Here is a 69,979-nt window from a genome sequence, read left to right as displayed (position 1 = left end):
CCAAGTAAATTTGTATATGCCAAACTCTAAACCTTCAAATAATCATCCTGTTTTGTATGCTCGAATAGCTCATGTATCAACTAGGGTTGTCTGTATCTTCCATGATAGCGGGTTATTCTCAAGAGGAGTGGACTCCGCTCCTCACTCACGAGAAAATGGCTGGTCACCGGGATGCCCAGGCCCATGCTTTATGCAAATCAAATCAAAATAACTACAAACAAAACTCCCCCGGGACTCTTGTTAGTTGGAGGCACTCGTTGTTTCGAGCAAGCCATGGATTGATGCTTGTTGGTGGAGGGGGGTATAAACTTTACCATTCTGTTTGGGAACCACCTATAATGTGTGTGGCATGGAAGATATCGAGATGTCTCGGTTGCTATGTTGACAATGAAAGTATACCGCTCAAAATGTTATTCATATATATTTCCAAACCGAGCTCTAGCACCTCTACAAATCCCTGCTTCCCTCTACGAAAGGCCTATCTATTTACTTTTATGTTGAGTCATCATCCTCTTATTAAAAAGCACCAGTTGGAGACCACCGCTGTCATTTTCATCCATTACTGTTAGTTTACATTGAGTACGACTTGGCTGGATCTCTTTTACCATGAATTACAATGTCTAGTCAGTCCTTGATCTTTAAAGGTGCTCTGCATCTATGTTTTGCAGTCTTAGAAAGGGCTAGCGAGATACCATCTTGTTATATCATATCATGATTATTTCAAGAAAGTGTTGTCATCCGAGATTTATTATTATTGCCCGCTAGTTGATTATGTCATTGGTATGAGTAAACATGAGACCTAAGTGTTATTGTGAATATGGTTAGTCCATAATCTTTGCTGAAAACTTGAATGCTGGCTTTACATATTTACAACAACAAGAGCAAACAGAGTTTGTAAAAGTTTTTCTTTATCACTTTCAGTTTATCAACTGAATTGCTTTAGGACAAGCAAAGGTTTAAGCTTGGGGGAGTTGATCGTCTCCGTCGTATCTACTTTTCCAAACACTTTTGCCCTTGTTTTGGACTCTAACTTGCATGATTTGAATGGAACTAACCCGGACTGACGCTGTTGTCAGCAGAATTGCCATGGTGTTATTTTTGTGCAGAAATAAAAGTTCTCGGAATGACCTAAAAATCAACGGAGAATTATTTTGAAATATATAAAAAATACTGGAAGAAGAATCCACGTCAAGGGGGCCTCCACCTGTCCACGTGGGTGGGGGGCGCGCCCTACCCCCTGGGCGCGCCCCCTGCCTCGTGGGCCCCCTGACTCTCCACCGACCTCAACCCTGTCTCCATATATTCACTTTCGGGGAGAAAAAAATCAGGGAGAAGGCTTCATCGCGTTTTACGATACCGAGCCGCCAACAAGCCCTAAACTCTCTCGGGAGGGCTGATCTGGAGTCCGTTCGGTCTCCAGAGAGGGGAATCCATCGCCATCGTCATCATTAACCTTCCTCCATCACCAATTTCATGATGCTCACCGCCGTGCATGAGTAATTCCATCATAGGCTTGTTGGACGGTGATGGGTTGGATAGGATTTATCATGTAATCGAGTTAGTTTTGTTAGGGTTTGATCCCTAGTATCCACTATGTTATGAGATTGATGTTGCTATGACTTTGCTATGCTTAATGCTTGACACTAGGGCCCCAGTGCCATGATTTTAGATCTGAACCTATTATGCTTTCATCAATATATGAGAGTTCTTGATCCTATCTTGCAAGTCTATAGTCACCTACTATGTGTTATGATCCGCCAACCCCGAAGTGACAATAGTCGGGACCACTCCTGGTGATGATCGTAGTTTGAGGAGTTCATGTATTCACTATGTGTTAATGCTTTGGTTCGGTACTCTATTAAAAGGAGGCCTTAATATCCCTTAGTTTCCGATAGGACCCCGCTGCCACGGGAGGGTAGGACAAAAGATGTCATGCAAGTTCTTTTCCATAAGCACGTATGACTATATTCGGAATACATGCCTACATTACATTGATGAACTGGAGCTAGTTCTGTGTCACCCTAGGTTATGACTGTTACATGATCGATCACATCCGGCATAATTCTCTATCACCGATCCATTGCCTACGAGCTTTTCATATATTGTTCTTCGCTTATCTACTTTTCCGTTGCTACTGTTACAATCAATACAAAACCCAAAAATATTACTTTTGTTACCATTACCTTTTACCACCGTTACCACTACTATCATATTACCTTGCTACTAAATACCTTGCTGTAGATATTAAGTTTCCAGGTGTGGTCGAATTGACAACTCAGCTGCTAATACTTGAGAATATTCTTTGGCTCCCCTTGTGTCGAATCAATAAATTTGGGTTGAATACTCTACCCTCTAAAACGGTTGCGATCCCCTATACTTGTGGGTTATCACTAAAATCCTTCACAAATCTACGATAGAAACTGGCTAAACCAAGAAAACTACGCACTTGTTGCAAGTTGGTTGGTTGGGGCCAAGTTTTAATAGCATTGATCTTAGATTCATCAACATGAACACCCTTAGAAGACACAACGAAACCCAAGAAAACAAGCTTATCAACACCAAAAAGGCATTTGTCCATATTAGCATAAAGGCGCTCTTTTCTAAGAGTTTGCAACACGGTTCTAAGATGGGTGGCATGATCTTTGAGGGATCTGCTAAAGACAAGAATATCGTCAAATTAGACCACAACAAATACACCAATATAGGGTTGAAGAACAAAATGCATGACTCGCATGAAAGTACCGGGTGCTTCGGATAAACCCATTGGCATAACAAGCCATTCATATAAGCCAAATTTGGTCTTAAATGCGGTTTAACATTCATCACCTTCTTGGATGTGTATTTGATAGTAGCCACTTTTAAGGTCAATCTTAGAGAAAATGGTGGGTCCGCTAAGCTCATCTAGCATATCATCTATGCGTGGAATGGGGTAAAGATAACGCACGGTAATAACATTGATAGGACGACAATCGGAACACATGCGATATGTACCATCTTTCTTGGGAACAAGGATTACCGGGATGGCACAAGGGCTCAAACTTTCTTGAACATGGCCATTGTCAATGAGTTGTTGTACTTGTCGTTGGATCTCCTTGGTTTCCTCGGGGTTGACGCGGTAGGGAGCCTTGTTAGGAAGAAGTGCTCCAGGGATGAGGTCGATTCGGTGCTCGATGTCTCGTAGAGGAGGTAGACCAAGAGGTAGCTCGTCGGGGAATGCATCTTGGAATTCTTGCAAAAGAAAAGATAACACTAAAGGTAGATTGTGAGAATTGTTAGTTTTTGGTGCCTCGTCCTTGCACAAAAGGACATAGTGCATTACACTTGATGGGTTCTCACAAATTTCCCTCATCTCACTTTTGGTGGCAAATAGCACTAAGTTCTTCTTGTCGCTCATCGTGGAGGCACTCTCTTTTTGGTGGTTCACTCTCTCACTATTCTCTCCATGATGGGTGTCTTGCTTGTCGGCGATCACTTGGCTTGGAGACATAGGATGTAGCACATACTCATTTCCCTTCATCTTGAAGCCATAGTGGTTTGTACACCCGTTGTGGATGACACCTCGGTCAAATTTCAATGGTCGTCCAAGAAGGAGATGGCAAACGGACATCGGGACGACATCACACTCCAAAGTGTCTTCATAAGCCCCAATTCTGAAGGAAACTTGTACCATATGCTCGACTTGGATGGTGCCAGAGTCGCTTAGCCATTGAACTTTATCGGCATGTGGGTGCTTCATCTTGACCAATTGGAGTTTGGAGAAAAGTTCTTCACTTGCCAAGTTATGACAACTCCCTCCATCAATGATGACCTTGAAGGACCTTCCATTGATGTCGTCCTTGGTATGTAAGATATGGCATCTTTGGTCTTCTTCTTGTTGATGTTGAAGTGTCAAGACCTTGGAGACAACAAGAGCGGGGCTCAGATCTTCATCACAAAAGACTTGATCATCTTCATCCTCGTTCACTTGGCGGTGCATGGCCACTTGCTCAAGGGCTTCCATTTCTCCTTCACTCATGGAGTCGTATGTACCATCGTCGTTGAAGATCATGGTGTGCTTGTTGGTACACTCAAAGGACTTGTGGCCTCGGCTGCCGCATGTGAAGCATTTGAAGGAACTTGTCTTGGTGGTCTCATCGGTTGGGGTAGAGGATGGTGAAGCTCTCAGCTTGAAGTTGCTTGTTGTAGGAGGACGACTTGAGGTTGTCGAAGTTTTCTTGTAATTTGACTTGTCATCGTTGCTTGTATAAGGCTTCATTGAGGTAGGAGATGTAGGAGTCGTTGAAGCTTGGTTGTTGGAGAAACCGTAGGACTTGGATGAGAACTTAGCATACTTGAAGTCATCTTGCACTTGACGTTCCGCCTTGGTAGCTTGGTGCACTAGCTCGATGAGGTTCGAGTATGGTTGGAAGTCGGCGATCTTCTTGATAGGATGATTGCGTCCATTCAAGAAACGTGCCATAGTTTGCTCATTATCTTTCGTTACAGTGGCTCGTATCATGGCAATCTCCATTTCCTTGTAGTACTCTTCAACGCTCTTGGTTCCTTGTTTGAGAAGTTGGGGTTTCTTGAAGAGGTCGCGGTTGTAGTAGGTTAGCACGAAACGTGCTCTCATGACATCATTCATTTGTAAGTAGCGATGGGTGGTTCACCTCTTGCCTCACGGCGCTCAATGACTTGTTCCCACCAAATAAGGACGTAGTCTTGGAACTCAAGGGATGCCATTGCGATCTTCTTCTCTTCCTCATAGTTGTGCAAGCGGAAGATTTTGTCAACCTTCAATGCCCATGAAAGGTACTCTTCAGGATCATTGCTCCCAGTGAACTTGGGCATGGTGAACTTTAGCTTGCCATAGCCTTGCTCTTCATTGTGTTGGGGTTGGGGATGATGACGCCCATGTCGGGGAGGATTTCCATTGTCTTCTTGCTCTTGGTGAACTTGAGGTTCTTGTCGAGCTTGTGGAGGAGCTTGTCGAGCTTGTGGATGAGCTTGAGGAACTTGACGATGCACTCGTGATTGATAAATCCTCTCTTGAACTTCATCACGAAGCGCTTCTTCTTGTTTGCGCCTATGGCTGTTGCGTGCGGCAACGGCGCGATTTGTGTCGTGTAGTGCACGTTGCGCCTCAAGTGCTCGAGCTTCTCGCCGTTGTTGTTCTCTATGTTGTGCCTCGGCGTCTTGTGCATCTTGGTGTTGTCGCGCTCGCTCTTCCTCTTCTTGTTGAAGTTGGTGTTGCCGTTCTTGTGCTTGCGCAAAAGTAGCTTGGTTTTGACGATGTCGATGCTCTTGCGCTCGAAGTTGCTCTTGAGCATCGGTTCCATGTAGAGGATTGTAGTTTGCTTGACGGTCTTGGCGCGCGGCACGTCGAAGAGTATTTTATGTTGGAGTACTTGAGCCGGAGATGGTGTCGTCGGAGTGTCGACTTGAGCGGCTCCGTCTTGAGTAGGACGAAGTGGTAGAAGAGCGGTTGACTAACAAGGCACGAATCTCGTCCATTCTTGCGTCATTCTCTAGTTTTGTGTTCGTTGAGCTTGTTGTTGAAGTAGTCCCTTGTACGTTGCTCGAAGAGTCGCATGCCAGTGGCGAGGTTGTCAATGTGTTTGCTCATTGCTTGTTGCTCTTGATGCAAAGCTCGTTGTGCACCAAAGAGGTGGCTCTTTGTGACGTAGGAGGACATGTCGTCGTCTTGCTCGATGAAGAGTGGGTTGGTAGAAGTACTTGGCCTATACATCATTCCAAGCAAATATGTGAGTGGGAGAAAGAGAAGAACTTATACCAAATGTACCTTGAATGATGTTGAAGATGGATCAATGATCACTCAAATGTGGAACAAGGAAATAGCACAATTGGTACCAATTCTTGTCGGTTTCTCAGACCTACACAAGTAAAAGCTTATAGTGGAGCTCGGTTAGGATGGTGGCACAAAATTTGATGCAATGTTAGTGAGCCTCAATAATGTTGGAAAAGATTCACAACTTTGCAAATGCAACAAGTAGACCAATAGCAAGATATGGTACACGGAAACGCGCACACGGGGAGATAAATGGGGTCGTGCAACCAAGGAATGAGCCAAAATGTGGAATCCACGAAAATGCTCTTGTTGCACAACACTAGAGAGACGCTAGCACGATTGCACAATAGGCGGATCAGAAGACTTGTGCACAACCTACTAAGCAAAAATGCAACGACTTCTATCCCAAGTATGCTCTATGTATGGTATTCTAATGATATGATCCAAGATGATCGAGTATGGTAATCTTAATGTAATATGATGCTATGGTTCTTGCTTAAAAGCTCTTTGCTTATCTTTCTATTTTTCTTAAAAGCTTGTTTGGTTGTGATGGGCTGGCTTATTAGGGATGATAGACTACTCATATAAATAAGGAATTCCTTCTTTTCCAGGAGCCCATTCGGACATAACTCCAAAGTTAAGCGTGCTCAACTTGGAGTAGTGTCAGGATGGGTGACCGACCGGGAAGTTGCTCCTGGGTGCGCACGAGTGAGGACAAAGTGCGCAGAAAAGACTAGTATTGATCTGTGGGGCCAGTCTAGATCCCGCCAGGAGTAACGACCACCGGCGGGTGTGTCCGGGGCGTTACATTGGCTCCTTTTTCTTTTGAGCGACACAAAAGATGATACCAAGATATGTACCAAGATGATATGGTAAGTATGCAATGGGAGGTATGACCACTAATGTGCACATGTGATGTTGCCGGCAATACTCAAAGGCTAGTCTCGATGGGTAAGATACACAAAATTGGGCTATGATGGTTATCAATGTAATGGCAAGGAGTAGACCAAGATGTCGTCGAGATTACCGTCGAGGGCTACATGTGTAAGCAAGGACGGATGATGGTGAAGTGGTTGTTGTCGATGACGAATCTGTGGCGAATATGAGCGGCGGTGATGTTGATGTCGAACCGTCCCTAAGTAGCCGAAACACATTAGGAAACGGAATCTGCAACTAAAATTCTCAAAGCAAAATGTGTCGGAGTGCGAAACGAGTAAGCAATGGTGGTTGCAGAAAGTGATGATGGTATCAGGGTGCGTATTTGGAAGTGGAATGGGTATTGGAGTGCGTATGCGGAACTGGGGCGGTGGCTGAAAACTTTCGGGCGACAATTTTTAGTTTCGTCAGGAAACATCAGACGTCCGATGGATGTCGGACGACCGGTCGTCGGACGTCCGCTAGCTGGCGGGCGTCCAGTGCCTGGGCGATTTCGGGCACGGGATGAACGGCTAGGGTTCGTGGTGGAGGTGAAAAAATTGGTCAAATCCGAGCGATTTTGTGAAAATGGTGGAGATGATGGGGGAAAGCTAGATCCACTCGTGGCAAAGAAAATCCATGGATCAAATCCAACAAAACTTCATCACACCAACAAATTACAGAAAAATTGGGGCTATTTTTGATGGGGATTTTCGAAATTGGGGAAGAACACAACGAAATCAAGCTAGAAAACAAGGGGTAGGGGCTCCAAATACGTGATCAACGTGGCTCATGATATCAAGATGATGTAGGGTGGAAACCCTAGGGGCCGATCTTTCATGATTGGAGCGGATCCTACAAAGAATACGAAGAACACGAGGGAGAAAACACGAGGGGAAAAGAGAGGAATCACTCAAATCAACAAGAAACGATCACACATGTGCTAGATCCTTGAAACACAAAAGAGGTACAAGATCCGAATCTAACAAAGGACGATACATATGTAACGAGTTTTTCTCCATGAGGAGGTCTTAAGGTCTTCCCGTTAGGGGTCTTGAATCCAAGTGGATCTTCTCCGAGGAGGTGACGGTCTCTCTTGGTGGAGTAGATCCAGATGGATGAGTGAGGCTCTATCTCACATATGAGCTATCACAACGTTGCCCTACCTAGGAGGATGAGGAGGAGGAGGTATATTTATAGTCTTAGTGCAAATGGTGGCGAAGTGAAGGGGTACATGGGCTGCGGGCCCGAAACTGTGCGCAGACAAGTATCGGATGTCCAGTGGTTCGCGGGCGTCCGGACGTCCGGTAGTCGCCGGACTTCCGCTATTTTGGCTCGATTGAAGTCGCACCGGATTTCCGGAGATGACCGGTCGTCCGGTCGCCTCGGACTTCCGCTGATTTCGCTCGGTTGGGGACCTGCCGGATTTTCGGTGGAGATCGGATGTCCGGCCGCTGGGAGGTGTGGCCGGTCATCCAGTCGCCGGTCGTCCGCTCGCTGTAGCTTGCGTTGGCTAGGACTTGGGTAGGCCGGGGCTTCGGGTGCCGAATGTCCGGTCCCGACCGGTCGTCCGGTGGTTGGAGCTTCTTTGGCAGCTCTTCTTCTTGTCCCTCATACTCGGTGTCCTCGCGCGTCTTGTTCGTTGTATGTAGCTGCTTCGTGGCCTTCCTCCAAGTACCTGATCACACATAGTGTCTCCGCATGAGGTAGTAGCCATGTCGCCTGTGTAGAAAGTGGTAGTTCGGAGAGGAGCGAGTTCACCTTATCTTCGATAGCCTTTGCTCGAGCTCTTGTCATTGGTCCAAGTGGTGCCGTGGGAGACGTAGGTAGGTCCATCTGGATGACCTCAGGATGCTCCGCATCATCTGGTGTATAAGGGCATCTCCAATAGTGACCCACAAATTTTCTCGTGCATCCGTCTACAGACAGGGGGATCAGTCCGTACACGGATGCGGGAGAACGCCATCCAACCGTAGCTATATATGTTCGTCAGCAAATTCAAATTCAAATGTATGCTGACCCACACAATGTGCTGGATCACACCCGCGTCGTATCGCATCCCCGATCACATAAAAAGGGCAAATATGCTTAGTTTTTACATGCCCGAATCCAAAAGAACATCAGTACGGTAGTCCATGCATTTTTACGTGCCGGACCGGCCATCCCAGCAAGCTCATGGAACCATATGTGAATGTTCCTCCAAAAGGTTGTGCCCTTTTGCTCCGTGCCATGGACAGGATCGAGGCTAGTGGCCAACCATGTATCGCACAACAACTCGTCCTCCCGCATGTTGAAGCTTTCTCCTCTACCCTTCTTCTTCGGATCGCCGGTTGTATCCATCATCGTCGCCGTCCTCCTCCTCCTCCCCCCCCCCCTCTGGATGCTGCTCTCCGGCGACCCAATGTTGTTATTGTTGTGTGCCATCGCCGTCCTGGTTGTAGGACTGCTGCGTGGCCGTCTGGGTGTAGAATTACTGCTGCTGGTAGTTACCGGACTGGGTGGGATTCGAGTCTTCCACTTGCTCATCCTCATAGCCGCTCCTCCTCCCTTGTCTCTGTCGTGGATGATATCGAGCACCTCCCTGTCCGTGTCGTACGCCATCTCTGAGCCGATCTTCCGGGGGAGCGTGATGATCGGATCCTCCGGCAGCTCTGCCAGCTCCATCTCCGACATGTTCTTCGATGGTTCCATGTGTTGGCGGCAGAGGGAATGAGAGGGTGGGAGAAAATAGTGGAAATTGGGCGGAGAGCGGCGAGGAGTGGAAGAAGAGAGTGGGGAATTTTGGCGCTGAAATAGTGCGGGATGCTACAAAAGCACGGGCTTCGCCTTCCTTTTCAGTGGGCTAGGAGGGCGAAGAGCGGCATTTTGCGTGTCCAGACTCCTACAAATATCCCTCATGTTTGTCTCCAGTTTGCAGGAGAAATTGCGTTTGGACCGCACAGCGGACCGATACACGAACGTGTTGGATGGCTTCCGCGGTCCGGATAGCACGGTCCGGACGGTTGCGGAGGTTTGCGGGTCGGCGGCGTTGGAGATGCCCTAACGTTTCTGTATAATTTTGGCTCAAATGTTAGCAGTTTTCAATATGTTCAAACCGGTGATACTTTTAGTTGAACTCCTGTTTTGATGAATCCGTCCGACTATACACATGGTTTCATTGGCAATTCGTATCCTATGCGATTCGTATTCAACCGTGTACATTACTAGTTTACTACACACACCAAATCGGGGCGAGAGCACACACCAAATCCCTCCGTACGCGGCACCGTACGCGCACCACAGAAACTACCAAGGCCGCTCCGGCCGCCACCCGTTGTCCGCTTATGGAGAGTCCTCACGGCGCCTCCCCGGGAGAAGGCGGCGCCCTCTCGCCGTCGCCGGAGGCGGTGGGGATGCTGCACGAGATGGCGCTCCGGGACAGCCAGCAGGGGGAGGAGCCCGATCTGCCCGACGAGCAGCTGCGCTCCAACGACCAGCTCCAGAAAGACGAGGTACTCCCACTGCTACCTCGCTAGGGATTAACCCTCAAGCCTGTTTTCCGGAACCAGGTCGCGAATCCCTCTCGTGATCCCGGCCGTTCGCAGTTCGCAAACTGGAAATTACGAACACCCGTTGCAACTAATGCGCCCATGGACACCCGTTTTCTAGTCTGTAGATTGTGATTCGGAGTAGCTGGAACAGGCTAACAAATAGTAAGATCGCGAGATATCGTAAGGCCAGCTATACAAAGCTTTTGAAGTGAAAGCCTGCGTACGGCGCACAGCTCTGTATCGATGGTCTAGAAAAGATGGCTGCAGAATTAGAGTGGCTCTTCCAAGTTCCCTTTACCTTTAGAATGCAAAAATAATGATGGAATTGATGAAACAAAACCGCAAATATATATAAGTTAGTACCACATACTCCCTCTGTAAAGAAAAGTGATCTAAACGCTCTTGCATTTCTTTACAGAGGGAGTACTTTGTTCTGCGAGACTTTAACTGAAGAAAGTTCTATGCCAAAACACGCGTCAAGAAACAGATGTCGAATGCAGTATTGGTTTTCTCAAAACTAGATGAATGGACACTACAGTAAATTTCAGAACTCCGCCGTCGTAATTTTTCTCTGGTCTATGATTGCATAGATGCTGGCAGTGGAGGCAATTTATGGAGACAATTTAAACATTCTTGGTGAAAATTCTGTACCACGGTATTTCCAGGTATATCTGTTTTATATATTTATTATCTTCTTGAGGAAATTATTGTTGTTTTAATTGGTTTCAGACTCCAGGACCCAGCAATTACCAAAAAATCAACAAAGATTGTGTTACAGTTTTCCTTTTGTTTTCAATTCTTTGCAGATCTATGTATATTGCGAAATTCCAGATGGTATCAGTGTGTCCGCGGAACTTCGAGGTGTTGATGATTACCCAACCAAATTCAGTGTCGAGCACTTGGCTCCAATATCGCTGACATGCCTTATGCCTCCATCTTACCCAAGCCATCATTCTCCATACTTTACCCTCGCAGTACAATGGTTGGATAGTGTGAAGATTTCCTCCCTATGTGACATGCTCGAATCGCTCTGGGCGCAGCAACCTGGACAGGAAGTTGTTTTTGAGTGGGTCCAATGGCTGCAGAGCTCTACGCTCTCTCATCTTGGTTTTGATGATGGAATAGTAATAAGGGATTCTGATAGTACGATGGATCATGTGGATGTTCGCGTTGTTGGAGGGATTCTGTCTGTAGAGGATGTTGTTCAACAGTTGATCAGCTACAATGAAGAGCAATGCCAAGAATCGTTTCTTCAGGGCTTTCATGTTTGCATGATCTGTTTCAGTGAGTACAAAGGTAAGTCGGATGCTCCATCCATGCTCATGTACTCCCACAAGTGCTAATTGCTGTACCGGGTTATGTATTATAGATTAACTTATGCAAGACTCACAGTTCGTTATTTCACAACTCCAGCTCTTTCATACTCCTAACTTAAATTTGTTGTTCTTGAACAGTAAGGGAGAGTGCTAGCGATAATAGGTATCTATTCGACACCGTACTGGGGCTCCATGGAGTCAGGGCACCATGGTTTCAAATGCACAAATCCAATCCAAAAGTTGGATATATTTTTCAGAAATTTTAGCCCTGGGGTATATACCCGATTATAAGAATTAGCATACTTTGCAATGCACATACATTTCAAATAAAACACTCGAATTTGGATATTGCAGGGTATATCTATTCACATGCCATACTGTTTTCATATAAAATCCCGCACATGCCCGCACTCTAATGAACATTATAAAAAAATACTATGTTAATATTAGTTCAAACTTTTTTCAGTTAGTTTGTATACAAGTTAAACCTGACAAAGGAAATACAAAATTCTTTTGGGCCCCATACCTAGACGAAACTAACGAATTTGTTGCATGGTGCCCCTGCTACCTGTATATACTGTGAGTAAATCAAAGTGATTTAGAATGTTCTGCTGGAACAAAGGTACAGCTCAAACACCTAAAGATAGCTTATCTTCCCTGCAAAAGTTAAATATTGAGCTTCTTTACAAAATTTCTATAATTGACAAGATGAGCATGAACAATCCAAGTTCCACCATGTCCTGAGTCTGGAATATCTAAAAGTTAAATCTGTATCTTTTGATTACTACCAGGCATCGACTTCATAAAACTTCCATGCCGTCATTACTTTTGCCGGAATTGCATGGAGACATACTCACGGATGCATGTGAAAGAAGGATCAGTCATGAAAATTGTGTGCCCTGACAACAAATGCGGAGGTTTTGTTCCTCCTAATCTACTAAAGAGGTTGCTCGGAGAGTCAGATTTTGAAAGGTGGGAAAGACTGATACTTGAAAGGACTCTAGACGCAATGGCTGATGTAGCCTACTGTCCAAGATGTCAGACAGCTTGCCTGGAAGATGAGGACAACGCCCAGTGCCCCAAGTGCCTCTTCAGCTTCTGCACCCGCTGCAGAGATCGTCGTCACATAGGGGAGAAATGCCTTACTCCAGAAGAAAAACTTCTCTCCTTGCAGGTTCAGAATCCCTCTAAGCACTAAATATCTCCTTTTTGTAGTAAGTATTATCTACCAGCTCATTCTCTATTCTTGACCACATTTGGTTTTGATGCCGTATTTGTCCCAACCGAACCTGGTCCAAAGGACAAAATTTTGTAGCCCAACTGGTGTTATGTGCAACATTTGAACATATCTAGTCCATGCAACTAGCAACACAATATACTGGCATGAAGTGCAATTTACTCAAAGAAAATACATTACCTGATCACTCTATTTGCTGCCTCATCAAGGCGTTCTTCTTAATGCAAAGATGCCCAGGCCTTCCGCACATTTAGAACAAATATAACTCTATGTATATATTATATCTGTATTCTGGATACAGTAACTATTCATAAACTAATTTTCTTTTCAGCAGAATACATCCTTTTACTTATATGATATTATTTCTAGAAAAATGGACGCTCGAAGTTCCAGCATTTCTGTTAGGGCTATTCATCATTTGTCATAGTGGTGTTCCATTCAATGAGAACAATATTGAGATCACTGTGTTGAGTGTGTTTTTTTTGGTTTTTTTTTTGTACAGGAACGTGAAAAGGTACGCCACTTAAACAAAGGCGGTACTGGACCTAGTAAATTGGTGGATGAATTATCTAGTATCAAGGAAATACTTCGTTCTTGTGTTCCATGTCCGCATTGTGGTACTGGCATCACACGTGTGTCAGGCTGCAACCATATGCTTTGTAAGAACTGTGGTAAGTTGTTCTGCTATGGCTGTGGCAAGCCACTAACTCCTGCTCATACAAGGTACATTCTTCTGATAAAAATGTGATCTATCAAATATGCTGTCTGGTAGCTATTCTCTGGATACCAAATCTGAACCTATGCTCCCCTTTGAAAGTGAACAATGCAGAATCAATTATGAGAAGCGGACAGCAAAGGTGGATTTGGTTGACGCTGTCAAAGAGCTACAGAAAAAACTGAAAGTGGGTGGATACAAACCGCATCCATGCCCGAATTGCCACCTGATAACTTACAAGGTGAAGTTTTGGTCTCTTCCGAATATCATATGGATCGGTGATCCTTTTTACTGTGATCTGAATATAGCTGTAGTTTATTTTTCACTTGGTTCTGGTAAATGAAGACTCTGTCTCTGATGTGAGCAGCTGGGAAACAACAACCATGTCTTCTGCGAGGGATGCCAGGTTCATCATTGTGCTCTGTGCCGGAAGGTGGTGCGGAAGAGCTCGGAGCACTATGGCCCTCGAGGGTGCAAGCAGCACACTGCCGACCCCGAGGTTGCTCGGGCTAGACCAAAGAAGAACGATGACTCTCAATCAGAATCCTTGTGAGGGTTTATCATAGGGCGAGCATTGGTTTTGGCTACAGGGAGGCCATTCCTCATTTAGAAGAACAGGTTTATTCCCTACTAGTATATATACAGTTTCAATTTTAAAATAGCAATAGTTGCGCCGACAGTTTCAATTTTACCGAGCATGTCATCGATGATTAGTGAATCTCTGAACCCTGATAATCATTCTATTTTTATGTTAAGCAACATCGCGATAATTCTTTCTCCCTGATTTTTTCCGAAAAAATATGATTTTATAGCGTCGGTTTCAAGGTTTGCGGGGCCACCAGGTGGGGAGAACCCACCTGGGCGCGCCCTGGTGGGTTGTGCCCACCCAGGTGCCCCCCTCCTGTGGTTCTCAGCTTCAGAAATTATCTTTTATATTGTATAAAAAATCCTCGCAAAGTTTCATTACATTCCGAGAACTTTTATTTTTGCACAAAAACACCACGGTAGTTCTGCTGAAAACAGCGTCAGTCCGGGGTTAGTTTCATTCAAATCATGCAAATTAGAGTCCAAAACAAGAGGAAAAGCGTTAGAAAAAGTAGATACGTTGGAGACATGTCACGCCACGCCACAAACGAGCCCGCCGCTCGACACCGTGTCCCTACCAGGCAACCCCGCCGTCAAACTCGAGCACGCCGCCGTGCCGCCGGCCCCACGAAAGCCCGGCGCCCCCACTCGACCGGCCATCTCGCGCCAGCTGCGAAGCACGAGGGGGAGGAAGAAGAGGCCCCACCGGCCGGGCTTCACCCGACGGTGTCGTTGGGCGGCGGCGAGGAAGGAGAGCAGAGGAGAGGGGGGTTGGGTCGCGGCAGCTAGGGTTTCCCCGGGCCGCTCGCGAGAGCGACACGGGAGGGGAGGGGGGAGAGGGGAGCGTTGTTTTTGTTTGGAAAAAATAAGTATACGTTGCTTCCTTTTGTGCGCTCATATATCTTAAGTACTTGATCTCTGGACAGTAAACTTCGTCTTGGCATTGAGTTATTGCTGCCCGTCCATTGGAACAAGATCCTCTACCTAAGTGCCAGCATACCCAGCACTTCTGCTCAATGAAAGCGTATTTTACACATCAGTAACTTGTTGATATGATCTAGTACCTCTTTTTACCTGTGGTATATGATCTAGGGCCAGTTCTTTTCAGCGATTCTCCCAGAATCACCCCCCTCCCCAGCTTCTCCCAAAATCGCCACTTTATTTTTTTACAATCCTATCTAGTTAAGGTCTAATTAGTTAGGATTGTAAAAATTATATGGAGTAGTGATTCTGGGAGAAGCTGGGAAGGGGGGCGATTCTGGTAGAATCGCCCAAAAGAACTGGCCGCTAGTACTACTAAGACCCGCCATGCTAGGCCAGCAATAGCGCAAGCGACAAGGAGGTAACCCTAGCCGCCATCGCTGGGCCTCTTCCCTCTCCTTTCCTCCTTCTCCCTCTCCTCCGTCAAAGGGCTAGGCCAGGCGAAGCCTAGTCGGGCCAGTGACAATGGGATCTCTCGCCCCTTAGTTGGGTGTTCTGGCGTGGGCCAGCGCTGTCTGGCTAAGGTGTAGCAGTGCGGCGGTGGACCTTCATGGTGGCGGCAGCACAACGGGCAACGTGGTGGTGGCGGTGGTGATGTTGGGCTATGCTAGATGCATTGGCTGCAATATAAAAAGAATCAATTTTGCTAAAGCACATGATATGCCATAAGTAAAGGACTTCCCCTCTCGTTAGGGTTTCTCTCTCCCCTCGAGCGACAGCGACGCTGGCACCGTAGGGATCTCTCCCCGGCTGTTCACCCCCTTCCGGCGATCGCTGTGGCCCTCGGCCGCCGCGGCGTTCGGGGAGGGCGGGGACTTCTTTGGGACCTACCGCTCGCGGATCCCTAACCTCGAGCAAGCGCATGATGGGTTCGACTTCATCTGGATCGAGTACGGCTGCGTCCGATCTGGCTGCGATGATGGAGGAACTTGGCTTGAAAGAAGATGATCTGGTTGATGTCGTGGTGGAAGACACCGAGCTGCCGAAGGAAGAGACACGCTGGATGGCTCTGGCTAGGGTTCACACAGAGAAAACATACAGCCAATATTGGTTTTATAGGAATATGAGAGTGGCCTGGGACCTAGCTTAGGAGGTGAAGATCAGACCACTCGAAGATAATCTGTACTCAATGCAATTCTCCTGCCTGGGTGACTGGGAGAGGGTTATGGGAGATGGCCCTTGGAACTTCAAGGGTAAAGCAGTAGTTCTCTCGGAGTACGATGGCTTCACAAAGCTGTCGTCTATAGAGCTCAATAAATTGGACATCTGGATTCAGATTCACGACCTGCCGGACGGCTTCTTCTCTAAGGTCAAAGCTTTGTCGGCGACTGTGGGAGAATTCATATATGCGGAGCCTAGATCCCCGGATTTTGAAGGAAACTTTGCTAGAGTTTGAGTCAGGATCGATGTCACTAAACCCTTGAAGAACGCTGTCTCATTGGTAATAAGGAAGAAGGATTCGATGGAGCGAGTGATTTTTAGAGTTAAATATGAAAGATTGCCGGATTGGTGTGCAGTTTGCGGACAGCTCGGCCACCAACACAAAGAGTGCGGGGATGGGGTCCATGCCCCAAAGACATCAAGGCAACGTGGTTTAAAGGTCCCGGCAGTGGACCGGGCGAGAGCAGCAATGCAGGGAGAGGCCGTGGGGGAAGAGGAAGAGGACGTTCGTACAATAGTGCTGATTTGTATGACGAACAGTATCATGAGGAACGGGATCAGCGAGATGGAGATGTAGCAATGACGGAGGTTGATCGCAATAGGAAGAGAGGGGCCAATGATTCAAAAACCACGCTCCCAACCTCTTCAGTACAACAGACGAAGCAACTGTTTCTGCCATCACCTGCGGTGCCTCTCAGCCCTCCTCCCAAGCAGGATCTGAAGAGATCGAAGTCAGCCTCGCCTAATGAGACAGCTCCAGAGAAGTTTACAGATTTCACCAAAAACCTTGATGCGCGTTTGGCGGGCTCCCACGGGGAGTCTCGCCATGCGCAATGAGTCTACTCTGTTGGAACTGCCGCGGGGCTGGCAAACCCGCGACAGTTCGTGAGCTTCGTGACCTCATGAGGCAACATGCCCCCTCTATCGTGTGTATTCTAGAAACCCAAATAGAGGGTACTCGTGTTGAGAATTTAGTTGGAAATTTAGGTTTCAATAAAAGCTTTGCTGTAGGAAGCTCTGGTAGAAGTGGTGGATTAGGAATTTTCTGGAATGAGGAAATAAAGCTCGAGATTATCCGTTATTCAGAGTATCATATTGATGTGATTGTGGACGAGTTGACACAAACAAAAGCTCGTATAACCTTTGTCTATGGCGAAGCTCAAGTTCCACAAAGATACAAAACATGGGATATGCTTCGGGGTATTGCATGAACCGGGAACGACCCTTGGATGGTGATAGGTGACTTTAATGAGGTCTTGCATGCACACGAACACGATGGTGTAGGCAACCGAAGCCAGGCTCAAATAGATGGGTCTTGGGATGCTCTTGATACATGTGGACTCTCGGATATCGGGTATTCAGGATCGGAGTGGACTTTCGAGAGGAAAGTAGCCGGGGGTACGTTCACAAGAGTGAGACTGGATAGATGTGTTGCAAATCCAGCATGGACGCTAGCCTATCCAGACGCAATGCTTGAACACAAGACAGCGGCGAGTTCAGATCACGTACCACTACTACTCAGCCTACACGGGGTGCATGCATGCAGGAGGCCCAAGAGGACATTTAAATATGAAGTTTGCTGGGAAAGAGACCAGTCGCTATCGTCAATAGTGCAGGCGGGGTGGGAAAAGACACCAGGTGTTTCGTTGGAATCAGTGTGCAACAAATTGCAAGGTCTGGCTGACGATTTGTCATCATGGGAGTGCACTCACTTCGGCAGCATCCGGCGGGACATTGCTAGATTAAAAAACGAGCTTCAGGTGCTGCGGGCGATCCCAGGAAGAACTGCACCATCTCGCGAGGAAACCAAGGCAGCAGATCAGTTAGTTGAGCTGTTCCATCGAGAGGAGATCCTCTGGCGTCAGAGGGCGCACATGGAGTGGCTCGCGCGCGGCGACAAGAACACATATTTTTTCCATTTAAGATCCAGCCGTCGCCGCCGGAAAAACCAAATAAAATCGTTGCAGCTGCCCGATGGAAGGATGATTGATAATGAAGGTGAAATGGAGGAGCTGGCGACAGACTTCTGCAGTAACCTTTACACATCTGGGGGAGTCCATGACATGGGACGTGTACTTCAAACTGTCCCTTCCAAGGTAACACTGGCAATGAATGAGTTCCTAAACGCTCCATACACGCAAAAAGAGGTCAAGTCAGCATTGTTCCAAATGTTCCCGACAAAAGCTCCCAGGATGGGTACCCAGCCCACTTTTACCAACGTCATTGAGACGTGTGCGGAGCTGATGTTACTGCAGCAGTGTTGCGAATCATCAATGGCACCGAGTCAGCGGAATGCATAAATGAGACACTGTTGGTACTCATTCCGAAGGTAAAAAACCCCACATTGCGGTCGCGGTTCAGACCTATATCCCTATGTAATGTATTATACAAAATTGCGTCCAAGGTTATTTCCAACAGGTTGAAGGTTGTTTTACCTGATATCATCTCAGAGGAGCAGTCAGCTTTTGTTCCAGGCAGACTTATCACGGACAACATAATAGATGAAGAGAAATAAAGCAAAGAGAAATAGATATTGTGCACTCAAACTGGACATGATGAAAGCTTATGATAAGGTTGAATGGGATTATCTTCAGGCAATCATGTTGAAGCTGGGATTCACAGACAGATGGGTTGAGATTGTTATGAGCCTGGTAAGGACAGTTAAGTTTTCGATTCTGTTTAACGGTAAGAAGTTGAATGAGTTTCAACCTTCATGTGGAATACGACAGGGAGACCCAATTTCTCCATATTTATTCTTGATAGCAGCAGAGGGCCTTTCGTGCCTTTTAAAATCTTTGACGAGTCATCCAACTTGAATGGGATACAGGTGGCTGCCACAGCTCCATTGGTTAACCATTTACTATTCGCAGATGACAGCCTGCTGTTTTTCAAGGCTAATACATATGGAGCAAACGAGGTAAACCAGTTGTTGAACATTTATTGCCAAGCTTCGGGTCAACGCATAAATCATGATAAGTCGTCAATACACTTCAGTAAAGGTACTCCCGACAGTGTAAGAGAAGCAATAAAGGTGGTGTTACAAGTTCAAAATGAGGCACTGAGCGCCAAATACCTCGGGATGCCCACGGAGGTGGGGACTTCCAAAAATGGGGCTTTCAAATATTTGAAAGATTACTTATGGAGCAGGGTTCAGGGATGGATTGAAAAATCATTATCCTCGGCAGGGAAAGAGGTATTGGTTAAATCCGTGGCTCAAGCAGTCCCAGTCTTCTCTATGTCCTGTTTCAAGCTCCCAAGGGGCTTATGCGAGCACTTGAATATGTTGATTAGGAAATTTTGGTGGGGGAGTAAAGAAGGACACCGCAAACCTAGTTGGGTTTCTTGGGAATCAATGACCCAGCCAAAAAGTATGGGAGGACTGGGTTTTATAGACTTTGAGCTCTTCAACTTAGCACTTTTGGCTAAGCAAGCATGGAGAATCCTTCAATTCCCAGAATCGTTGAGTGCAAGAATTCTAAAAAGTATATACTTCCCGAATGGCTCCATCCTAGAGGCAGAGCTTAGCAGCCATCCTAGCCAAATTTGGCGGGCTGTAATAGAAGGGCGAGATATACTCAAACAGGGCCTAATCAGAAGAATTGGCAATGGGGAGACTACCAATATATGGGAGGATAACTGGCTACCACGAGGGGGGATGATGAGACCTTACGGGAGCCGCCAACGAAATCCGCCTACGACAGTGTCATAATTAATGGATCATACTTCTGCAGTTTGGAACGTAGAGAGACTACAGGAGGCGTGTCTCCCGATTGACATCCCAACCATATTGAGCATACCACTTTGTACGTCGAACGTGCCTGATACATGGTCCTGGAATTTTGAGAAAATGGCTGTTTTTTCCGTCAGATCAGCCTACAGGATGATGGTGGACAAGAAATTCAGAAGGGAAGCATGGCTAGATGGGGGAGCTGGATCCTCAAGCAATGATCGTGATGGAGAATCATGGAAGCTTCTATGGAAAACTCCAGTCCCAGGGAAAATTCGCATGTTCCTTTGGAGGCTGGCGAAACACTCCATCCCAACGGAGGATATTCGAGCTCACAGAAATATGGCGACCTCAAGTGCATGCGGTCTATGCGGTGTCGAGGATTCCTGGAGACACTCACTGCTCGAGTGTTCTATGGCCAGATGTATATGGGCGTTAGTGGATGGCGAGCTGGCTGAACACTTATGTGAAACCACGGAACCAAGTGCAAAACAATGGATGTTTTCAATGATTGACACATTATCACATGATTCCTTTGTCCGCCTAGCAGTCACCTTATGGGCAATATGGTGGGTTCGACGCAAGGCAATCCATGAGGAAGTCTACCAAAACCCCGCATCGACACATCAATTTATAAATCGCTTCCTGGCAGACCTTGAGCTACTCCCAAAGAAACCAGAGAAGAAGCCTACAGCGATTAGAAGAGGTCCACCCAAGCCAAAAGCGCCACCAGGCGGCTTTGCAAAGATACACGTTGATGCGGCAGTTTCAAAAACTCGCAACCGAGGTGCGGCTGCGGCAGTATGTAGGGACTCCAATGGAGATTTTATTGGAAGCTCAGCCCTTGTTGTGCATGGAATAACAGATGTTCCAACATTGGAGGCGATAGCGTGTCGGGAAGGCCTTTCTCTTGCCCAAGATTTGTTGATCCAGAACTTTGTGATTGCTTCGGACTTCAAGCAAGTGGTAGCTGATATCCAGAAAGGAAGCCGAGGTGTTTATGGGTCCATTATTTTTGAAATAAAACAATCGATGTTAGCATTTAATTGCTTGCTTAGTTTTGAAGGTAGAGCTACGAATAGCGATGCCGATAGGTTAGCCAAGTTTGCTCATTCTCTAGATCAGGGTCGCCACATGTGGCTTGATGCCCCCATGATCTTTTTTGTATCCCACTTCATGTGGAATTTGAGTAATAAAGCTTGGTTTAACCCCTCAAAAAAACATGATATGCCATAAGTATTGTACATTTAAGTCCTATCTCAATTATCTCGCATGAATATTCGTGTGGGTATTTCTTTTTCTTTTTCTTTTCCTTTTTATGCTTAATTAAGTTACTTAGATGTGCAATAATTTTAATGGTAGAAACAAAATAACTTTGGACACCACTGAAATAGGTGAAATTTTGCATATTTCGGAAATCATTTCAGATTTGAGATTTGAAATTTCACTCAATTTTAATTAATTCTAACATATTTTAAATTTATTTTGAAATTGGCTCGAATCTGCTTCGAAATTTCAGGGTTAAAAGTATTTCGGAGCTTATTGGAAAAAGTGAAATTTCATTGAATTTTTTAACCATGGCAGTGCGTGGCGAGGGTGGCAGCATCAGCCTCGTCTCTATCTGCTCGGCGGGTAGAGAAGGTTACCGCAGCTTGGTCTGGGGATGTGCTTGGCGGCAAATGTGCGACGTGGGAGTAGGGGCGTCGCGGTGGTGGTGCGGGCCAGGTTGTTAGAGCAACTTCCAACCCATTTCATCTGCGGCCGTTTTTTTGGGTCGGCGCGAAAAAAAATTCGGCCCAAAACGTTGACTCAAATGAACACGCATCCGCTTTCGTCCGCCTGTCGACTCATTTTCGATCTATTTTTAAGCCTGATTTGCATCGACGCGAACACAAGATGAACGCATGCGCGCTCGCCCATTTTTCTTACCGGGCCCGCTGGTCGGTGGCATATTGGATTCACACCCTCGCCCGCCTGACGCCGCCGGTCATTTTTTCAGATAAAAATGGATACTTGGATAATTCTAGCGTACACACATAAAAAGAAAAGACCACTACTCGTCGATTTCTCACTCCGACTCGGTAATGTCCTCCTTCGATGTCTGAATGTAGGCGTCAACATATGCCTCGTCTTCAAAGTCCCAACCCGCCGCTTCTCATAACTTCAGTTTCAATTGAGCTGCCTGCTTCCGGATGCTTGTCCTCTCGATAGGCGGCTCGCTCCCTCCTCCTCGCGTCCCTTTCCGATCTCAATTGCTTGTAGAACTGGCGCTCGTCGACGATGTCCTGTGGGAAGCCTCCGCGCCACACCACCAAGGCTTCCACGTCCTTCTCTACGATGGCGAGGCGACGCTGCCGCCTCCGGTGGACACGACGATCCTTGTCGGTAAAAAGCCGCGGGAGAGGCGCCAGATCCTGCGCCCGCTGGCTCGACATGTTGGGAAAGTTCATATCCCAACGAGGCCTCAGGAGGCGCCACGCCGCCGCGTTGTGTGCGCGGGCCGCCTCCTCTGCGGTGTCGAAGGTGCCGAGGACAAGACATTTCTCGCGAAACCAGATCTCGGCGGAGAAGGCGCCGGAGCGGCGCTCGCGGACTCCGCCAAAATCCGAAGTGCTCAGGCGGCGGATCGACATGGTGGCGCAGAAACGGCGAGAGTGGGCGGCCGACAGAGTGTGGAGGGAGCGCCTTCTTTATAGCGAGCGCCGGCCACGGCACGCCCGCGAACCTTCCCCGCGCGCTGGAGCGCCAAAACCAGCGCACACTAGGCCGCTTTCCCCCGCGCGCTGGAGCGCCAAAACCAGCGCGCGCTAGGCCGCTTTCCCCCCGCGCGCTGGAGCGCCAAAACCAGGGCGACGACATGACGTTAAACGCGCGCGGTCATGAAATGGGTCGGCCCGTTGGGCGCACTACCGACCTAAAACTAAAAAAGGGCGGACGGCGGGCGGGCGACCGACCCAAACGGACAAAAAACGAACAAAAATGTCCTCTGTTTGGGTCGGCCCGTTGAAGTTGCTCTTAGAACTTCTGGAGGACGTTTTGGGTGACAACTTGCAGTAGATCTGGTGCCCCGTGACGGTGGGTGGGTAGCTGGTGCTGCCTCAAATGGATTTTCTAGCCAAGAAGCCATGGTGGGGTGTCAAGGAGTGGAGTGTGGGGAGGTTGTCAAGGGGTGAGGTGGTGATCTGGCCACTCATTGCAGGTGTAGGGGATGCCGGTCGGGACATGCTCTTCTCCTTCTCCTTCCCCTTTTCCCTGGCCTGGCGCTTCCTAGGTCCTGATTGGGCGTTGATCGTGGCAGGTCGATCGCTGGCAGCTCCATCGGTAGCAAGTATCTACTGGTAGGCGCAAAGCATGTCCCTTGGATGGTTACTAGGGTGTCTGGATGCAGTAGGGTGGACCTGGGGATTGGGAGTGCTCATGGGCGGAGCTTATGGCTCAGGTGCTGGCAGGCTACCATGGCCGCGTGGTCGACGTGGTGGTTAGTGTTCGGGATTCTAGGGTGGTGATGCGGCTGGTGTTCTTGTGACTGACCGTACCCCGATTCGAAAACCTTGTCTCGATTTAGCCAGGCTAATAGCGGCGGTGTCGTCCATGGGCGTCATTTCCTTCTTCAACACCATTGTGGTGGCCCTTTGTCCTTCTGATGCTTCGGGCGAAAACCTGATCCTTTGGGTCTAGCGACAGTGGTGCTTCGGTATTGTGTCCGTCCTGAAGGAGCCACCTTGGAGTCCATGGTCCATCGTTGTTTAGCTTCGCCTCTTTGGTGTTGGTCGTTCAAGGTTGGGAGCTCCATTGACTCCAAGCGATGCTCAATTTATCCACTTGTCGTTTGCTTTGAGTTGTATGGGGTGGTGCTGTTGTTCTTCAACTCATCTTGGCTTGGGTGTGTTGTGGTGATGTGATATATGCGGGTGTTTGTATGGTGGTTGCTACTTTATATATAAATTGGGGCAAAGGCCTTTCTAGTAATCTAGTATATAGAACCTGACATGTATCTCACAGTTGTACGAGGATCAGAGCATCTCCAATAGACTCCTTAAAAATCTGTCGCTTATAATGATTACAAGATCATCGAAGCCAGACTTTGCCGCATTGGTCCATTTTTGCAATAGAATGATAGGAATTGCAACAAGTATAAATGCACTAAACCGAGAGTATGAATTTGTAGCGAAATAATGTGGTGTTAGGAGACCATAAACCTTAGGGCTGATGTAGACAGGAAGAGAGGGCCATAAACATTATTTGGAATAATTCCATAAAATAATCCTACAAACACAAGATAGATGTATTGAAACTTGAACGACCACTTACAAGTTACCAGGGGGGAAAAGCTTCTCAATATATCGCATAGGAAAAGAAATAGACATTTCATCCCTAGAAATTACAAATTTCATCAATTTTAAAATTGGCCCCTACCTACACCCGGAGCTAATCTCTGTGGATAGAAATGAAAGTAGGATAAACGAGATTGAGTTGGCTCTTTCAATGAGGAAGTTAGTTGAGGCAATAGAATTACTCAATAAGTTACTCCCTCTGTAATTTAGACGTTTCACTCCTTTGTTTACGTATGTGACGCCCCCGATTCAATCGTACACTAATCATAAACGCAAATGTGTACGATCAAGATCAGGAACTCACGGGAAGATATCACAACACAACTCTACAAATAAAATAAGTCATACACGCATCATATTATAAGCCAGGGGCCTTGAAGGCTCGAATACAAGAGCTCGATCATAGACGAGTCAGCGGAAACAACAATATCTGAGTACAGACATAAGTTAAACAAGTTTGCCTTAAGAAGGCTAGCACAAACTGGGATACAGATCGAAAGAGGCGCAGGCCTCCTGCCTGGGATCCTCCTAAACTACTCATGGTCGCCGTTAGCGGGCTGCACGTAGTAGTAGACACCTCCCGAGTAGTAGTCGTCGTCGTCGACGGTGGCGTCTGGCTCCTGGGCTCCAACGTCTGGTCGCAGCAATCGGGTATAGAAAGGGGGAAAAGAGGGAGCAAAGCAACCGTGAGTACTCATCCAAAGTACTCGCAAGCAAGGAGCTACACTACATATGTATGCATTGGTATCAAATGGATTAAGGGTATCATATGTGGACTGAACTGCGGAATGCCGGAATAAGAGGGGAATAGCTAGTCCTATCATAGACTACGCTTCTGGCCACCTCCATCTTGCAGCAGGAGAAGAGAGTAGATGGTAAGTTCACCAAGTAGCATTGCATAGCATAATCCTAACCGATGATCCTCCCCTCGTTGTAATGTGAGAGAGTGATCACCGGTTGTATCTGGCACTTGGAAGGGTGTTTTTTATTAAGTATCCGGTTCTAGTTGTCATAAGGTCAAGGTACAACTCCAAGTCGTCCTGTTACCGAAGATCACGGCTATTCGAATAGATTAACTTCCCTGCAGGGGTGCACCACATAACCCAACACGCTCGATCCCATTTGGCCGGACACACTTTTCTGGGTCATGCCCGGCCTCGGAAGATCAACACGTCGCAGCCCTACCTAGGCACAATAGAGAGGTCAGCACGCCGGTCTAAATCCTATGGCGCAGGGGTCTGGGCCCATCGCCCATTGCACACCTGCACGTTGCGTACGCGGCCGGTGAGAAGACCTAGCCTCCCTTATACAAGAGTAGGCGTTCCAGTCCAACCCGGCGCGCGCCGCTCAGTCGCTGACGTCACGAAGGCTTCGGCTGATACCACGACGTCGAGTGCCCATAACTGTCCCCGAGTAGATGGTTAGTGCGTATAAGCCAGTGACCAGACTCAGATCAAATACCAAGATCTCGTTAAACGTGTTAAGTATCCGCGAACGCCGACCAGGCCCAGGCCCACCTCTTTCCTAGGTGGTCTCAACCTGCCCCGTCGTTTCGCCACAAAGTATCAGTCGGGGGCCATCGGGAACCCAGGCCCACCTCTACCGGGATGGAGCCACCTGCCCCTTCAGCCCCCAACTCCGAACAGTACCACAGGTAATGTAACAATGTATAGTATATAGTATATGCCCGTGATCACCTCCCGAAGTGATCACGGCCCAGTAGTATAGCATGGCAGACGGACAAGAATGTATGGCCACTGATGATAAACTAGCATCCTATACTAAGCATTAGGATTGCAGGTAAAGGTAACAACAGTAGCAGCAAGGACAGGCTATGCATCAGGATAGGGTAACGGAAAGTAGTAACATGCTACACTACTCTAATGCAAGCAGTATAGAAGAGAATAGGCGATATCTGGTGATCAAGGGGGGGCTTGCCTGGTTGCTCTGGCAAGAGAGAGGGGTCGTCAACTCCGTAGTCGTACTGGGTAGCAGCGGCGTCGGTCTCGGTGTCTAGCGGAAGAAGGGGGGAAGAAAATATGAATACAATGCAAACAGGTGCATAACGATGCATGACTAAGCAAACAACGGTGTTAGGTGTGCCCTAACGCGGTAAGAGGTGATACCGGCGAAGGGGGGGAACATCCGGGGAAGTATCCCCGGTGTTTCGTGTTTTCGGACAGGTGAACCGGAGGGGAAAGTTGCATGTTCGCTATGCTAGGGATGTGTGGCGGACAAACGGCTGCGTATATGGAATCGTCTCGTCGTTCTGAGCAACTTTCATGTACAAAGTTTTTTCATCCGAGTTACGGATTATTTTATATGATTTTTCAAAGTTTTAAACTTTTTCTGGAACTATTATTTACTTGAAAATAAAAGGTTAAATTGCTATGGGTACACATAAGTGTACCCAGCAAAGTGCACAAGGCTGACGGTGGGTCCCAGTTGACTGCCCAGTCAGCAGTCAACTGGAGACTTTGACTGATCAAAGGGCTAGTGGGACCCTCCTGTTAGTGATTAGGCTATTCTAGTCAGCATTTTGACTTGGTCAAACTGGATAGGGGGCCCACCTGTCATAGGGCCAACTAACTAACAGAGGTTATTTTTTAACTTTTTAGTGGTGGGGCCCAGGGGTCAGTAGCACCTTAGTGGGGGTGGTTAAGTGTAAATCGTAAGGGGCTATCCCCTCTAATCGAAAATAGGGGGCCGACCAACACGCAACAGGAACCATGGTCGGGGCGGCGGTGTGCGCGGGCAGGGCTCGCCGGAGGTAGCGGCGGATGCGGCCGGCACGGCGGTTCCCCGGCAGCCAGGGGAGGCACGCGCTCCCGGCGGGAAGCGGGGAGGCGCGGTGGGGAGGCAGCAGCAGAAGGAGCAGCATGCGGGAGCAGGGGCGGTCGACGCGGCGGGGACGAGGGGAGTCGGGCGGGCGACCTGGGGAGGCGCCGCGGCACAGGCCTGGGGAAGTCGGCGCGGCGGCCGGCTGCGGGGAGGGCGCATAGCGACGAGCAGGGGGTCGCAATGGAGGCGACGACGGGGCGAGCTGGGCGCTGCAGCGGGCGTGGCCCGACGGTGCATAGGCGGTGCGGGGTGGACAGGGGTAGGCAAACGGGCAGCGACGTTCGGACACGGACAGTCAGTTGCGTCGAGTGGCGGCTGCAGCGTGTGTGGGGGCGGCCGGAGTGGTCCTTAGCGGTGATGGCCGGTGGCGAAGCAAACGACGGCGACGAGCAACAGCAACGTTGGTTGCGGCCAATGCAGCGATGGAAAAGAGCGAGGCAGAGAGGGGAAAAGCGCGGGCGCTCACTGAGAAGGCACAAGAAGGCCCGTCGAAAGTTTAGAAGCAGCAGCGATGGGGAATTTGGTGACGATCGTCGGCGACAACCGAAGAGGAACCGGTCGATCCCGGCGCTGTGGTGGTCTTCTGCTCGAGGCCGTGGTCGGGGAGGAAGCATAGGTCGTCGGCGGTGCTCCTGGCGCAGGATCGGCCGGAGAGGACGACGACGGCCACGGGGACGATGAGGCGGCGGTGACGACCATGCTTGGGACCTTGAGGAAGGCGAGAGGAGAGCGGTGAGTGGAGGCAGGTGGGGAAAGGAGAGCCCGAGGCGTCGAGGGGGGGTGCGTGGCGCCCTTATCGCCCCGCGGTGCTGCCGGTGAGGGGCGGTTCGGTGGCGACCACGGGCACGATCGGGTGCGCCCGGTGAACAGGGAAGTGTACGAGGGGGTTTGAGTGGGCCGGCCTGGCTGGGTGGGCTAAGGCCGAGGAAACAAGAGGGCTTTCTTTTTTTATTTATTTTTGTTTTATTTTATATTTCTGTTTTACTGTTTTTATTTTAGTTTCCTTTTGAATTTGGTTCTATAAACTACACCACTGGTTCCTAATTTAGTTTTAATAAGTATGCCACTGCCCCATAAGTTTTTGGCAATAAAACAAATAGTTTAATATTTTATCAAATTGAAAAGGGTAGTTAGTTAAATGTTTTGCTGCTGTTTTAAATATTTTAGTGCACTTAAATCTTTTATAAAATTGTGGTTTCTTCACCATAATTACCTATGCTTTATTTGTCACACTCCGAACATTTTAGTTTTAATGTTTGAAGATTTCTTTTATGTTTGACAAAAACTCAAGTTTGAATTTGAGTAGTTTTGATCTAACGCGAGGTTTATCCACAGTAATAAAGGTGGCGTGGCATCATTAGCGTAGGTTTACTGTAGCTTAACTATTCGGGCGTCACAATTCTCCTCCACTACAAGAAATCTCGTCCCGAGATTTAAGAGGTAGTGAAAGGGGGAAAGGTTTTGGTTATGAATCTAGCGGGTCTTCTCATCCTGGCTTGCTCTTCGCGAAGAAGTTGATCCCTGTCGTTGATGTCTTCATTTCTCTACTTCAGGTCATCTTGACGAAGTCGCATCCTATTTTCGGGGTCTGTCTCGTACTTACGAATAGGTAAGGGGCAGTTCGACAATGATAGAATGCTATAAGGGTTAACCATCAGGGGTTATCCCATGAATGAACACAGGGGTATCTCTTGAGTTGGTCAAATGAAACACATCGAGAGCCAAGCAAGAAGGTATAGTAAGAAGTATGAAGCGGATAGGCAATCGTTCGATGCCCAATTAGAAGGTGAAAGGGTTTCAGGGCACGAGAATAAGTATTGCGCCTGATACCAGAGTAGATCTCTAGGAAGGTGGCTCGCGAATTACATATCAAGTCAAGCGCGAGGAATTTTTTTGGCAATAGGGTGTACAGGAGAGTCAGGTTTCGATCCTGTGGAACTTGTGGGTTATGGGCCTACCATGTGGGTTAAAGACAGAAAGAGTGGTGTCATCTTGCACGATTATGATAACCATGCAGGTCAGACCATAACCTGTCGGTTATGTCGGCAACAGCGTCGGTACCAAGGGCAGGGGACGAAGAGAACCATTTTCCTGCTCGTTGAACGAGGCGGACCAATAGGCAAGGTTCTCGTCCATCGGTGGTTACCAGAATGTCATCAACAAAAGCAACAGGGTCTTATTGACAGAATTGTACATGGAGGTGTTAACATAAGCAGGGAATTAATACTGCTTAGGTCATAATGATCACCAGAAAGGTCAAACAAACTAATGGAAAGGAAAACCTGATCATCAGGTTAAACAGAACAATGGAAAGGAAAAATGTGTTTAAACACATTCAGTGGTATATCCTTCCCAAGGACAAGCAGAGCATGATATCTATGACAGGATACAACATAGAAAACCCTTTTGGAAAAGGGAGAGAGTATCATGACATTACCCATACAACGGATTTTGGGGTAATTAATAAAGAAATTTTAGCATTGTGCTTCAAATGTTCTTATTGAAAGTCGGAGTACCACATACATGCTTCGAGATAGTGTTGACATGGTCTTTAAGCAAAGGTCAGACTTTGGATACAGGAAGGATCCATCAGGAAAAACTTGTAGAATAAGTCTTACAATTTCCTCATGGAAGAATGGATAGCCTTGCTAAAAGGAAAATTATAACAATAGGCCCTCCGGTCAGGCGTGCTAGGCATGACATCACCTTACCGAGTCATATAAAGACCAATGTTATAACTCTTGAAAATATATTCCGACCATCATATCTGACCGAGATTCAGATCTGATTGGTGTCAGGATACCTTAGACTCTGGATGCCTGAGCAGAAAAAGGTGCGACACAAATTGACGAGATGACATTATAAGATCCTCGGGAAATGAACTATGGAAGCAAGTTTGAAACAAGAGTCCATCATTAAAACCAAGAAGAGGATGAGGAGGTGGTTGATGGACTCAACGACGATTCATCGAGAATTCCACACGGATGGATTTCCACAATTATGTGCACAAGGAGATGACATTTGAAAATTCAAATGATATAATGTTGTATGCCCGAGGAAAACATACACCATTAATCATTAGTTGAAAGGTGTGACCGAAATACGACCTTAGGCAGCAAGATCAATGTTAGAGTGACGATTCAATAATCAACAGCCTAAGAACGAACTGTCGATCATTAACATTCAAAGCAATAGGGTTGCCAGAAGTACAAAATCCAAGCAGCACCGCTTGTTAGATGGTACCCCGGTTAGAATCAACACGGGGACCAAGAAAGAATGGTGACGGTGAGAAGTATCACTATGCCAAGAATTTTCAAAGAGGTGAAGCAATCCTCACAACATACTCGGCATAAAGGACAATAATACTTCAAGGTAGAATATAATGCAAATAGGATAGCAAGTTGCATCCATAACATGGAGAAGCTCACGATGAAAAGAAGTTCAGGGTGTTGTCGACGATAAAAAAAATCATCGAGGGCAAGGAGGGTATTTCTCAACATGAACACAGTTGACATCTCGAAAGAAGTCAAAGTATTGAAGGTGATCCGACACATTTGTCGAGAGATTTCAAGACGTAATCGATCGGTGATGACATCGAGTCAAATGAATGGTGAAGCGAAAGGTTATTGTAACCAAGGGTATGACACAAACTCCAAACCAAGTTCGTTGTTCAAGGCGAAATGGCATGATGAGGAAGATCGACGTAAGCTTAGCTCATCGTCAAAATTGTGCTCTAGGAAGAAGGACCAGGTAGCACAGTTAAAATTTAGTACGATAATGATATAGCCGATAAGGCTTGGGATGACTTGAAGGATTATTAAACTTGTAAGCAACAAAAATTACTTAGAGTTATCGAATCGGAGTGCAAACTTGATTCACAATTCGGTGTTCTCGGTTGACGACAACCCAAAACCCAGGAAAATTGGAATCGATGGGAAATAACAGTTGATGAAGAACCCATAAGAAGTTATGCAGTTACATGATATTCTCGAGATACCAGAGTGTAATACTCGACGGTAGGGCAGAGTAGAGGGTGGACACGTTAAATGATCTGCAGAACACAAGTACTTCATCTTTTCTGAGAAATGGAATCAAAGGAGAACAATCATGGTCAGAACCACGATTGCAAAGGCTCAATATACAGATACCAAATTATATTAAGGGAATAGTTATTATTACAAGGAGCTTCCATGATAGGATATACATCGTGTCCATGGGCATGAACACAAAGTTCAAGGTTGACTCCCACTCCTTCAATGTATAACCTTCCATTCACCTCTCGCTTTTCGAAAATGACATTAGTTGTCGAAAGTTTTACCTGGTGCAATACTAGATAATTATGACCTGTGAAATCTTTCGGGTTCACACAGAGTAAGGAAGGCATAGGTTTAACCCATCGGGGCATCTTATGAACACATACCACCAACTTCAGGAGCGAATAACTCAAGCTCGGGAGCAGAGCATGGTTGACAAAAGCAAGGGATACAATATACCAAAGGCATTATGTATCCGATGAAAGGCTCACAAGTTCAATGAATATGAAGGATGGTGTCGGACAAAATCCAACAAAGGATCTGGTGGTCCATAAGGGATCTGATGTGAGTATCGGTACTCAACTAGAGGAAGAAAGAATGCAAGGGGATCAGATTATAGAAACAACTGACTAACTCAAAGCTCAAATGCAAAGGAATTATGAATTCCAAGACAAGGGATCAGAAGCAATGCTCTGATTAGGGCTGGATAAGTTGAATAGCCTTAGAGGTACAATCGATGGCAATTTGATTGGTCGAGATCCAGCTCATGTTTAAAATGACGTCTGAGCCGAAAGGACAAAACGAAGGATCTGATTAAGGAATGCGAGCATTCGTAACATATTGATTCAACAGACTCAAACTGATAATGAATAATGATGCCAATAAGATTACCAGACTTATGAGGTTAATCATAATGCAAGCAGGCAAGAATTTCAAGAGCAATAGGTTGTTGAGGATTTTCGAGGATCGAATGGTATTTCGAAGACTTTTGTGAAATACATGAATCAACTGGGGATGAGCGGATACTCGATAAGTGAAAGAAATTATCCGTAAGGGTATGTCTGCGGCAAAGAGCTGCAAAGCGGTGGGCACAAAGGTTTCTCGAATTATCGAAGCAATTTTCAGGGTATCAAGTAATAACAGGGGCAACTAGGAACAAAGGTAAGAACAACAAGCGTAAGCAATTATCCATAAGGATTTATCGGTGGTCGGGAATAGCAAAAGTGGTGGGCACAAGGTCTCGAGATAATAATGGAGAGTATCTTTGGAATCTTCTGGTGAAGCAGGCCATCATCTGGAATGAAGGGGCTCTTCGGGATAAAGTATTTACGAGAACCTAGAGTTAGAGTTAGCAAAATCATTTAACCCGAATAGAAGAGAGATCAGAGTCCCAGAGTATAGACGAGGAGTAAAAGATCCTAATACCACCCAAATGGTGACGTGGGCCCGTAAGACACACAACCATGTTAGTAAAAAGTTTTGTAATGTCTAGACTCGACTTCGGCCAAGGAGTGTGGAAGGGGGATTCCTACAGGCAGTCGGCTCTGATACCAACTTGTAACGCCCCCGATTCAATCGTACACTAATCATACACGCAAATGTGTATGATCAAGATCAGGGACTCACGGGAAGATATCACAACACAACTCTACAAATAAAATAAGTCATACAAGCATCATATTACAAGCCAGGGGCCTCGAAGGCTCGAATATAAGAGCTCAATCATAGACGAGTCAGCGGAAGCAACAATATCTGAGTACAGACATAAGTTAAACAAGTTTGCCTTAAGAAGGCTAGCACAAATTGGGATACAGATCGAAAGAGGGGCAGGCCTCCTTCCTGGGATCCTCCTAAACTACTCCTGGTCGCCGTCAGCGGGCTGCACGTAGTAGTAGACACCTCCCGAGTAGTAGTAGTCGTCGTCGATGGTGGCGTCTGGCTCCTGGGCTCCAACGTCTGGTCGCAGCAATCGGGTATAGAAAGGGAGAAAAGAGGAAGCAAAGCAACCGTGAGTACTCATCCAAAGTACTCACAAGCAAGGAGCTACACTACATATGTATGCATTGGTATCAAATGGATTAAGGGTATCATATGTGGACTGAACTGCAGAATGCCTGAATAAGAGGGGAATAGCTAGTCCTATCGTAGACTACGCTTCTGGCCACCTCCATCTTGCAGCAGGAGAAGAGAGTAGATGGTAAGTTCACCAAGTAGCATTGCATAGCATAATCCTAACCGATGATCCTTCCCTCGTCGCCCTATGAGAGAGCGATCACCGGTTGTATCTGGCACTTGGAAGGGTGTGTTTTATTAAGTATCTGGTTCTAGTTGTCATAAGGTCAAGGTACAACTCCAAGTCGTCCTGTTATCGAAGATCACGGCTATTCGAATAGATTAACTTCCCTGCAGGGGTGCACCACATAACCCAACACGCTCGATCCCATTTGGCCGGACACACTTTTCTGGGTCATGCCCGGCCTCAGAAGATCAACACGTCGCAGCCCTACCTAGGCACAACAGAGAAGTCAGCACGTCGGTCTAAATCCTATGGCGCAGGGGTCTGGGCCCATCGCCCATTGCACACCTGCACGTTGCGTACGCGGCCGGTGAGCAGACCTAGCCTCCCTTATACAAGAGTAGGCGTTCCAGTCCAACCCGACGCGCGCCGCTCAGTCGTTGACGTCACGAAGGCTTCGGCTGATACCACGACGTCGAGTGCCCATAAGTGTCCCCGTGTAGATGGTTAGTGCGTATAAGCCAGTGGCCACACTCAGATCAAATATCAAGATCTCGTTAAACGTGTTAAGTATCCGCGAACGCCGACCAGGCCCAGGCCCACCTTTCTCCTAGGTGGTCTCAACCTGCCCTGTCGTTTCGCCACAAAGTATCAGTCGGGGGCCGTCGGGAACCCAGGCCCACCTCTACCGGGATGGAGCCACCTGCCCCTTCAGCCCCCAACTCCGAACAGTACCATAGGTAATGTAACAGTGTATAGTATATAGTATATGCCCGTGATCACCTCCCAAAGTGATCACGGCCTAGTAGTATAGCATGGCAGACGGACAAGAATGTATGGCCACTGATGATAAACTAGCATCCTATACTAAGCATTAGGATTGCAGGTAAAGGTAACAACAGTAGCAGCAAGGACAGGCTATGCATGAGGATAGGGTAACGGAAAATAGTAAGATGCTACACTACTCTAATGCAAGCAGTATAGAAGAGAATAGGCGATATCTAGTGATCAAGGGGGTGGGCTTGCCTGGTTGCTCTGGCAAGAGAGAGGGGTCGTCAACTCCGTAGTCGTACTGGGTAGCAGCGGCGTCGGTCTCGGTGTCTAGCGGAAGAAGAGGGGGGAGAAAATATGAATACAATGCAAACAGGTGCATAACGATGCATGACTAAGAAAACAACGGTGTTAGGTATGCCCTAACGCGGTAAGAGGTGATACCGGCGAAGGGGGGGAAACATCCGGGGAAGTATCCCCGGTGTTTCGTGTTTTCGGACAGGTGAACCGGAGGGGAAAAGTTGCATGTTTGCTATGCTAGGGATGTGTGACGGACAAACGGGTTGCGTATACGGAATCGTCTCGTCGTTCTGAGCAACTTTCATGTACAAAGTTTTTTCATCCGAGTTACGGATTATTTTATATGATTTTTCAAAGTTTTAAACATTTTCCGGAATTATTATTTACTTGAAAATAAAAGGTTAAATTGCTACGGGTACACATAAGTGTACCCAGCAAAGTGCACATAGGCTGACGGTGGGTCCCAGTTGACTGCCCAGTCAGCAGTCAACTGGAGACTTTGACTGGTCAAAGGGCTAGTGGGACCCTCTTGTTAGTGACTAGGCTATTCTAGTCAGCATTTTGACTTGGTCAAACTAGATAGGGGGCCCACCTGTCATAGGGCCAACTAACTAACAGAGGTTATTTTTAAACTTTTTAGTGGTGGGGCCCAGGGGTCAGTAGCACCTTATTGGGGGTGGTTAAGTGTAAATGGTAAGGGGCTATCCCCTCTAATCGAAAATAGGGGGCCAACCAACACACAGCAGGAACCATGGTCGGGGCGGCGGTGTGCGCGCGCAGGGCTCGCCGGAGGTAGCGGCGGATGCGGCCGGCACGGCGGTTCGCCGGCAGCCAGGGGAGGCACGCGCTCGTGGCGGGAAGCGGCGAGGCGCGGTGGGGAGGCAGCATCAGAAGGAGCAGCATGCGGGAGCAGGGACGGTCGACGCGGCGGGGACGAGGGGAGTCGGGCGGGCGACCAGGGGAGGCGCCGCGGCACAGGCCCGGGGAAGTTGGCGCGGCGGCCGGCTGCGGGGAGGGCGCATAGCGACGAGCAGGGGGTCGCGATGGAGGCGATGGCGGGGCGAGCTGGGCGTTGCGGCGGGGCGTGGCGCGGCGGTGCATAGGCGGTGCGGGGTGGACAGGGGTAGGCAAACGGGCAGCGACGTTCGGACACGGACAGTCAGCTGTGTCGAGTGGCGGCTGCAGCATGTGTGGGGGCGGCCGGAGTGGTCCGTAGCGGTGATGGACGGTGGCGAAGCAAACGACGGCGACGAGCAACAGCAACGTTGGTTGCGGGCGATGCAGCGATGGAAAAGAGCGAGGCAGAGAGGGGAAAAGCGCGGGCGCTCATCGAGAAGGCACAAGAAGGCCCGTCGAAAGTTTAGAAGCAGCAGCGATGGGGAATTTGGTGACGATCGTCGGCGACAACCGAAGAAGAACCGGTCGATCCCGGCGCTGTGGTGGTCTTCTGCTCGAGGCCGTGGTCGGGGAGGAAGCATAGGTCGTCGGCGGTGCTCCTGGCGCAGGATCGGCCGGAGAGGAGGACGATGGCCACGGGAACGATGAGGTGGCGGTGACGACCATGCTCAGGACCTTGAGGAAGGCGAGAGGAGAGCGGTGAGTGGAGGCAGGTGGGGAAAGGAGAGCCCGAGGCATCGAGGGGGGGGGGGGGTGCGTGGCGCCCTTATCCCCCCGCGGCGCTGCCGGTGAGGGGCGGTTTGGGGGCGACCGCGGGCACGGTCGGGTGCGCCCGGTGAACAGGGAAGTGGACGAGGGGGTTTGAATGGGCCGGCCTGGGTGGGCTAAGGCCGAGGAAACAAGAGGGCTTTATTTATTTATTGATTTTTGTTTTATTTTATATTTTTGTTTTACTGTTTTTATTTTAGTTTCCTTTTGAATTTGGTTCTATAAACTACACCACTGGTTCCTAATTTAGTTTTAATAAGTATGCCACTGCCCCATAAGTTTTTGGCAATAAAACAAATAGTTTAATATTTTATCAAATTGAAAAGGGTAGTTAGTTAAATGTTTTGCTGTTGTTTTAAATATTTTAGTGCACTTAAACCTTTTATAAAATTGTGGTTTCTTCACCATAATTACCTATGCTTTATTTATCACACTCCGAACATTTTAGTTTTAACGTTTGAAGATTTTTTTATGTTTGACAAAAACTCAAGTTTGAATTTGAGTAGTTTTGATCTAACGCGAGGTTTATCCACAGTAATAAAGGTGGCGTGGCATCATTAGCGTAGGTTTACTGTAGCTTAACTATCCGGGCGTCACAACGTACTTTTTAGCCCTTGACATATGAACAACAAACATTGTCTTTGGCTGGACTGGTTCCAAGTTTAGCAACTTGGTGAAGTCGGAATTTCCTAATCAATCAAATCCGCTTGCAAATTGGCACATGAAACAAAGGTTTAGGAAAGACAAACCAAGGGCGGTTAGAGCTAGTGGTCTTAAGGAAAACACAGATACTAGCTAGGGTTTCCAATTTTGCCCCCAATGTATTCATAAATGAGTCTAACATTTGATTTCTTCCGATCTCTCCCCAAGTTAGGTTAATGGTATAGTTGCAAGGAAACAAGTTTCTTGAGGAAGGTCTCTATCTCCCCCATGTCCTAATGAGGAGGATAAATCAATCGGTTTTGCTGAAACTCAGCTAGCAGAGATTTATCTGTGGTCTCATTCACGTTGACGTCCATCTGATGTAAGAACACGCTGACATTTGTGCTGCTATCGAGAAGATGTGGGGCGCGGCCTGTTATCTGTTTTTCTTAGTGTGCGGCACGTCTTGGGCCGGTTTGTCAGGGCGGGCGTGCTAGGTGTGTTGTGCTTTTATACTTGACTGTTTTGAATGGATGTACCTGGCCTCATTTCGTCGGTGTATTGTGCAGAACAGGGAGAGTCAAGGCAAGCATTTATGTACTTCTCGTGAGCTTTTCCTCCATTTGCCCACTCAGTCTTTATTTTTTTTATTTTTTTTGTATGTTTGTCTTGAATTTCTTATTTGTGCTATTTTTCATTTTTTGCGTCATCAGTCGTCAGATCAATTTGCGTCGGGATTCATGTAGGTTGTCCAATGAATGTTACACGCGGCTCGTTGTTTTTTGACCTGTCCTTCAATTTTTTCTGATTGTTTGTTAACGATGCTCACGACCCATGATGGTTTTTGCTTTCTATTTAAGAAAACCTAAATCGACGGGCAGTGGTTGTTCATTCGTCTTCTTTTCATTTTTAAATGGGATTAGAACTACATGTTTTCCATAGGGTAGTCGTTTTTTAGGGGATTGCAACTGCATGTTTTTCAAAGGCCGGCCACAAACTACAAGTTTCTCTAGGGTACCGGCAATTGCAAGTGTTTCAAAGGCCGATCGCACCTACAAGTTTCTCTAGGGTAGTCACAATTGCAAGTTTTCAAGGTCGGTCGCAACTGCAAGTTTCTCTAGAGTAGTCGCAATTGCATGCTTTTGAAGGCCAGTCGCAAGTGCGAGTTTCTCTAGGGCAGTCGCAATTGCAACTTTTCAAGGCAGGTCTCAACTGCAAGTTTTTCTAGAGTAGTTGCAATTGCATGTTTTTTAAGGCTGGTCGCAACTGCAAGTTTCTCTAGGGTAGTCGCAATTGCATGTTTTTGAAGGCCGGTTGCAATTGCAAGTTTCTCTAGGGTAGTCGCAATTGCAAGTTTGGCCGGTCGCAACTGCAAGTTTCTCTAGGGTAGTCGCAATTGCATGTTTTTGAAGGCCGGTCACAACTGCAAGTTTCTCTAGGGTAGTCACTATTACAAGTTTTTGAAGGCCTCTCGCAACTGCAAGTTTATCTAGGGTAGTCGCAGTTGCAACTTTTTAGGGTGGTCGCAACTACATGTTCTCTCCCTTTTCTTTTTCGTTTTCTTTCGTTTTACATTTTCTTTTTAAAAGTTTTTTCTCTTTTAAAAAACGTTCATGATTTTCAAAAAATACTTTGCAAATTTTAACAATTTTTTGTGTTTACACAAACGTTCTAAACTTCAAAAAATGTTCCTATTTTGAAATTTTATTCATGAATTCAAAAAAGTCCGTGAATTTTAAAAATGCTCATGCTTTTTTAAATTTTGTTTAGAAATTGAAAAATCTTCCTGTTTTCTAAAAAAATTCACTTTATTTTATTTTGTTCACAAATTCAAAATAGTTGGGGAACTTAAAATAATGTTTCCGTTTTGTTCAAAATCTGTTCACAAATTCAAAAATGTTCATGTTTTCAAATTTTGTTCATAAATGCAAAAAATGTTTGGGAATTTCTAAAGATTTTTTTCAAGTTTTTTAAATATAATTTTTCAAGAAATATTTGAAAAAGTACTAAAACTGTTCGATCTCTCATGATAGATAGTTCTTGAAAGTTTCATGGTGTAACAACGCCCATTAGCTGTGGTGGCTTACAGCACGCATTCAGCATTGTTAGATCGTGAGTTCAAGATCCCATATAAGTGCTTTTCCGGCCTTTTTTTTATGACCCACGTGATACAGCGCTGCATCTGCCAATGGACCGGCTTGTTTTAACACCCAATGACTTGTGAACAGGCCGAAAAGCCCAAACGGCCTGTGCGGGAATTAAATCAATTTGACAGCCCAATAGACGCCACCACTAGACCGCGTTGGATTTCGGGAGCCTGGTTACGAGGAACAACCAAAAGCGGGCTTTGTCTCAAAAAAGAAAACAAAAGCGGGCTGGGACAACTATCACGTGACATCAGCTTACATCAGGTGAATGAGATCATATTATAACTCAGCTAGATGAGTTCTAGGCATTTCCTAAATCAATTGGTTTGAATCCCAGTCCCATCCCCGCTGCCCCATGATCACAATCCAGATAGTGTTGTCGGGGGGAGAAGCTGGTTACAGACACATGCTTGGGTTGACTCAAGTGTGAACGCCATGGGATGCGTACGAATATGATAAGCCTAGAGGTGGAGATGACTATTTGGAAAAAGTTTCTGAAAGAGAGCAATGCAAGCAAAACATTAACAAAGTGTTATCACTAGGTCGCGCGAGTGCAAGAAAAAAATGTCGAGCTTTGTGTAGCCTCGTTCCTTTGAACCAATGTGTCGCATTGATTCCCGCAAAATAAAAGTGTTCCATTGAAAAATGAATTCAATTTAAAGTTGAAATCCTTTAAAAGTTCCAAAAAGAAAACCCAAATGATAATCCATGCGTGGCACGAGGCACTTTGACGTTGACATTTTTTTACAGCTAACTAAACTTGTCATTCAAAAAAAAAAAACTGAAACTTGCCATGCTAACCTGTTTGGATCCATGGGTTAGAGTTAGTTTGGGTTATTTGGACTTAACTAATCCAAAAATATCCAAACATGGGCCTTGTTTGGTTCCACGAGTTAGAGTTAGTTTGGACTCAACTAAGCCAAAAATATTCAAACAAGAGGGTTAGTTTGGATTAGATGCATCTGACCCACCTATAAAATCCAACACACCCAAGAGGTGCTTATTTGAGTTAGTTCTCCTTGGGACCATTAAAAAACATTTTTTCTCTCGCTCTGCCCGCAGTAGATCCCTCCCCAGTTCCTCGAAGCTTCTCGTCCTCTCCCTCCCTCCCTCTCGCATCGCCCCTGAAGGCGCCTCGCCGTATCCGCGCCCCCATCTACCGCCGGTAAGCAACCCCGCCCTATCCTCCCATTCCAACCCCCTCGTCTTCCCGCTGCCCGTCCGCCTGCCCGTCCGCCCACCGGTAAGCAGTCGCGGCTCCTTGCGCGGCCCGTCCCCGTCGGCCTCGGCCAGCGCGACTCCTTGCACAGGGACGGCGGATTCGGTCGGCGGGCTGCGCGAGAGGCCAGCGCAGCTCCTTGTCGGGCGTGTCCCCGTCTGCCTCGGCCAGGGCTCGCTCCACCAAATCCGGCAGGAAAAGGGGTCCAAAATAGCCAAATGATTGAGAAAGGGTATTTATTGTCAATCTAACTCCGCCATCCAAACACCTCTTTGGTTAGAGTTAGTTCAGAGTTGGTTCATGGTTAAATCTAACTCTAACCTCTAACTGAGTTAGAGTATCCAAACGGGACCAGGGGTTAGTTTGGGTTAGATGCATCTAACCCACCAAAAAAAACTAACCCACCCAAGAGATGCTTATTTGGGTTAGTTCTTCTCAGGACCACTAATTTTTTTTCTCTCGCTCTCCCCGCAGCAGATCCCTTCCCACTTCCTCGAAGCTTCTCGTCCTCTTCCTCCCTCCCTCTCACACTGCCCGTGAAGGCGCCTCGCCGTATCCGCGCTCCATCTAACCCTGCCATCCAAACACCTCTTTGATTAGAGTTAGTTCATGGTTAGAATTTAACTCTAACCTCTAACTGAGTTAGAGTATCCAAACAGGGTCAAAGTTGCCACCTCGTATCATTAAACTTGCCATAAAAAACTTCAACCCAATCATTGGCCCTGTTTGGATACTCTAACACAGTTAGAGTTAGAGTTATTTTCTAACCCACTCTAACCCAAATAAGCACCTCTCCATCGGGATAGTTGGGTTAGATAGAACTAACCCACTCTAACCCTCCCTGTTTGGATACTTTTGGGTTATTTGAGCCTCCAACTAACCCAAACTAGCTCTAACCCCATGATCCAAACAGGGCCATTGCTACCAATATCAACATGGGATCCGTGAACAGATGGTTCTAGAAGCACCAGTCCAAATTCAGTGTCGAGCACTTGGCTCCAATATCACTGACATGCCTTATGCCTCCATCGTACCCGAGCCATCATCCTCCATACCTCTCTCTCGGTGTACAGTGGTTGGATAGTGTGAAGGTCTCGACCCTTTGTCATATGCTTGACTCAATTTGGGCACAGCAGTCTGGACAGGAAGTTATTTTTGAGTGGGTGCAGTGGCTGGAGAGTTCTACGCTCTCTCATCTTGGTTTTGATGGCGGGATAATCATACACAAGTCTGATAGTACGATGGCTCCTGTGGATGCTCGTGTTACTGGAGAGATTCTGTCTGTAGAGGATGTTGTTCAACAGTTGATCAGCTATGATGAAGAGCAATGCCTTGAAACATTTCGTCGTGGCCTCCATGTCTACACAATTTGTTTCAGTGAGCACCCAGGTAATTCAGATGCTCCATTTGATGCTTGGATACTCTCCCTGCTGCTCATTTCACAACTACATCTCCATCATAACTTAAATCTGTTGTTTTGAAACAGTAAGGGAGAACACTACTGATACAGTATATATTGGACACTGAATTGGTGCTCCATGGAGCCAGGGCACCATGATTTATGCACAATCCAAACCAAATTTTGGTATAGTTTTTGGAAATTTTAGTTCTGGTGTATAATGCCTGATTATTAGAATTCAGATACTCTACATTCTGGGATATTGCTGGGTATATCTATTTTTTGCATACCATACTGCTTTTATATAAAATCAACGTATATCTGCAGTCAAACAATCATTAGAAAAAGTAACTATGTTTTGGCTTTAGTTCAAACTTCTTTCAACTAGTTAGTAGACAAGTTAAACCTGATAAGAAATATAAAATTATTTTGCACCCCATATCTAGGCGAAACTAACAATGTGGGCCATGGCCCCTTTACTACTACTACTAGAAAAAAGGTCTTTAGTCCCGTTTCTAGAACCGGGACTAAAGGGTCAGTACTAAAGCCAAAACATAGTTCCGGTTGGTACTAAAGGCCCTCCACGTGGCCGCTGCCTGAAGGTCCACCTTTAGTCCCGGTTGGTAATACCAACCGGTACTAAAGGAAATTTTATGATTTTTTTTTGAAAATTTTTTTTTTGAATTTTTTTTATTTCAAATTTCTGAATTATTTTAACCTTTAATCTCTAATCACCCCTCATCATCTAACTTCCCGAACGGTCACCCATCCTCTCACTACTCCAGCCTGAGCACACTTAACTTTTAGGTTCTATTCTCCCTCGTTTCCAAGTCTGCACTTGTTGTTTTCCTAACAATAGTAAGATGTCAATCCTATTAACCCTCAGAAATTTAGCTTGATCATGAAGTCACACATTTCACTGTTTGAGTTTGAAACTATTGTTCTAAAAACAATAATTATTTAGTAACACTAATATTTCTTAAATAAGTAGTTTGACCACAGTTTGACCATAGTTTGACCAGATTTGACCAAAATTCAAAAAAACTGAAATAATTATTTAGTAACACTAATATTTCTTGAATAAGTAGTTTGACCATTGTTTGACCACAGTTTGACCATATTTGACCAAAATTCAAAAAAACTGAAATAATTATTTAGTAACACTAATATTCTTGAATAATTATTTAGTAACACTAATACTTCTTGAATAAGTAGTTTGACCATAGTTTGACCGGATTTAACAAAAATTCAAAAAAAACTGAAATTTGAGCATAACTTTTTTCCTTTTAGAATTTGAGGATTCTAAAAATTTGCAAACAGGCCATAGGCTGTCAAAATCGGAAGCGGATTTTCGTTCTGAATATTTTGATATATTATACGTTTTTTTCCGACATCGTATGCAAAAGTTATAGCCGTTTTACATTTTCCCTACATTTTTTGCAAAACATGTCTAAATTTAAGTTTTTAAATTTTCCTAACTAGTAGATGTAGTAATATAACTACCTCTCGAAGGATTTTATTTTTTTGAAGTTTTTATCATTTTCTTTTGATTTTTTCAAAACAAAAAAAGCGATCCACAAACCGGGACTAAAGGGCTCAGGTGAACCGGGACTAATGCCTTAGTCGCACGAACCGGGACCAATGCTCACATTAGTCCCGGTTCGTGACTGAACCGGGACTAATGGGCTGACCCGGTTTGGACCTTTGCCCCCTTTTCTATTAGTGTACATATATCATGAGGAAATACAAGTTAAAGGTTCTGCAGGAACCCAGATATAGTCCAAATGCCTATGAAGCTAATCCCTTATTGAATGATAAGCTTACTTTCCCTGTAAAAAATTAATATTTATAAGCTTCTTTACACAGTTTCTATAATTGCAACATTAGCACAATTAATCATGTTCATGTGTCATGCTGCTGAGGTACATTCTCATTAACAATCCAAGTTCCATCATGCTTAGAGTCTGGAATATTTAAAAGTTTAATCTGTATCTTAATTCTTTTGATTCCCCTCAGGCATCGACTTCGTAGAACTTCCATGCCGTCATTACTATTGCTGGAGGTGCATGGAGACATACTCAAAGTTGCATGTCAAGGATCAGTCCTGAAATTGGTGTGCCCTGATGACAAATGTGGATGTTCTATTCCTCCTAAACTATTGAAGAAGTTGCTTGGAGATGCAGGTTTTGAACGGTGGGAAAGATTGGTATTTCAGAAGACTCTAGACTCAAGGGCTGATGTAGCTTACTGTCCAAGATGTGAAACAGCTTGCCTGGCAGATGAGGACAGCGCCCAGTGCTCCAATTGCCTCTTCACCTTCTGCGTCCGCTGCAGAAATCGTCGCCACGTAGGGGAGAGATGCATGACTCCAGAAGAAAAACTTATTTCTGTACAGGTTCAAAATCCATATAAACACTACATATTCTTTCTTTTTTTGAAATAAGTGTTAGCTAACTGTCCATGTTCTGATTAAAATCCATCTAACGGTGCATATTCTGTTGTAAGTTTTAGCTGTTATGTTTAATACAAGAGCTAACTTCCAACATATAAGAACACAACTATTGGGAATGCCAAAATTATCATTGGATATTTCATAGAATATATAACTTATTCATTTTTTCAGAACTGTAAACATAGTTTTCTTTAGCTCTTCACTGTTGAATGGCGAATCATGGAATCTAGTGAAGTTCCAGACATGGGAATGTCTGTGCTGTGTTTAGTCGTATTTTCCCTACCGAACTATCATTAGAGAACTTAACATGGCACTTTGAATGTCACATAGTACCTGATCTGATGCCACCGTGGAATCTGACAGGTGGGACTGAGCTGGTAAAGAGTTGGGTTTTTGCTAAACCGACCAGACCTGGTGTTATGTACTTATGTACAACATTTAAACATACCTAGTCCAAAATGCAACTAGCGACACAATACCTGGTCTAAGTGGAAATTACTCAAGGAAAATCCATTACAAGATAATGTACAAGCCACACATCATGGTGTTCTTCTTAATAGAAAGATGCACAGACCTTTCTATATATTCTAGAAAAAGCTATAGCTCTACTTGCATATAATATATCTGTATTCTAGATAAAGTAACTATTCATAAACTAATTCTGTTTTCAGAAGAGCACATCATTTTACTTTAAGGTTATTGCAAAACATGGTGCCATTTCCAGCAAGATGGGCATTCCAAGTTCAGTCATTTGTTTTATGGCTATTCATCATTTGTGTTAAGACTCTTTCAATGCAATGAGAACAGTATCGAGATCACATTGTTTATTGCGCTATTTATTTTTATACAGGAGCGCGAGAAGGCACGCAACTTGAGCAAAGGCAATGCTGGACGTAAAGTCTCTGCGAGTGATATATTTAGCATCAAGGAAATACTCCATTCTTCTGTTATGTGCCCGCATTGTGGCTTTGCCATCTCACGCGTGTCAGGCTGCGACCAGATGCTTTGCAGAAACTGTGAGAAGTCGTTCTGTTATGCCTGTGGCAAGCCATCAAGTCAAGGTCATACAAGGTACATATTGTCTTGTGATGTCCCCTTGTTAAGTGTGATCTGTCAAGCATCATGTAGCATATCTATTCTCTGGATAACTAATTCTGAACCAATGCTCCCTTTTGACAGTGAACAATGCAAAATCGATAGGGAGAAGCTGAGAGTGAAGGTGGAGGTGAATGATGTCGTCAGAAACATGCAGAAAGAGCTGAAACTGGCACTGTCCAGAGCGCATCTGTGCCCGGGTTGCCGCCAGCCGAATTTCAAGGTAAACGTTTGGTGGCTTCCATATACTCCCTCCGTCCCACAATATATGACGTTTTTGCAACCTGGCTTGCAAAAACGTCTTACATTGTGGGACGGAGGGAGTATCATGTATGGAATAGTGATATTTTTCAGTAGTGTGTTCTGAAGATAGCTCTAGTGTTTTCTACTCCTTTTTTCTCTTGATGCTTCTGGTGGATGAAAACAGTCTCTGATCTAAGCAGGTTGGGAACAACAACCACATCTTCTGCGAGACATGCCGGGTTCACTACTGCGCTCCGTGCCACACGGTGGTGCGCAAGAGCACGGAGCACTACGGCCCCCAAGGGTGCAAGCAGCACACTGTCGACCCCGACTTTGTCTAGAGAGGCTGCTGGACCAAAGAAGAGCGACGATCATGAATCAGAATTTTTCGGGAGATGATCCCAGGGGGTTTTGGCTCTGTCGAACAGGTTTTTGTCCTCCGCCGTTTAACAGTTCCAGATAGTATTGACAGTCACACTTACAACTCTCTTTTTTGAAACCGAACATTTTCTTTTGCGGGGTTAAAACCGAACATGTTACGTACTGGGGTATTGATGAACCCCGGAGATCATTTTGTTTTTTACATCGAGGATCGTCAGTTTTGTGCGAGAGGTTTATAACAGCAAAGCTTGCTGGATTTCAGTATAACACAAATATTAAGGCCGCGGCACTTTTTTTTATTGTGAAAGAGTAAAAGGAAAGCTATGCGTTGCTCCCTTCCTTTGATGCTGCTCACACCTCCGTTAATCACTTGCGGTATCAGTGCTTGGCCCTGGGCACAGGATCGTCCCTCTGACGAACTCCGAGCACCCCCTTGACTCCTGCTCAGCCAGAACGTATGTACTCACACATCAAATATCTCTGTATTCCTAGCTAGGATGGAGCAAGCCAGGAATGTTCACTCACTTGATAGTCTGCGGGCCTGGTTGTTGGTGAGGTAGGCGCTGAACCTCAGGGGCTCGGTCTCGAACATGACTTCCCATGCGGCCTCGTAGCTTGAGGTTTCAGAGAGAAAACACGATAGAGAAGCGTCAGAAAATGGCATGGAAATGTAGCCTGGAGAGGTAGGGGTTCAGGAGGAACAGGGCGAGGCGACCGACCTGCCGAGCACGGTACCGAGCAGGTTGTAGTTGTAGTCGTCTTCCGCGGCGCCGTCCACCTGGCGAACCGTCACCTGGAACAGGTGGATCTCCTGGCCGCTCCGTTGGGGCGGCGGTGGCGCCTGGGCGACGGCGAGGGTGAGAGTGGCCACGGCGAGCATCAGGACGGCGAGCGCTGCCGCCGACTGGCTTGTGGGTTTCGCCATGGTTGCCGGTGCGTTGCGGCAGCTGAAGAGAAAGAGATCGGTGTCGCTGTTGGTGATCTTGGGGAAAAGGGGCGTGAACTGGGAGGGTTTTATAGGCGCTCTCGTCTGGGAGGTTTCAACTGTTACGTGGATCCCATTTAACAGTGGTTGGTTCAATGGTCATTACGACTGACGTTTTTCAGTGCCTGTTAATGCGAGATCTAAGACATGCACAACTCCAGTGTGTGCACTGCACAAGTAGCTTACAGGCAGTCAGTTACATAGATTCAGCTGGCAGTTTTTATCGAAAAAGGGTTCCCCGCTTTGTATTCCAAAGCAACCAATGCCGAGTACAGATAACGCTGTGGCGAACAGCACAACACACCAAAAGAAAAAAAAAGAAGAAACAAATGCCAACTACGGCAGCTTGGCAAAGCGCGGATGACCCGCCACCGCGGCGCCCATCGGAAACAAAACACCACAGACCGAGGCTTTGATCCGCCGCGTACCAAGCAGCACCTCCAAGAAGGGATGCGACGCCGATGACGCTGCTGCCCGGACGAGTCCTCAGATTTCCCCGGGCACGCGAAGGGAGGTGGGGGGTGGATACCACCGACACCCTCCAGGGAGGAATGGTGGCATCCGCAGGTGTCACCGCGTCGGAGCCGAAGCCGGCAGGGATTTCTCCCGCATTCCAACCCCAACCGCCCAACCGAACCGAACCGACCGCCCAACCACCGCCCATCACCATGCGCCAACGCAGTAGCGCCACCACCCACGCCGCCTCACTACGAACACCACCACGAGGCCAAGAGGACCGGAGAGAAGCTCACCACGAGGGGAGCAGCAACATCGACGCCGAGCGGGAGGGAACCACCTCCACTGCCGTCGTGCGGGAGGCCCGTGCCTCCGGCACCGTCGCGGTAGCCGTCCGGACGCAGCAGCGGGGCATGCCGGGCCACCCCTGACCCAGCCAGGCCCGAAGCGGGCCCGTTAAGCCCCGCCGGCCGCGATGCGGCAGGCCGGCGTCGTCGCCGCCGGCACCCAGCCACGCGTCGCATCTCCCCCGCCTCCCAGAAGCGACACCGGAGCCATCCCCGCCGTCGGCCCGCTCAGGCCCAGATGGGGCCCGAAGGGCCCAGATCTGGGCCGAGCGGACAACGCCAGATCCCGCCGTCGCGTCGCCCCGCCGCCAACGGCTGCGCCGCCGCCCAGTAACTCGCCTGGATGCGCCACGGAGCCCCGCCGCCACGCCAGCCCCCCACCACCTAGATGCACCCCCCGGAGCCGCTCCGCCCGCGCCGAAGAGCGACCGGGAGGGGAAGGGCCAGGAGGCCGCCGCCACCAGCAGCCCCAGGGCCAAGCCGGCCGCGGGCACCGGCGACGGCGGCGAGAAGGAAGAAGGGAGGGGGGAGCCTGGAGGGAGGAGGCCCGACGCGCGGCCGGTCACCCGCGGGGGGGCGACGCGGTCGCAAGAGAGGGGGAGGGGGGGGTGATTCGACTTTTTCTCTCTCTCAGCTGGCAGTTTTTCAGGGTGGTGTGGCAATTACTCTGCTTCTGAACTTCTTAACAGGAAACATTTGCGAATTTTACAAATGAGTCATGATATCATGTTCCAGAAAAGTCAGGTCGATGTTACAAGATGGTGAGGATGCCATCCAAGCCCCGTCCCCGAAGGTGTTCATTGGCCATCCGTCGGCCCCCATGGACCGCGTTCTCTTCTACCGCGTCACGAGTCAAGACATACCTCTTCCTCGCCTCCGGATCGATGACCATGCGCTCGAGCATAATGCAGTGCCAGAACAAAGAAGTTGTTGTAGCCATAGACTCCCGTCATCAGTAACGTCTTCAGACGATAATGCAGCTCACGGGCCGGGGGCAACTCCTCTATCCGCTTCAACGTCTCCCATGTTCCGACTGGGCATAGCAGCTGCATTATCAAAGCATTAAACAAAACAAACTCAACGATTAATCTCTTATTATTTCATAAAAGCACCTCTCTGAAAAATTTAAAAAGGGCAATTAATGTAGTACTAGCATATAAACATATTATGACAGGATATACAACGCAAAGCGAAAAAGCTAGGCTTTGTGATTTACACTCCATGAGGTTTATGGATGATGTTTTGCTGGACCAGACAATTAGCATATAAACATCAAAGAGATGGATCACCTACATGCAGTTCAAGATGCTTCAAAACTGGGCTTAATTCCAAAAGGCAAGCCAAACGAAGAATGCCACTTGTACGCGAATCACGCGCGAGGACATCCACGCTCAATATAAGATGCTTCAGGTTGACAAACTTGCCAGGGCATTCTGCACATCCAGGCACCTGCATGACATGAACGTACACAACCATGACAAAAGGAAACATGGGATGATCAGACCACGAAGAACAACGAATTGATTACCATGGATCCACACTAAAAAGGGCAAGGCACAATTTTAGAAGTAGTTGAAAGTAAACTACTAGTATAACTAACATGCAAGATATTATTTTTTTGTTAACGAATATGTAAAACAAGAGGATCACCTCGGCATCAATTGCAAGTTCGACGGAGAGCTTGGGCACATTCGCCATACCATGATCCGCAAAGGCGTAGTCAAAAAGGTCACCCCTCCATGTTGGGAACTTGATAGTCACCTCCTGTAGCTCTACACACCCATCAAGCATAAATGGCACTGGGTGGACCTCCAAGCTGTCATACATGAAGGTGTTAAGGTTCGGAGCTTGCACCTCAAGCCTGTGCACATGGAAGCAGTAGTGCACACACAGGTATCGCAACTGGCGCAACGGCTGGGAAGTAGTCAAGCTGCGGAGGGTGCGACGCACGATGCTAAGCCACTCAAGCATGGAGCACGACGGCAACAGCAGGCCCTGGATATCTCCAGACACCGAGTCGAGCTTGAGCTTTCTAAGGTTTGTGAAGCCACAAAAACCAGGTAGTGGGTTTAGGTAGGCAGACATGAGGCACAAAGACCTGACGGCAGGAGCGCCATCGATGAAAAGGTGGAGCGGGAAGCTGAACGAATTGTCGTGTTTGCCCCATGACCCTGGTTTGAAATCGAAGACAATGTGCTTCGCTCTCGATGCTGCACAAAAGGTGACCCATCTGTCAACATGGGCCTGCACATTTGTGTTGATGAGCTTGAACTCGAGCACGAACTTGTCCCTGGGAGTGGTGGGATCGAGCTGGCACAACACGCACTCGACGTTCCTGATGAAAGCTTCTCAATCATGTTCCTCTCGGCTCATGGTCGTGGTGGTGGCGCAGCACATTGTCTCCCTAGTGAAGACCAAGTCTCTGATGCATGATTTCCAGAGATGTCTCCACTGGCTCGACAGTAGGCTCATGCGCACAGCCTCCTTGAAGCTTAACAATGACATCATGTCACTTAGAGTATCCTGCATGCGACAACAATACAATTTGATCATAAGTTTCTTTTTAATGTCTAGTTTTAGGAAATGTGTCGTGCAACAATTGGTTGGAATTATTAATATTTCAGAATACCTTAATACAATATGAAATTATAGATGTGTTACATGGAATTGCTATGATTCATGGACTTAGTTATGCTTGCTGGAATGTACTCAAGGAAATTGTAATACTTAAGGAAGCTAACTAATAATGGGACAGGTCATATATGTTAACTGATGGGAGGACTTCCTAGGCACATTGATAATTGGATAATTGGAGGGACTGAGATCATATAATTAAATTACAAAACTATGTGAATCTACATGTTAGAAAATAAAATTCTATCATATCGCATTGCTCATGATGCATGCTCCCACTCGGATTCGAACCCAGATGCTTGAGCACTGCTTCCTAAGAGAGTAAGAGCACTGCGTCTACCAATTTCAATGAACTTCACGAACAGTGTTTGTTAATTTTGCCGTGATTGATAGTTTAGTCCAGAATCTATATTTTCACCGTTAAGTAAATCATCGCTCTGCTATCCCAAAAAATTGAGAATCAATAAATTCCTTTTCGAGAGTGATTCATCCTCTCCAAATGCAACATAGAATTAATGGGACGTACATGTCTCATCCCAAGACTCAAATATGCAACCACAAATAAGTGTGCAGTTGGTAGACTAGACTCATTATTTCCAACATAAGTTGAGCCATCGATCATGACTGGAAAAAGGTGAATCAGCCGACTAGTGGTACTATTTATCAACATGTACGCATGCTCACTCGCCGGAGGCAGATGGGTATAAGATTATTTCCTTTTTTTCCCTTTATATGTCTATAATAAGGTGAGGAGGGCGATGATCGAGTTAATTGAAACTTGATTGACCCCCTTACTAAAATCACAATAAATTACAAGAATATACTTGAAAGATGAGAGCAGAGTAGCGTGTGCTCACAAGAGGCAGATGGTGAAGCTGCAGAGCACCCTTGTGCCCCCTCCTCCTCCTCTTCTGAGCATCATCCTTCTTGGATGATGATACTGCCATGCCCAAACAATCTGCGGCGCCGGCGGTTGATTTCATCGTCTTCCACTGGGGCTCTGGCGTCGAGGCGGAGGCCGGGCGGACGGCTAGGGTTTATATTCTTTTGTTTTTGCTTTGATTGATTGAAGTGCTTGCTGGGCGCTCGCTGGGGTTGGCTGGGCGCTTGCTGAGGCCCTCTGCCGCTGGCGCGTCGCTGGCCTGTGGGTCCAAGTTGCGCTCCTCCTCTCCCGTCCCTCGCTCCCTCTCCATCCTACCGATCCTCTCCTCTATGTGGTCGTCATGAACTCTCGGGTGACGACGGCCGCCCCTCCACAAGCAGAACGGTACATAGTCAATCCCCGCTGCCTTGATGCTCGATCTGATGCTGGTGCTGCTTGCTCCGTGGGAGATTTCACTTGCGCATGGTCCACCAGTGAGCTATATATATATATATATATATATATATATATATATATATATATATATATATATATATATATATATATATATACATGTTCATACGCTTCCATTTGCTATGGTTTCCTGTTGATTCAGTTGTATGTTCGTAAAATTATGATGTGCTTCATTGAACACTTTATGCCACTAGTCAACTATGCTTCTAGCCTTTTTGATTCTCTTAAGGTAAAGTTATTCTTTCATTTTCAGATTGAATGCTCCCAGATGGCAGACTTGGCAAAGGAAATTGTGAGAACAAATGAATTTTCTGGTGGTGATTCCTGGCATTTTCCTTATAAACTCCCCAAGCTCTAGTGCCTTCTTTACGTTTTTCTATTTTCGTTTCTCCCTAATTAACCGAGAATGTTAGGTTTTTTGGGTCCGGTTTTCTTTATAAGCTGGATCATCTCTCTTCTTCTTAATGAAATGCAGGAACCCTGCCATCGCATGAGGTTTGTAAAAAAAATCCTGGCTTTTACTGTACAGTTTGTAACCATAGCCGCATAACACATGCAAATATCGTTATCAAATCTTTCCCTTGATACAAAAAACGAAAGAAGACAGGGACATGATATATCGAAATCATGCATGTTTACATAACCTTCAGGTGACATCTATGGATTTCATCGGTGCACTTTTCAAGCATTATATCATACAGTTTCTGCTATATATCAAGTACTTTGGCTCCCCTGGACACCAGCCAGTCTTCCCAGTACAAACTATTGGCACCAAATGATCTGCCGCCGATGCGTAAACTTTTGCCACAAAAAATAGATAATCAACAAGATAGATGAAAGAGTACTATCACGAAGGGAATTGACCATGCATGATCTCATATAGAACATATGTACCAACTTAGTCACCCTTGCTTGCAATATATCGTGCTTAATCAACTAATCAGAATACATAAAAGGTATAGAAGTCTTAATCTCTGCAAAACTGCAACAATGAGAGCATATATATGATCGAGGCTAGAACTTTATCCCCACACATTGCGGTGACCCCCAGTGCTCGCTTTGCATCCCAGTAAACTGGACCTGCTTTCTGCACATCGTGCAATAGGTGGCTTGACATACCCAGCAGAAAATATACTTATCGTCACCCTGGATGCATGCGGACATTGGTTAGATGCAATAGAGGCAAACCAGTGTTCATTCATGCCATCTTACGGAGAGGGACTGAAAAAGATAGGGTTTCATTACCTTGTAAATCTTTTGACGGCATTTCGGGCATTTCACGGTGCTGCCTACCGGCTGGCTTTGAGCTCGCATGCGGTTTCCAGTTTCAAGTTGTTCCAAGCGCTTCCGCCAGTCCATCGTGTCCTTTTCTTTCTCCGCAAAGAGGTCACAGTCCCTACTGCAGTTTGTCACAAATCATACACACATAAAGATAAATAAGTTTGAGATCCCCTATTTTTTAATTTTAAAAAGACCCTGGATATCTCAGACGACTGGCCTACCTGAAATGGGCATAGCCAGCGATGATAGCCTTGCCACAAAGGAAACAGAATGCCTGACCACAACTGATGCACACCACCTTGTTGCAACCTTCGGTTTTGCTGATGGTCATTCTGCATTTCGGACATGACCTAGCATCGTTGTAAAGCTCCTTGATGCTCATCAGTTCCTCCACCATCTCCCTTGCGCTCATCTTGCCTGCCGCCTGCCGACATAAAATGGAGGACAACAGGTGGGAGATATTCAATAACTTGAAATTTTATCCAGCGAAGAATTAGACGGATAGGGTAGTGATGCGACAAGGAGTTGCCAAAAGAATGTACACTCTCCAACGATCTATGATAGATATCAAATGAATGTACATTTGAATGAATCAACAAAGCAAAAGCTATTTTCGCGGGTATACGCAAGCAAGGACGATGAAAATGAGTATCAATTGCATAGTAAATAGCAATATAAGTTTTGGACATAAATAATCTAGTCTCAGTCTCGTTCCAATCCAACAACATAGTAATATGCGCAAAAGTAGCAGATTAACATGTAAAAATAATTTCATTGTAGTTGTCCTACAAAATACTTTTGCCTTTTGTGTCATATAGACCATGTTATATGTGGAAATCATAGTCAAAATTATGTACTAGAGACTGTAAAAGGTCAAAAAGGACTTATATTTTGGGAAAGAGAGAGTAGAATATTTTAGACGCAGTTCTACCTGTCGTTGCCGGATCTTTTCTTCCAGAGTTAGACATTGTTTCCCTGGATGGCGTGAATCCTTGCACAACGAGCAGAAGACAAAGAAACATTTTGGGCATTGCGCATTGTTGTCCTCATCTTCCAAGCAACCGATCGCACATCTTGGACACTGAACCACATCTGACATCGAGTCCAATGCTTTCTCAAGAGTAAGCCTATCCCAGCGTTCGAATTCTTCCTCGCTGAGAAGCCTCTTTAATAAATACGGTGGAATAGAAGCATTGCACTTGGTATCAGGGCATATCAACTGAAACAAAGTACCTTCCTTCACATGCATCTTGCATAAGGTCTTCATGCACTTGACACAAAACAAATGTTCGCATGGAAGCTTGATGAAATTTGAACCTAATTGTTTCAAAATAGAAGTTAGTCTACAGGGACGAAGAACTACCATGAGTCCAATTCAATTTCCTAAAAAGCATAACTAAATGCCCAACCACAACCGGTAGTACTTATAATATCTACTATGAGGTACGGAAATTTCAGCCACATAAAGTGTGGAATGGATCCCATAGAATACTATCTCCGTCCTGGTTTAGAAGTCCTCTATGTATTTTGTGTCAACTTTTAACTAGAGATTTAACTAACAAAATATCAATGTATGTTACAAAAAATTATATCGTTGGATTGTATTTGAACATAGTTTTCAATTATATTATTTTGTATGACATGCATTAACATATTGTCAATTAAATCAAGGTCAAAATTTGACACAAAATACAAAAGGAACTAACAAACCAGGACAGAGGGTAGTAAGTGGCATTCTTCCAAGGAAGATCCAAGGCAAGTAAATAACAAAAGGGCGTGTTATTTTTGTATGATTTTCGTATGACTACACAAAAAAACAAATCAAAAAAGAATAAGGATTACCTTTAGTCTGGTTAAGGCAAATCATGCACATATGAAGATCCTCAAGAAAAACTTGATGGCACTTCCTACTACTATAACTAAACATGGAAGGGATTACAGACTCCAATGAGAGACTTCTCGAGATTGCGCGGTAATCTTCTTTGTGTGTAGGAACATCTGGACCTAATGTTATTGTGCGATCAAACCCGAGGTGCGGCAAAGAAGAACTACGTATCCACTCAACCCATTGGTATACCACTTCTTGCCCCGGCAGCTCTGCCCAAATGGTGTCAAGCATCTCACAGAGTCGAGAAACATTAGGCCCATCCATCCATTTAGCAGTGACTGTAAAATGTGGGGGATCTTTGCTAGGATATGACTGCGGAAACACACATGTCAATACCAAAGGGGGCAGGTGCTCAAAGCTGCAAGAGTACGAGAAGTCATCTGGTTCTTCATCATGTTGTTCTTTACTGTCATCAAGGCAGCACCCATCTTTTGAATGCTCATTGTCTGAAGAAAACTTGGCGCATACTTCAGCACCATCTTGCAAATCATAATGTATGTAAATCTGCAATTCAAGTTTTTTGTTGTTGTTGGAGAAATCATAATGTATGTAAATCTGGCAAATCATAATGTATGACCTAAATCATCAGCATCCAAAAAGAGGTGAAATGGCACGGAAGGCCAAGGAAGCAAACCTGGAAATAGCGGAGCCCTGCTTTGCTTTCAAATTCGACAAGGTCATCCCCATATATTGCCTCCAATGCCATCAGCTGCAGTGAGATGTCATAGTGAGGAGACAAACATATACATTCCTCCTAGCAACTGTCTAAAAGTTGAAGAGAAAATTCCCTCCGAACCGCTTAATGAGAACCCAGTTTCGTACAGACAACTGATGAACAACAACACGTACAACTATAGATGCAGAAACAAAATAACAAATACTCTCCTGCAAAAAGAAAAATTCGGGCCACACAGTCGGTGCCCAGTTAAGGGAGTAAATTGCAAAAAAAAAAACATCACAATTATGCAAATGTCATCAAACACCCACCGAAATGTACTCTATGTTTTCTGGTGATTTCTTTCTGAAGCATTGAAAATTTCGACCTAATTATGGTGGTTTTTTGCAATTTACTCGTGTTAAGAAGGCAATCAATACAATAGTCAACGGTTAAGAATAACGGTGCTACAAACAGAGGGACTAGATGGCGACCAGGAATTACTCTATCAGCACAAGCACAGATCATGATCATGAAAACAGCAGTACTCCTAGCGAATTCCAATTTATTCAGTATGTAGAATTGTAGATTAGTGCAGTCACCTCGTCCTCCTGTCGCTGCAGGTTGTCTCGTATCTCATCCTGCCCCGCCTCCTGCTCAGCGCGAAGGCCAACTCCCGCCGCCGTAGCCGAGGCGGCCTCCTCCAACCTCGACCCCGCCTCGGCCACCGCCGCCCACGGAGAGTCCAGGTCCAGCACGTCCTCGTCGCGGCCACCATCACGCGACAACGGCCTCGACGACTCGGCCAAGGATCCCGTACCGGGCTCGTGGTTTGATTCCAGCGTGCGCGACGACGACGAGGCGCCGGCGGACGTCGACGCTGTTGCCATGGGCGGGAGCACACGAGAGCTCGGTTGATGGCCGGGCACCTGGACTCGCCGGGACAACTCACGCGCACATATTTCCTGTACCAAACGATCACTCCTACTCCGATACGAACTCTGGCAAGTAACAAGACACGCACACGGACACAAGCAAAAGATTCTTTCCCAACCTACCACTACTGAAATCTGCAACTTGATATAGGTATGTTTGGCAAGGGAAATACTTCTGTTCAGCCCATCCGACGTTCGCCCGTCTTCCACTCGCCACGTGCCCTGGTTGAGCCGTCTGGAACATGCCCCTTGTTGCAGGACACACAACACGAACTATGTGCAAACCGATGAAGACAAAGCATGTAGCAACCCTACCCCTTAGATGCGTTTGCAGCACGGGCCTTATTGTAAAATGTGCGAGCGCATAGGCTCTGTTGAGAAAACACTTTGATCTGAGCCAACGTCTCATGTTGCAAAACCCCGAGCCCAACATGACCCCAGATCCAACAACAACAAAGCCTTTAATCCCGAACAAGCTAGGGTATGCTAGAGTTGAAACTCATAAAATCTTCAACTCATGGTTCTGGTACATTAATAGCTAGCCTCCACTCATTCCTGTTCATGGCTCTTTCTTTGATGATATTTTTATCGAAAAAAGTTCCCTCCCGCTTTATATATAAAGCAAAGATTAACATCACCCGCTACAAATGCACGCCACCACCACACATACCCAAGGCGAGATACATAGGCGTTGAGCGTAACAACACCACCCCTATCACTACATCACGAAGAGATGAAGCCGCATACGACGAACCGTGAACTTCAAGGCAGCGTCTTCAGGAAGGATACGACACCGGAGCACCGTCACCCCCCGATCCGAGGATCAGAGTTTCTCCTAAAGCTGCACGACCGGCCGTGAGAGCCGCGACGACGCCTTCAAGAAGGGAACAAGCTTCGCCGCCGTCGGTCCGTCCGAAGACAGAACAAGTTTTCACCCCGACCAACACTCACCGCCACCGAATGCCACACCCCAGCTACCACGCCGCCCACACGGCCATGGCCACCATGCGGCACCAAATCCACCGTCTCTGGCCAAGAGCACCGCGCTACCGCCACCAGGGCCGCCGCCCGGCATCCAAGACCTTGACATCACCTCACCTGAGACCCGTCGTTACCCCAACCAAAGAGACGTGAGGAAAGGTCCCACCTTTCGCACCCTTGGGCGACCCCCAGCGTCGAGACCCAATAGGCCGGCCAGCACTGGCATGCATCGACCCATCCTGCAACCCCGAGCGCGAGACGAGCTCAGTCCTACATCACCGAGAGGGGGACGAGGTCACTCCTGCTGCAGCATGCGCGAGACGAGCTCAGTCCTGCTGCACCGGGGGCAAGACGTGCGATGGACCACAGCTGGGAGAGGGCCAGCCCTTCGATGGAAGTAGCGCCCGGGCGACGAGGAGATGGGGTGAAGGCCAAAACGGTCCGAATGCAGACGAGAAGACGCCGGAGAAGTTGGCCGCTGCCGTAGGCAGATCCGCCGAGTCACCGTGAAGCTGCCACGATACTGGGAGGCCACCACCATGCGCCACACCTCCCTACGCCACCGCCCATGGCCGGAGCAACGACCACGCCAGGCCGCTGCCCTACCCACGTCGCCCGGCGAGCTCCAAGCGCTGGAACCGCTGGGCACGCACCACCGAAGCCATGCGCCGCCGACCAACCCCCACTACCAGATCCGGCCGGATCCAGCAGGAGGCCATCCGCGCGCCACCTCCCGAGACGGGAGCGCCGCAGCCACCCCGCCGCGCGCGGATCCAGGACGCCGGTGCGCCGCCATCAGCCGGCCACCCCGCCACCCCGTGAGCCCGCCGCTGAGCACCGCGGCCACCCAGCGCGCCACTCGAAGAAGCCGCCGACGGCCCACTAGCAGAGGGGGGAGAAGGACCCCGCCGCCACCACGCCCACCGGGCTTTGCTCGACAGAGCTCGCCGGCGACGACGGGGAGGAGGGGAGGGAGGTGGGGTCGGAGGGTAGGGGCGGCTAGGGTCCCCCCAACCCCCACCCCCGGCGCACGTGGGCGCGTCGCGGGAGGGGGGATGGGGGGTCGCGAATCCAACTGTTGTCAGGAATTTCCCTCCCTTTGGTGATATTTCAGTCCTTACCAAACTTGACATGGGAAAAGCCTGTAAAGAGAGATACAATATTTCTGTAAGTTTGGTATAACCGGCCTCTCTTGACATTATCAGCACACTTTAGCCGTCTGCTATGCGCTGGAGTTTTCGTAGATCTGCATTGAATATTCCCAAACCATCTCAAACGATGTTGGAAAAAATTCTCTTCAATCGGTGTTAAGCCAACTCTCCCGTATATCATATTCCGGACCCGGCCCTTCCTTGCATAGCCGCACATCCATATCAACATGCGCATATCTCCGATACACCTAACTATTGAACATGTCGTCTTTTAGACAGCTAATACTCATCGCCATACAACATTGCGGATTGAATCGGTGTCCTATAGAACACACCTTTTAGCTTCTATGTCACTCTGTTGTCATAGAGAATGCCAGAAGCTTGACGCCATTTCATCCATCCGGCTTTGATTCGATGACTCACATCCTCATCGATATAATCATCCTTCTGCAACATTTACCCCAAATATCGGAAGGTGCCCTTATGAGGTACTACCTTCCCATCAAAGATAACCTCCTCGTCCTCCTCGTGCCTAGTAGTTCTGAACCACACTTCATGTACTCGATTTTAGTTCTACTAAGTCTAAAACCTTTCGATTTCAAGGTTTTGTTGTATGAGGAATCGCAGAAAAATATTGAAAATAATTGTTCGGGGAATTGCAACAAGGCTCATGTTGCAAAGCGTTGAGCGCAACACAATGCTTGTTGCAAAGGCTTAACAGCTCATGGGGAGGGATCAACTGCGGCTGCATAGAATAGCTGCCTGGGTGATTGATCTTTTAGGATTATCATCGGCCGACGCGTAGCTTCCGCTGTTTGGTAATGACATACTTTCAAAACTATGTCAATCGGCAAAGGACATGATGTAGAATATTTTTCTTATTGGGAAATGCTCTGCATTAATCGACGGATTTTCTCTCGGACATCTGTCGCCTTGAGGATGTAACATGTGTCATGGGCCCTTGCATGCCACTTTCCCCTCCTCTCCTTCCTTGGACCGATCTGTCATCTTCTCCCTCACTCTCACTTCTCTCCCCCCCAGGATGCCCAGGAACAGCCTCCCTCCAATCTTCGTCCCAAATCCTCCACGGCCCAAGCTCCAGCCATGGCGCCACAACCTCAGATCCCCTCCTCTAGACCAGCACCCTCTATGTTGTGAGTTGCCGGAGACGACCTTTGCACAGAGCGCGCAGCCACCTACTGCTGCAAGACCAGGGCACCGGAGCGAAGCTGCGAGGGTGGGGCATTCTTGCCATGCACTATTGCAAGCCGAAAGTAATCCCGAAGGCAACACAACGGAGGAAAGAGGAGAGACGACAGACGCGGCTAGGGACGGGCTGCTGCTGAGAAAAGTTTCTTCAACAAAGACCGAGTTGCAAACGGCGTCGGCAACAACGAAGGTGATGTGACATCATCTTTCATTGCAAAAAAAATCTACAACATCATCCCTATTGCAAAAGTACATCATCTATGCTGCGAAAAGGTTTAGACGAAAAAAATTCTACAACACAATCTCTGTTGCAAATGTTTATACAACATGAGCTCTTTTGTTTTGCAAGAAAACTTCCGTTCTATTCAACATGAGCTATGTTGCAAAAGGTTCTGCAACAATGCCTTTGTTACAATTGTGAGAACGGGGCTGGACTGCTGAATGTCGCCAAATCTAACAACATGAGCTCTGATGCGCAGCACGTCCTTTTCTTATTAGAGCATCTCCAACAGGCGCCGTGCCGCAAAATCGCCCGTTTTAGCGCGCGCAACCCGGCGGATGGCTCCAGCGGGCGCGCAATAGCCGCGCGTGCGGTATAAGCAGTTGGGCACACTCGACGCTTGCGCTGCGCGCTCTTCTTCTCCCCTCCAAAGCCCCGCGCGCGCCGGCGCCCCGCAACCATGGACGCACGCGCCGACACCCCGCTCACCCTGTCCTATAGCCGTGACCCCCCCCCCCCCGCCCCCCTCCCCGCCCCCGCCCCCGCCGCCGCCGCTGCCGCAAACCCTAGCCCGGGTGGCGTTGGCCTCGCCGCCGCCGGAGCTCCTCCGACGAGCGGCCTCGCGCGCGGCCTCTTCATGCCGCCGCGGATGACCTCGGCGACGGGTGGCGTCGCGCCGGCGCCGGCCCGAGCCGCCGCCCCCTCCTCCTCAAAGCTCCCCAATGCGGCGCGCTAAAGAAGGGCAAGACATCGGCGAAGAAAAACAAGGCAGCGCCGGCACCTCCAAGGCGAAGAGGAAGAAGCTCGCGGGGCGTGCGACGGGCGCGACGGCTGCCGAAGCGCCGGCAAGCTCACTCGTTGAGCCGGCGGCCGGCGCGCACAACATGTTCGACGAAATGCCTCCAAGGTAAAAAAATTCTAACTTTTCATTTTTTTGTTCTTTTTTGAATGCATTCGTCACATATAGATAGCTTATTTGCATTGTGCAAAAAAATTTGTAGTCTCAATGATGATGCATACATGTCAACGATGGGTGTTGGCTCCAACAATTCGCATTGGTCTCAAACCAATGACATGCATTTTGAAGACCATGAGTTCGAGGTGGACGAGGAGGGTGAGGGCATTGTCGACGCACCGAAAGGAAGAGCGGGCAATTACACCAACACCGATGACATCTTACTATGCAATACTTGGTTGCAAGTGTCGAGGGATCCATCCGTTGGAGGCGATCAAAGTAGAGATGCTTATTGGAACCAGATGAAGGAACACTTTGATGCTCGCAACGTGAGTGGAATTGACCGCTCCAACCGATCACTTAGGTCCCGGTGGTCGACAATCAACTCGGATTGTCAAAGGTGGGCGGCTTGTCAAAAGGCGGTTGACAAGTTGAACCCAAGTGGCACAAATGAGGATGATAGAGTAAGTGCCATTTCATCTTACATGTTGGTGCTAAACTTGCTTTGTTTTGCTTGTTGTTGGTGCTAACTTGCTTTCTTTTCATGTAGTTCAACATTGCGCAAAACTTGTTCAAAGAAGAGGAGAGGAAAACCAAGAAGGGGAAGATCAAGAAAGGAAGGGTCTTTACTTTGCCTCATTGCTATGATGTGTTGAAGGATGATGAGAAATGGAATAAGCGTGAAGATTTTGATGATTTGCATTTGAGCGACAAATGGAAGCGAACAATTAAGTTGGATGATGATGATGATGATGAGGATGATGCATCAAGTGATGACGGCAAGAGAAGCCCTACACCCAACTCGGTTTCATACTCGAAGCCAAAGCGACCGGATGGGTGCAAGAAAGACCAAACCCAAAAGAAGAAGAGGAAAGGAGATGATGAGCTCAAAAATGCTATGGAAGCTATTGTGAAGGCAAGAAAAGAAGCCAACGAGGTGAGAAAAATGGTAAGGACCCAAGATGCCGCGGCCGAGGAGAGGAGGTTGGTGGCCGAGGAGAGGAGGGTGGCGGCCGAGGAGAGGAAGGTGGCTTTGGAGGAGAGGAAGGTGAGCAATGAGGAGCGAACTAGGTTGTTGGAATGGGAGAAGCACTTGTTCTTCTTGGACACAACTAACCTCAATGCGGTGCAAAAGGAGTATGTCAATCTTGCCCAACAAGAAGTCTTGATCCAAAAAAGAGCCATGGTTCGTGCAATGGGTGGCGGTGGCATCGGCGCCATGGGTGGCGGTGGCCTCGGCGCCATGGGTGCCATGGGTGGCTTCGGAGCAATGGGAGGCATGGCTGGCTTTGGAGCACCCCCCGACGCTATGGCCACGATGGGAAGTATGAGTTTTGCTTCTCTCATGGGAGGCATGGGTGCACCTCCGGCCGCCATGGGCGGAATGTCTTTCGATGAGCCTTCTCGCACACATTCCCATGAAGATGCCGTTGAAGATCTTGCCAACACCGTCGGAGCTTCACGTGATGCGGTGCGCGAGAGGGAGGAAGATTCATCTTCGGAGGCGAAAGAATCGTCTTCCGAAGATGAGGACGAGGACGAGGAATGATGTGTCTTTCCTTTGTGTATTGAACTTGATTTGCATTTTGAACTTGGTTGGATGAACTTGTGGGCATGAACTTCATCAACTTGTTTGTGTAAAAATTTTATTGTGTTGAAAATGTTCATCATTTTATGTTGAAAAATGTCATATGCAATGCACCGGCGGATCGCGCGCGCTGCATTTTGGCGCGCTGCTGGAGCGATGCGCGCGCGCTGCATTTTAGCACAGCCGTTGGAGCCAGCGCTGCGCGCCGCACCAAACCAGCCGATGCGTGCGTGGCATATGTGTTTTTTGCGCGCGGCGCGACCGGCGCCTGTTGGAGATGCTCTTATGCTCGTACATCACACACAGTTATGACTAGAATTGGACAACTTACATACTCTCTCTATTCCCTTATACAAGGCCACTTCGTTCTTCGTGTCAAACTTTAACTTATAATTTTGGTCAACAAAATATGGATTATTATGTCATAAAAAATATATCACCGGACAGTTCTTTGAATGTGCATCCAATGAAATACTTTTTGTGACATATAACTCATTTTTTGTTGGTAAAATTAATGGTAAAAAATTATAGACATAAAAATATGAAGCGGACTTGTATAAGGGAATGTAAGGAGTACTAATAATTGTTCGTATGAAATTTATAACAAGCGGACATTGGCTTGTTAGCACGAGGCAAGTTCTCCCATATCACCAGGTCGATGCGCATGCAGTGTGAACTGTCTCATGTTCAGAAGGATTGTGATAATTTCGTTAGTGTAAGTAGATTCCACCTATTTCAATCATTTTGCTGATTGACCATTTCTCCCATATTTCACACATTTTCACGATCAAATTATACAGTTCACCATAGCTTTGGTTTAGTAATCGCAAACTCGACCTAGAGTTGCAAGAAATGTGACGGTGAGAATACGTATGTAATACTAGAATTTATCAAGCCCCAGACACTCAATCGATCCCCAATGCTCGCTCTTCATCCTCTTATTATCGACCACCCGTTTGCACAGTTGACAATAGCTGGCTCGGCACGCCCAACAAAATAGATATTTCTCGTCATCCTGGATGCATAAACACATATATGACCATCAATTAATCGGTTTTAGGAGTATAGAGAGGAAAATTGGATTCGTCACACAACGCGATTCCGGTGAGATGGACTGAATTCTGGTCCATTCATGCGTTGATGTACGTAGATTCAAATGGTAGGTTTACCTTGAAATTTCTCTCACCGTATTTTGGGCATCTTAAGATGCCACCTAATGGCTTCTGCTGGGCTCGTATCTGGTTACCTATTTGTACTTGGTCCATTTCTCTCTCCCATTCTGCAATATCCCTAGCCTCAAAGAGCTTGCAATCCCTGCAATGTATATATGCACAAAGAGGTAAGTAACTGATATTCATGATGCCTCCCCCTGGAAGGGGGGGGGGGGGGGGGGGGGGGTAGCTGATTTCATAGAATTGCCTACTTGAAATGATCGTAGCCACTGACTGGCTTGCCACAGCGGAAGCAAAAGTATTTCCCACAGCTGACACACGTCATTTTGTTGCAGCCTGCAGTTTTGCTGATCGCCATCCGACAATGGGGACATAACCGAACATCTTTGTATAGTTCTTTAATGTTCAGCAGTTCTTGCGCCATCTCCCTCTCACTCATCCTGCCCGATGCCTGTGGTCATAAAAATTGCAGAAGAAAATGGTAGATACTCATTCAAATCAATAAAGGACACAATTTTTTTATAATAGAAGATAAATAAAGTCATTTCATCATGGTCTTTGGGTCAGAATAATGCACAAAATTAGATCAGTTTCTTACAAACCGTCCATGAAAGTGTGGCGCCCGTTTGGTCTCACCGATGCTAAAACATAAAGAGGTATCAGTAGCACGTTTACCTTCCTGTGCTGGATCTTTTGCTCTGGAGTTAGGCACTGCTTCCCTGGATGCCAGAGCTCCTTACAAAACGAGCAGAAGATGAAGGAACACTTTGGACACTGCGCAGTGTTATCCTCGTCTTCCACGCAACCAATTACACACTTTGGGCAGAAAACCACGTCAGCCATCGAGTCCAACGCTTTCTCAAGAGCAAGCCTATCCCAGCGTTCAAATTCTTCTTCGCTAAGAAGCCTCTTTAAGACATGTTGTGGAATGGAAGCATTGCACTTGGTGTCAGGGCATACCAACTGGAACACACTCCCTTCCTTCACATGCATTCTGCACAATGTCTCCATGCACTTCACACAAAACAGGTGCTGGCATGGAAGCTTGATGAAGTTTGAACCTGATTGATACAAATTGAAAGTTAGTTTGCTATCGAACGAACTTTGATTGGTGCTAGCGTAGTTCAGCATCCCAAGAAACATGATTAGAAAGGAATAACATGTTTTTTGTTCACAAACACAGATCAAAACGTATTATGTTATTTTCTACAAAAAGAGTCACGGGGTCACTAGTCTTTCCTTGTGGGAAAAAGATAGTATGAAGCATAATAAATTTACAGAATATGTTCACATCTGTACCATGAAGTGCGGAAATTTCATAGGCATTAGTCACCACATATCAATGAGACTGCAACGTGGAATTAGCTAGCACGATAGAAGTAGAACCAATAGCATTCTTCCTACAAATGATGCAGAGACAGCATACTAAATGTACCAGATTGATCTCTTGCTATGTATCTGTGCTGAATAAAGAAGAAAGAATAAAGGAAACAAACTTACCTTTGCTCTGGTTGAGGCATATCATGCACATATGGAGATCCTCAAGAAAAGCTTGGTAATGCTTCTTACTACAGTAGCTGAGCATTGAGGGGATCACAGACTCTAATGATACACTCCTTGAGATTGCACGCGTATCTCCTTTGGGTGTTGGGATGTCTTGGCCTAACATTATTTTGCCATCAAACCAGAGATGTGACAATGAAGAGTTGTGTATCCACTCAACCCATTGATAAACCACTTCTTGCCCCTGCAACTCTGCACAGATGGTGTCAAGCATCTCACACAGTTGAGAAACATTATGCTCATCCATCCATTTAGCGGTGAGAGTGAAATATGGTGGGTCCTTGCTAGGATATGATTTTGGAAGTAAGCATGTCAACACCAAAGGAGGCAAGTACTTCAAGTTGGTAGTGTAAGAGAATTCATCTGATGCATTGTCATGGTCTTTGCTACCACCATCAGGACATCCTCCATGTTTTGAGTTTTCACTAAGGGAAGAAAGCTTAGCGCACACGTCAGCACCATCAGGCAGATCGTAACGTATGTAAATCTGTACTTAAAAAAAATCAAAGTATTAAGCCCCAATTTACACTATCCAGGAAGCAATGAAATTGGATATTAGTGAACAACAATACAACATAAGAAACCTGGAAATAACGGAGCCCTCCTCTGCTTTTAAATTCAACAAGGTCATCTCCATATATTGCTTCTAATGCCATCAGCTGCAGTGAGCAAACAAATGACCGAAGGTGAAAAACGTAAGCATCAAACAATTTGGAAATAAAATTAAGCATCAAAGCTTGAAATAAGCAGCAAGAGTCGGAAAATCAAAATAAACGAGTCCGGGGAACTGCATGTAAGTGCAAACACTCCAGTTTGGCATCAGGTTCTTGAGAACAGAAACAAGTCTCCACTGCATCAATCTCGTTCTAACTGCTACTCCACCATTGCAACCGTGAATCGCCTTTTATCCGATCTGGTAAATTAGTAGCTAGTGCGGTAAATTAAATTTCAGACGAGACAATTCATCAAGGTTTTGTATCAGTCTGTTCAAGCTATACAAATTGATCACAATGCTTCCCTGTTTTCAGAAGAACCAAAGTCGAACCCTGCCCAAAACCTTAACAACCACAGTTCACACCATAGATCAATATGTTGGATATATAGGACAAGTGGGATCCTGCAATTTAATATCGGTGGACTAGTAATACTGCACCTCATCGTCCTGCCGCTGCAGGTTGTCACGTATCTCCTCCGCCTCTGCCTCGTCCTCGGTGCAGAGGGTGAGTCCTGCCGCAGCCGAGGCGATCGCGGCCTCCTCCAGTCTCGACTCCGCCTCGGCCGCCGCGACCCACGGGGAGTCCAGGTCGGGCACGTCCTCCTCGGCGCCGCCATCACACGACGACACCGGCCGCGCCTCCACGGCGCGTGAGGAAGACGAGGAAGAGCCCCCCGGGTGAGGATTCCGGGGAGTGAATGAGTGATCGTGGTGTGGTCGCAGCAATCGCGATGTCGTGGCGCCGACGGAAGCTGCTGCCATGGATGGCGAGAGCTTGGAGTTGGTCTTGCGTCGGGATCGTAGTCGTAGGCGTTGCTCGCTTTTGTCGCACCCCCGTTGGGAATTTTTTTCTGGTCCAGCCCTCGGCCCGTTGGGCCTTTCTGTTTGAATAGGTAACATTTCTCAGGTTCCCTTTTTGGATTTCTTTTATTGGTACCCTTCCTTTTTGGTGGAAACTCTACATGTACGCATTTTCTAACATTATGTGTACCGCCCGTTAGGAAATCACAATGTTGCAAAAATCAATCAAATTTAAGTTTTGGAATATGTATACTCACTCCAAAACAGTACAAAGCAAGCTGTCTGAAATGTCTTATAAAAACAAACGAAGGGAGTATTAAACATTTTTCGCTTTTTTTTGGAATATATTGACATTTTGGGTTTTCTAAAGATTTTTTAAAATTGATGAATATGTAATATTTTTCATTTCATAAATACAATTAAAGATAGTAAAATAAAAAAGAAATGCACAAAACAGTATGTTGGCCGGTCCAATTACCAGGCGCCGGAGCCGAGATGTTGCTTCGTCTCGCAATAGGCGAGCCAAGGTCGCACCCACAGATGCGTGGGATGGAAGCCCAATACGGGCGGGCCTAAGCTCAAAGGTCATCAACGATGGCATGCAAATATTAAGACATATAAATAAAGAGACTTAAAACGATATTAAGAGGTAAATCCTATTAAAGATCGTTGGCACTATTCTTCCGTAGGGTATCTTGCTTATTGTGAGAGCCCCGCTTCACTTCTGGCGCTCTACTAAACGGGGCAGCCCAACACTATAACCTCTAGAGTGGTTTTGGTAAGGTTCTATAGATTGGTTCATACCAGTTTCAGAATTTCCTTTGTGCCTTTTTCTTCTTCTTTTGTTTCTCATGTATTTTAGTCCATTAAATTTTGTATTTATTAGTTTTTCCTCCTTTTCTTTGAACGGGCCGGCCCAATGTCGAGGGCGTCACCTTGTTGTCATGGGTCTAGTTCTTGAGAGCTCCTGTTCGACGCTCGTTAGCGTCAAACAGGGGAGTTTTCGCTGAAGGTTTTGCGCAAGCGGGCCGGCCCATTCCTAGGAGTCGAGGGAACATAATAAGAATGGAAAATATAACCTCTAGAGTGGTTTTGGTAAGGTTCTTTAGATTGGTTCATACCAGTTTCAGAATTTCCTTTGTGCCTTTTTCTTCTTCTTTTGTTTCTCATGTACTTTAGTCCATTAAATTTTGTATTTATTAGTTTTTCCTCCTTTTCCTTGAACGGGCCGGCCCAATGTCGAGGGCGTCACCTTGTTGTCATGGGTCTAGTTCTTGAGAGCTCCTGTTCGACGCTCGTTAGCGTCAAACAGGTGAGTTTTCGCTGAAGGTTTTGCGCAAGCGGGCCGGCCCATTCCTAGGAGTCGAGGGAACATAATAAGAATGGAAAATATAACCTCTAGAGTGGTTTTGGTAAGGTTCTATAGATTGGTTCATACCAGTTTCAGAATTTCCTTTGTGCCTTTTTCTTCTTCTTTTGTTTCTCATGTACTTTAGTCCATTAAATTTTGTATTTATTAGTTTTTCCTCCTTTTCTTTGAACGGGCCGGCCCAATGTCGAGGGCGTCACCTTGTTGTCATGGGTCTAGTTCTTGAGAGCTCCTGTTCGACGCTCGTTAGCGTCAAACAGGGGAGTTTTCGCTGAAGGTTTTGCGCAAGCGGGCCGGCCCATTCCTAGGAGTCGAGGGAACATAATAAGAATGGAAAAAATACCATCATATGATATAGTCGAGCTCTCGACCTAACTCTGGTTAACAGTGTTGCCAACCACTACATCAAGGGACTGGGCATGTCTTTAATAACGGCGCCACCCTTGAAGTGCTATGTGCACCGGCAGATCGATTTTTCTTCCTTAGAAAATGAATAATGTTTTTTTGAACAAATTTCAAAACTAGAATTTTAAAATGTATTTTTTAAAGAACGTGAAAATTATTAAAACATGAATACAATTATGAATTCAAACATTTATTGATTCTTTTACGTACGATAAACAAATTTTAGCTATATATTGAACTTTTTGTAATATACGCTGAACAACTTTTAACTGCACATTGAACATTTTTGTTATAAACACCGAACAATATTTAAAACACATTGAACTTTTTGGTGATATACGATGGACAACTTTTAAATATACATTGAACATTTTATGTAATATACGCTGAACAATTTGAACTACACATTGAACATTTTTGTGAAATACGCTAAACAACATGTAAATACATGTTGAATAATTTTGTGAAATACGATGAACAATTTTTTGAATTGTGAACAAAATTTTAAAAAGTGAATCGAATTTGAAACTGTGAAGAATTTTTGAAATCATGAGCAAAATGAAAATGCTTTTGAAAACAAAGGATAAAATAAAAACGAAAAAGGATAAATAAAAGGAAAGAAATAGAAGCAGAAACAGAAAAAACAAACACAACAAAAAAGAAAAAGGAAAACGGAGAAAACCAGAAAACCGGCAAAAAGAAAAAAAACAGAAAAAATCGGTTGAGGTATCCTTCTAGAAGGTTCCAGAACCATTTTGCCTCCTTTGATGCTGGAATTGGGCCGGCCCGTTTCGCGGTGCACTCTCGAGCGCTTCAGCGGAAGCACAGTATCTGGACGCTCGCGGGCGTCAAATAGGAAACGCCCTAGTCCTTATAGGTCTATTTGACTGCCCTCGAACGACATCGGGTCGTCGGTGGGCCTGTGGCTTCCACGGCCAATGTTGTGCAAACAACAGCGAAGTTTCGAGGAGGAGGAGGCCGCGCCACCACTTGCCACCACCAACACCCTGCAGCACTCACCACTCTCCTCCCCTTCTTTGATTCGGTCGCTTCTCGTTGTTGGTGCCTAAATCGACGCATCTACGCCTGCCATTGTCGTCACCGCATTCAACACACCCAGGCCCTAGCACCATCACGTTTCGACGAGGAACGAATTGCGCAACCACCTCGTCCACTTTTCACCGTCCTACCTGCCTCCACACGCCACAACCGTCACACTGTAGCACCCCTCGCGCTCGTCCCCCGTTTTGATTTGGCCGCTTCTTGTCGTCGACGCCTAAATAAACGCATATAATATCGTCGCCAACGTTGCCGGATTTGGCGGGGACCAAACTACGCAGTCACCTCGACCGCTCCACACTGCCTCACGGCATGTCATCCTCTCAACACTTTAATCTCGCCCATCGACCGATCGCCAGCACAACCATGTCCATCGGTCGACCGGGCTCAACCCTCGCCCAACAGCTCGTCGACGAGTCTCTATCGGTAATCAAGTGTGATAACTAGTGGCGGCTGGTATTGTGGCTTGTCACGAGCTCGCCCAAACATCCTAGATGTGTTTTCTACAAGTGTAAAATGGACGAAGTGAGTACAATTTTGTACGACTGTTCTTCGGATCC

The 69,979-nt window shown here is 46.8% G+C and overlaps 5 protein-coding genes and 2 pseudogenes across 8 annotated transcripts; 2 read left to right on the top strand and 5 right to left on the bottom strand.

Annotated features, from left to right (window-relative positions):
• Nucleotides 1-9,937: 9,937 nt before the first annotated feature.
• Nucleotides 9,938-14,256, top strand: LOC125534009 (uncharacterized). 2 transcript variants are annotated; one of them, XM_048697315.2, is made up of 7 exons: nucleotides 9,938-10,194; nucleotides 10,824-10,898; nucleotides 11,040-11,529; nucleotides 12,341-12,723; nucleotides 13,289-13,509; nucleotides 13,604-13,742; nucleotides 13,869-14,256. In XM_048697315.2, exons 1-7 carry the CDS (start codon nucleotides 10,027-10,029, stop codon nucleotides 14,052-14,054), a joined length of 1,662 nt encoding a protein of 553 aa, XP_048553272.2. In that variant the 5' UTR covers nucleotides 9,938-10,026; the 3' UTR covers nucleotides 14,055-14,256. The 2 variants fall into 2 exon arrangements, with proteins under 2 accessions (XP_048553272.2, XP_087400963.1); XM_087544837.1 differs by lacking the exon at nucleotides 10,824-10,898.
• A 7,831-nt stretch (nucleotides 14,257-22,087) lies between these two features.
• Nucleotides 22,088-22,588, bottom strand: LOC147986622 (uncharacterized). Its single transcript, XM_087542087.1, has one exon. It carries the CDS (start codon nucleotides 22,586-22,588, stop codon nucleotides 22,088-22,090), a length of 501 nt encoding a protein of 166 aa, XP_087398213.1.
• A 13,169-nt stretch (nucleotides 22,589-35,757) lies between these two features.
• LOC125537804 (uncharacterized) lies at nucleotides 35,758-45,674 on the top strand (annotated as a pseudogene).
• Nucleotides 45,675-45,933: 259 nt separating this feature from the next.
• On the bottom strand, nucleotides 45,934-46,673 carry LOC147986621 (uncharacterized). The gene is made up of 3 exons (XM_087540105.1): nucleotides 46,434-46,673; nucleotides 46,240-46,328; nucleotides 45,934-46,154 (listed from the first exon to the last, which is right to left on the bottom strand). Exons 1-3 carry the CDS (start codon nucleotides 46,637-46,639, stop codon nucleotides 46,093-46,095), a joined length of 357 nt encoding a protein of 118 aa, XP_087396231.1. The 5' UTR covers nucleotides 46,640-46,673; the 3' UTR covers nucleotides 45,934-46,092.
• A 1,492-nt stretch (nucleotides 46,674-48,165) lies between these two features.
• Nucleotides 48,166-51,083, bottom strand: LOC125534007 (uncharacterized; annotated as a pseudogene). Its single transcript, XR_015615434.1, has 4 exons — nucleotides 50,951-51,083; nucleotides 49,153-49,847; nucleotides 48,796-48,951; nucleotides 48,166-48,548 (listed from the first exon to the last, which is right to left on the bottom strand). The product of XR_015615434.1 is annotated as an uncharacterized LOC125534007 (transcript).
• Nucleotides 51,084-52,486: 1,403 nt separating this feature from the next.
• LOC147986620 (uncharacterized) lies at nucleotides 52,487-56,186 on the bottom strand. Of its 2 annotated transcripts, none has more exons than XM_087540103.1 (7): nucleotides 55,899-56,186; nucleotides 55,276-55,350; nucleotides 54,596-55,145; nucleotides 53,685-54,070; nucleotides 52,975-53,177; nucleotides 52,718-52,871; nucleotides 52,487-52,618 (listed from the first exon to the last, which is right to left on the bottom strand). In XM_087540103.1, exons 1-7 carry the CDS (start codon nucleotides 56,184-56,186, stop codon nucleotides 52,487-52,489), a joined length of 1,788 nt encoding a protein of 595 aa, XP_087396229.1. The 2 variants fall into 2 exon arrangements, with proteins under 2 accessions (XP_087396229.1, XP_087396230.1); XM_087540104.1 differs by having other exon boundaries at nucleotides 52,718-52,868; nucleotides 55,899-56,096.
• Nucleotides 56,187-63,066: 6,880 nt separating this feature from the next.
• LOC125539638 (uncharacterized) lies at nucleotides 63,067-66,583 on the bottom strand. Its single transcript, XM_048703136.2, has 7 exons — nucleotides 66,224-66,583; nucleotides 65,655-65,729; nucleotides 65,008-65,557; nucleotides 64,183-64,568; nucleotides 63,759-63,958; nucleotides 63,505-63,649; nucleotides 63,067-63,350 (listed from the first exon to the last, which is right to left on the bottom strand). The coding sequence occupies exons 1-7, from the start codon at nucleotides 66,545-66,547 to the stop codon at nucleotides 63,216-63,218; spliced, it is 1,815 nt and encodes a 604-aa protein (XP_048559093.2). The 5' UTR covers nucleotides 66,548-66,583; the 3' UTR covers nucleotides 63,067-63,215.
• Nucleotides 66,584-69,979: the final 3,396 nt, after the last annotated feature.

Source organism: Triticum urartu, chromosome 2A, assembly GCF_056163025.1.
Source record: "Triticum urartu cultivar PI428250 chromosome 2A, HENAU_Tu73, whole genome shotgun sequence".
Lineage (NCBI taxonomy): Eukaryota > Viridiplantae > Streptophyta > Magnoliopsida > Poales > Poaceae > Triticum > Triticum urartu.
This window is presented reverse-complemented; position numbering and strand designations above follow the sequence as displayed.

Excerpts from the sequence above, each read along its gene's own strand:
- LOC147986620 (XM_087540103.1), bottom strand. The coding sequence starts at position 56,186 with ATGGCAACAGCGTCGACGTCCGCCGGCGCCTCGTCGTCGTCGCGCACG. Across the intron at positions 55,351-55,898 it reads TGCAGCGACAGGAGGACGAG|CTGATGGCATTGGAGGCAAT; the intron begins GTGACTGCACTA and ends ATCTCACTGCAG. Across the intron at positions 55,146-55,275 it reads CAGGGCTCCGCTATTTCCAG|ATTTACATACATTATGATTT; the intron begins GTTTGCTTCCTT and ends CTTGAATTGCAG.
- LOC125539638 (XM_048703136.2), bottom strand. The coding sequence starts at position 66,547 with ATGGCAGCAGCTTCCGTCGGCGCCACGACATCGCGATTGCTGCGACCA. Across the intron at positions 64,569-65,007 it reads ATGCCTCAACCAGAGCAAAG|GTTCAAACTTCATCAAGCTT; the intron begins GTAAGTTTGTTT and ends TGTATCAATCAG. Across the intron at positions 63,650-63,758 it reads AGTGGCTACGATCATTTCAA|GGATTGCAAGCTCTTTGAGG; the intron begins GTAGGCAATTCT and ends TATACATTGCAG.
- LOC125534009 (XM_048697315.2), top strand. The coding sequence starts at position 10,027 with ATGGAGAGTCCTCACGGCGCCTCCCCGGGAGAAGGCGGCGCCCTCTCG. Across the intron at positions 10,899-11,039 it reads CTGTACCACGGTATTTCCAG|ATCTATGTATATTGCGAAAT; the intron begins GTATATCTGTTT and ends AATTCTTTGCAG. Across the intron at positions 11,530-12,340 it reads CTGTTTCAGTGAGTACAAAG|GCATCGACTTCATAAAACTT; the intron begins GTAAGTCGGATG and ends GATTACTACCAG.
- LOC147986622 (XM_087542087.1), bottom strand. The coding sequence starts at position 22,588 with ATGTCGATCCGCCGCCTGAGCACTTCGGATTTTGGCGGAGTCCGCGAG.
- LOC147986621 (XM_087540105.1), bottom strand. The coding sequence starts at position 46,639 with ATGGCGAAACCCACAAGCCAGTCGGCGGCAGCGCTCGCCGTCCTGATG. Across the intron at positions 46,329-46,433 it reads CTCGGTACCGTGCTCGGCAG|CTACGAGGCCGCATGGGAAG; the intron begins GTCGGTCGCCTC and ends TGAAACCTCAAG. Across the intron at positions 46,155-46,239 it reads CCAGGCCCGCAGACTATCAA|GAGTCAAGGGGGTGCTCGGA; the intron begins GTGAGTGAACAT and ends CTGGCTGAGCAG.